This window comes from Nerophis lumbriciformis, linkage group LG11, assembly GCF_033978685.3.
Source record: "Nerophis lumbriciformis linkage group LG11, RoL_Nlum_v2.1, whole genome shotgun sequence".
Lineage (NCBI taxonomy): Eukaryota > Metazoa > Chordata > Actinopteri > Syngnathiformes > Syngnathidae > Nerophis > Nerophis lumbriciformis.
Window position 1 is genome coordinate 31,688,892 of NC_084558.2, and position 72,089 is coordinate 31,760,980.

General features: G+C 39.3%; 4 protein-coding genes and 1 long non-coding RNA gene across 6 annotated transcripts in view; 3 read left to right on the forward strand and 2 right to left on the reverse strand.

The window, feature by feature from the left end:
- Nucleotides 1–7,488, forward strand: part of smad10a (SMAD family member 10a) — a 70,542-nt gene extending 63,054 nt beyond the window's left edge. For both annotated transcript variants that reach the window (XM_061966802.1, XM_061966804.1), the window contains exon 13: nucleotides 395–7,488. In XM_061966802.1, the coding sequence (XP_061822786.1) occupies nucleotides 395–606 (212 nt within the window). In that variant the 3' untranslated portion in view covers nucleotides 607–7,488. The remainder of the gene's footprint in view (nucleotides 1–394) is intronic.
- An 11,359-nt stretch (nucleotides 7,489–18,847) lies between these two features.
- pex11b (peroxisomal biogenesis factor 11 beta) lies at nucleotides 18,848–23,244 on the forward strand. Its single transcript, XM_061966801.2, has 4 exons — nucleotides 18,848–19,154; nucleotides 21,711–21,826; nucleotides 21,892–22,093; nucleotides 22,173–23,244. The coding sequence occupies exons 1-4, from the start codon at nucleotides 19,099–19,101 to the stop codon at nucleotides 22,561–22,563; spliced, it is 765 nt and encodes a 254-aa protein (XP_061822785.1). The 5' UTR covers nucleotides 18,848–19,098; the 3' UTR covers nucleotides 22,564–23,244.
- Nucleotides 23,181–38,683, reverse strand: ilf2 (interleukin enhancer binding factor 2). The gene is made up of 15 exons (XM_061966800.1): nucleotides 38,534–38,683; nucleotides 38,093–38,149; nucleotides 37,845–37,887; nucleotides 34,808–34,912; nucleotides 31,679–31,756; nucleotides 30,178–30,280; nucleotides 29,231–29,296; nucleotides 28,968–29,084; nucleotides 28,815–28,893; nucleotides 28,638–28,725; nucleotides 24,388–24,449; nucleotides 24,175–24,289; nucleotides 23,621–23,711; nucleotides 23,382–23,538; nucleotides 23,181–23,317 (listed from the first exon to the last, which is right to left on the reverse strand). The coding sequence occupies exons 1-14, from the start codon at nucleotides 38,536–38,538 to the stop codon at nucleotides 23,390–23,392; spliced, it is 1,158 nt and encodes a 385-aa protein (XP_061822784.1). The 5' UTR covers nucleotides 38,539–38,683; the 3' UTR covers nucleotides 23,181–23,317; nucleotides 23,382–23,389.
- A 2,324-nt stretch (nucleotides 38,684–41,007) lies between these two features.
- Nucleotides 41,008–46,293, reverse strand: LOC140679128 (uncharacterized). The gene is made up of 5 exons (XR_012050702.1): nucleotides 46,232–46,293; nucleotides 45,424–45,540; nucleotides 44,903–45,056; nucleotides 44,682–44,778; nucleotides 41,008–41,939 (listed from the first exon to the last, which is right to left on the reverse strand). It is a non-coding gene; the product is annotated as an uncharacterized lncRNA (long non-coding RNA).
- Nucleotides 46,294–52,549: 6,256 nt separating this feature from the next.
- On the forward strand, nucleotides 52,550–55,664 carry LOC133610051 (sclerostin domain-containing protein 1-like). Its single transcript, XM_061966112.1, has 3 exons — nucleotides 52,550–52,686; nucleotides 52,771–52,992; nucleotides 54,983–55,664. Exons 1-3 carry the CDS (start codon nucleotides 52,677–52,679, stop codon nucleotides 55,366–55,368), a joined length of 618 nt encoding a protein of 205 aa, XP_061822096.1. The 5' UTR covers nucleotides 52,550–52,676; the 3' UTR covers nucleotides 55,369–55,664.
- The last annotated feature ends 16,425 nt before the right edge of the window (nucleotides 55,665–72,089 follow it).

Below are 72,089 nucleotides of genomic sequence, written 5' to 3' on the forward strand. Positions count from 1 at the left end.
GGATACGTGACCAGGCTAAGAAATATAATAAGCGTTTATGATATTAGATGTTTTGAGTTATTCCAATGTTTTTTGTTGATAGCAACGTACTGCAACTTTATCAATTTTGTAAATAAATAGTAGGTACAATAATTCTTCAGATACAGTGTGGATTGTCGGCAAAATTGCATATTTCCAAAATAGGATGTTTTCAACAGTTGTAATATTAACAAATATTTTCAATATGATTTTCAACATTTGTGATGCAAAGATTGTCAATAAAAGAAAGTCCACATTTACTTTGTGTGTCCTTGACAATTCAGTCTATCTAATTACTTTCTGAGTGTAAAATTACATTTCCACATGCTTGTGTTCGCGCGTCTTCAGTCACGCCTGTAAATTCCCTCTCTGACAGGTCTGTCTGCAGCGGCGGGGATCGGCGTGGATGACCTCCGGCGACTATGTATCTTGCGGTTGAGCTTCGTCAAGGGTTGGGGTCCTGATTACCCGAGGCAGAGCATCAAACACACCCCCTGCTGGGTGGAGGTCCACCTGCACCGTGCTTTGCAGCTTCTTGATGAGGTGTTGCATACTATGCCATTAGCAGATCCAGGGCCTGCTAACTGACTACCTGTATGCTGAAATTTGGATCTGGATTCTTTGAATGTGCGCGCACACACGCACACACATACACACTTTTGATAGTTTTGCCCTCTATTAAATATCCTCCCTAATTGAATATCCAGTGAAAAGACCCAAGACAAACTAAAATGACAAACACTTGATGCTTGGAACAATCAATTTAGCCTGCGCTATCTCACACACACATTCTTATGAGCAATAAGTAAGTAATCAAAAGATATATCTAAAGATATATTCACGATCGTCCATCAACGTTAGCATTACGTTGAGTCATGTCCCAACAAACCAAAAAGTTTCATCTGTACAAAAGTTATGTTCTACCATTTCTTTTTTTATATTTTATATTGTTTAAATAATTGCATAAATTACATTTTTATAGAAGGTTACTGCATTTAACCCATAAGAACCCACAGTCATTGGTGCTAAAAAAATGACACAAAGCCAAGTGGATTTAAATACTTATTAATAATTCATATCACAAATTTTACATGTTTTTTATTGGCTAACAACATTCTAAAAGTATAATTTCTTATATTTTTGTTAATAGTATTATTAAAATTATCAATACAAATGTTATTCAAGAGATATGTATAACATTTAATTCAACAAGAAAAGAAAAAAGTTTTGTTTTTTTAAATGTAATGTAATGCAACAAAAACAATTATAAAGCTAACACTAATTACATGAACGATTGTAACGCTTTGTTGACACAACGTTGACAATCTATCCAACCATCCATTTTCTACCGCTTGTCCTTCTCAGGGCCGTGGGGAGGGGCTGCTGGAGCCTATCCCAGCTGCACTCGGAATGCAGGGTACACCCTGGACAAGTATGAGCATATCAAATAAACATCAAAAACATCACAATAGCCTCAAATCCTTCCATTTTTCATGAAGCGACCCTCGGTGGAAATTTTTTAGACACGCCCTCCTGATTTCAAACTAACTAAATATGTGCTAGTAGAGGTGTTCCAAGCCCATATCAATATGGCGAAAAACAAGTTTGGAGTCATATCTAGACTGTCTGATATAATCTCCAATACGTGCAGTCGTGCAGCACGTCTACTTAACATCTAAATGTCCTCCAATAAGCACTTTAGTCAAGTCATTAGCAAAGGGTAAACATGATAGGCTGTAGGGTACTAGGAGGTAGCGGCTACACAACAGCTAAGCACACAACCTACACATAAGGAATAAGTGTCGAACAATACTGCAGTGTAAAACATTACATGCAAGTATCAAATAACAATAGTTGCATATTACTTACAGATACAAAGTCTCCTAGACAGAAGTGTATTAGAAAGTATCCAGTAACAAACATGTCTGCATCATTTAACTTACTGCGTCATTAGCTTTACTTAATAAATGATTGTGGCCACTAAGTGTTCGCTCAAAAACAATTACCAGTTAAATTCTCAGGGCATTCAATCGATCGCAACTGAACAGTTCAGTTTGTCTTACAAGAAGTTTCGCCTCTTTATCGATTAGGCTTTACCAGTTCATCAACTTGGTGCCAAGATCCAAAAAGTGTTGACCTTTGCCACCAACAAGTCTCTACAGTTGATCTGATCACAGCGAAGGAATAACTATGAGGAAAAATAACCAGCAGAACACAATCCCAAGGGGAACAAATTAGGTTTTGAAGTGGCGGCAGCTCTCCAATGCCAATCAGTATCAGTATCGGCCGATACTCAAGGCTCCAATATTGGGTGTTGTATCGGAAGTGGAAAAGTTGTATCGGGACTTTTGTACTACTAATAGCCTGATTAGTAGTACAAAAATACTTTTGAACATACATTATGTTCATTAAAAATGTGTGACATGTATTAAGCGTCTTATTGGTATTTTGCTATTGTTGCAAATACATCACCTAGCAGTTTTAAGGCTAAAAGACTGACAGTGTATATATCTTGTTTTCTATTAATTCATTGAAGAATTACTGTAAAAACAGTTTAATTGTAATATTTTAATTAGAACACCTTATTAAATAATTGTTATTGTTAAAATGACTGTGGGTTCTTATGGATTAAATGTGCTACACACAACCAACACAATCATATTTACTATAACATCCAACATGAAATAACAGATATTTATGTATTTTCGAGAAGACATTTCTCCCATACATCTGCGCTATTGTGACAGATAGAAATACGTGTTTCCCTGTTGCACTTTTACTGTAATTGGGTGATAAGAAAAGGAAATATGTTCGGTTCTAAGGAGTGCAAATCACAACTGTGTACATCGACACAAGGCAGTGTGTTATTTTTCTGTAAGTGTAGTGTGGACACAAGTGGTGTGTAAATGTGGATCACTTCTGTGCTCGTACCGTGCTTGTCTGTCGACTCAAACTTTATCCTTTTAGCCTTCGTAGTACTCTCAGCTGAAGTACATATATAAATATATATACGGTATATCTATTTTTTTGATAACAAAAAACTGAAAAGCCAAAAACATGTAGCTTTAAAATGTTGTGGGCCTTTGTTATGAACAGTGCTACCCTGTAACCAAATGTTTGGTGTCTATCACCAAAAGCTAGAATACCTCATAACTACACAACATACACTTTTCATCAGGAGGCAAAATTCAGCATGGCTCAAGAAAGCAAAGAGAAAGTTTCACCAAAAAAGTCCAACACAGTTTGTACGGTTGTTGTATTTGACAATACCGGAGGTTTTTTGGCAGTGTAGGTCTATCACAGACTTCTGGCGATGTTTGGCAACCACCAACTGAGTGCCTTTCTCATCTTAACACTTCTTTCAAGCTCGCTACGACTCTGGTATGTTTCCTCCAATAGAGAACAATAGAAGAGTTTGACATCATTGTTTGGACTTCCTACCGTGTCTTCTAATAGTGCTTTCTACTAATGGGTGTCCTAATCCGATATTAGTATCGGTCCGATACCAGTATTATCGGCCTGAATTTCAAACTTCCGATGTTAGAACTCCGATTCAAGCAGAATGTTCTGCTCCGGCGAACAAATCTTTTTGCTAGCTTAGCAGAGCGATAACAGGTTGTCTCCTTTTAAGAGTCTTTACTTTAAGACACCGTGAAACTAAACATACAGAAATTAAGTACATCAATATATTGTACTTTCCAGACTATGGAGTGCAACATTATTCAATTTTATATATGGTATTTTATACCAAATGTAAGAAGAATTTTTTTTTTTTTATTAGCCGCACCAGACCATAGGCCACAAATATATACCGGAACGAAAGATTTTGTAAATTACTTCCACAACTCCATGGTGACATGTTGGTGAATTTACAAAACTGAAACAATACAAAAAGAATGCCATTGTAAGTTAATATTGCTAACACAGACATTTGTAAACATGCATATTTGCTAATGCTAACGATTGCTAGATTGATTATATTACGATAGCACGTACCAATAGACATCACACATCGGACAGTTTAGTAAGTATGAATTGTTTAGCTGTATCGTAAAACTTGCAAACGTTGCTTAGAGTAATGAGTAAAGAATTATTTCCAGCAGAAACACTTTAGACAAATAGACCAAACAAGATATACTTCCAGTTTAAGGCACGAAACTGGAAGTACGTATTCAAACCGCAGCACCCGCAGTGAGAAAACATATCGAAAAGATGGCGTCATAGCACAAAAAAATCCCTCCATTTTTAGTGTCTTTGTCAATGTTGAAAACTATTTGTAGAATACAAAACATTATGGCCGTTAGCAAAGAGAAATCCATAAATTAGCCACACTGTTTTGTAAGCCACAGGGCTCAAAGGGTAGGAGAAAAGTAGCGGATCATAGTCCGAAGAAATACGGTAACTTACATGCCATACAAAATAACTTCTCTGTGACATTCCACAAGAAAATAAATGATTTAAAACAAATGCGCTAGCTCAATGCCATATACATGCTACTAATTAGCATTGGCAATTTGGCATTTGGCAATCAGAACTACAACTAAGATGCATGTTACAATCAAACAGCTGGTGTGTATTAAGTACATTACTTACAATATAAACACTTTGTACTACTCAACAAAATATAAGACTATGCCAATGGCAAAGACTACTTCCTGACTACAGCAACACACCTAGGACAAACTGAAATTAAATCATACTTGCAAATGAGACTCAGAAGTGTAAGAAAATGAAATATAACAATAAAATAGTGTACAATCCATTCAAGATTTCGCTTAAGCAATTCTACATATCACTTAGTCAAGCCATTTCTAACAATCTACACAACAAAATAAGTAGAACGTAAGTAATGCTAATATTGTATCGGATCGACATCTGCCAATACATAGGGCTACAATATCGGTATTGTATCGCAAGTGGAAAATGTGTCGGGACACTTCTACTTTCTACTATGAAAGTGTATGAAATGTTACTGTGAAGGAGCTTACGCCCGTCCAACTACACCCCCAACACACGCCATATATATATATATATATATATATATATATATATATATATATATATATATATATATATATATATATATATACTGTATATAGCTTACAAAGCAGGAAATTTACAAGCCCCATTTTTCTTCTGAATTGGTTTTAAAATAACATTTTGCTCTGGTTTTCAAATACCGTCTTCGTTATTGTACGGCCAAACATTGCACGTAACAAACTAGTCCGTTAACGCCGTAACACTTTGTGGAATTGAGTGTTCAAAAAAAAAAAAATCCCACGTGTTGGTGACTCAAGCTCCGTACTTTTTTATTGAGTACGACTGCAAAATAATCCACCATCGGGCCCCAAAAAGTTGCGAGTGTCAGCACTTTGGTAAAGAAGGTGAGACACACTATTGAATTTAGGCAAAGTACCTTCAATACAGGTCAAAGTAATGTTAAATGTTCATTTATTGTCATATGTATTTTACATTTCCTCCATGCACAACTATAATTATTCTTCATAAGATATGTTTTGTGTTCATATTATTGGGGGTCTGGCAGGTATTAATTGGATTGACACTATTTATTATGGGAAAAATCCCTTCAGTGTTAATAAGATTCAGTTTTGGAATGTATTACTAATGAAAACTGAGGTAGCACTGTACTTAATAACATTTTCATGAAGTTATTTTTACAAAAGGCAGAGTCTCAATGAAAAATGAGCTGTTCTGCCCGGGTTGCACTTTGGACAGCGCTGATGTGGCGTATTTAGCTGAAAGGTGGCGCAGCCTGCAAGAGAAAGTGATGAAATAAGTTTTTTTCGTGACCACAGCAGACGTCTGCTACGGAAAACAAAATATTTGACAAGCAGAGCCAACATGAGGCACACGTTCAGAAGCAAAGTTACGCCTCCTTCAACACGAGCAGAACAAAACCATTTGGAATAAACAACTTGACATATTTATCACCGTATAACATACACATATTTTCAAGGCTGCTTGATTAATCGTGAAAATAATATGAACGGGTCAAATAATAGTAATAATAAACATATTTTCTATTACTGCACATTTCCACTCGGACGGAGGAAACTCACCAGAGTTGTGAACTAAAGCTAACATCTTGGAGGTTCGGGCTGTGGCACACTTTTGACTTCCCTTTATTTTTACCTTAAAAACGGTTCTCCCCCAGTCTAACCTCACACATGTGTGACTCTACAGTAAGAAGGGGACTCATATGGCCCCATTCGTCGTGGTTTACTGGACACATGAAACGTGACAAATTGGGGGGTGCACTATCCACGTTAGCCGCCAGACGGCAGTAGAGTGTTGACTATCTTAAAATGTGTTTTGTGGCATTTCCAACTTTGACCCCAGCAACAGATGCTATGTAGAGTGGGGCTTTCAATCATTTTCAGCAGACTGCCTTGCAAAATGACAAACACACGACATCCACCCAGGAATGGGGCCATAAGAATCCCTTCCCTGCTGCGTATTTTGCCATAACTGAGCTTAAGAGCACCGGGAAAACTCAAATCTGAGGAGGAAAAATGTGGTTTCTTATTGTGAACATCTCTAACATGTTAAAATAAAAATTGTAGTTCACACGATCATTCACCGTCACATGACAACTTATTATGTACACAACAAATAATGTGTCTCATATGTCTTTTCGCACCTCTTCAGCAACCAAATGGCCTGTAATGCTGTGATTGGTTAAAGTGCAGGCAGTGTTCTGTTTCATTGGCTGCAGATACTTTCGCTTTGCACCAAACCAAAAATAGAAAAATGTGACGACATAAAGCAAAATTATGGCAATCATGTCAAGTTTTATGGACCGATTATCCCCATTCTGCAGTTTGAAGTCTGCAAAGCCTAAAAGTCACACGTTGATGTTTGAATATGAAGGCCACAGATGTTAACGTGCCACACGGGATACATTGTTACTCGGGCCTAATGCCGAGTGGAGGAGTTTGATGTTATTGAGAATTCAGCTGCTTTTCAAAGATGAGCCCACTAACACATATGCATATTTGTGATATGTGCCTTTTTCTTGTGGAGCGTAGACGCAGCAACACTAGTTTGTAAAAAGAGTTTTGGTTTGTCGTCTTATTGTCGAGAGTCCTGTTGCACAGTGGTTTGGTCTTCACCCACTTCTGGCGCCATCTTGTGGTTCCCTCAGGTATCCGTGTAAGAACTCACCAACTGCTTCATGGACATAGATCTATTTGTATTCCAGTAGTATAATTTATTGCCTTTTGTGACTTTGTGACGCAAACTCATCATTTCTGGGTCACGACCGCGTCGTTTTGTTGTTTCCAGGAATTGTGTATATTTTCACCGTGTATTTGTGGAACACTGTGGATGTGACCTTGCAGTTTGCAACAACTGAGAGCAAGCTTTGACATCATTGTGTAACTAATGCTGTAAAATTGTTGGCAAGGATTTTTATATGTTCGCTCCATAATTAAAGGGAAACAGACCAATGCTCTTGTTCTTCTTCTTTCCTGGTGTGCTGGACATACCCCATTTACATTTACCCTCAGATGCACAACCTACCAATACCTACACTCTTCCACCAGTGGGGTCAAAAATGACACCAACTAAAATCATTGCGTTTCTGCAATAACTGGCGTGTTATTCTTCTAAATCTGTATAACGAAGACTTGTAATATTTTCATATGCAAGGTATTCCTCATAAAACATGTTTGTGACATGAGGCCATTTGCATTTTTATTTAGTTTTTCATTAATTTTAAGGAATTTCAGTTTTTGTATCACTACCCACACTTTCACAAGTGGGGTCAAAAATGACCCCAAGCAGTTCTATAAAAATTTTCTAAGAATCTTTCATTCTTAGCAATTCGACTTTGACTGTCAATACGGTCCTACTTACACATCTGATGTCCTCTCTCATTTGATGCAACTTTGACTGCAATACTGCCCCACTTACACATCTGATGTACTCTCTCATCTGATGCAACTTTGACTGTCAATACTGTCCCACTTACACATCTGATGTACTCTCTCATCTGATGCAACTTTGACTGTCAATACTGTCCCACTTACACATCTGATGTACTCTCTCATCTGATGCAACTTTGACTGTCAATACCGCCCCATTTACACATCTGATTTACTCTCTCTTCTGATGCCATTTTGACTGTCAATACTGTCCAACTTACACATCTGATGTACTCTCTCATTTGATGCAACTTTGACTGTCAATACTGTCCCACTTACACATCTGATGTACTCTCTTTTATCTGATGCAACTTTCACTGTCAATACTGTCCCACTTACACATCTGATGTACTCTCTCATCTGATGCAACTTTCACTGTCAATATTGTCCCACTTACACATCAGATGTACTCTCTCATCTGATGCAACTTTGACTGTAAATACTGTCCCACTTACACATCTGATGTACTCTCTCATCTGATGCAACTTTGACTGTCAATATTGTCCCACTTACACATCTGATGTACTCTCTCATCTGATGCAACTTTCACTGTCAATACTGTCCCACTTACACATCTGATGTACTCTCTCATCTGATGCAACTTTCACAGTCAATACTGTCCCACTTAGAGATCTGATGTACTCTCTTTCATCTGATGCAACTTTCACTGTCAATATTGTCCCACTTACACATCTGATGTACTCTCTCATCTGATGCAACTTTGACTGTCAATACTGTCCCGCTTACACATCTGATGTACTCTCTCATCTGATGCAACTTTGACTGTCAATATTGTCCCACTTACACATCTGATGTACTCTCTCATCTGATGCAACTTTCACTGTCAATACTGTCCCACTTACACATCTGATGTACTCTCTTTTATCTGATGCAACTTTCACTGTCAATACTGTCCCACTTAGAGATCTGATGTACTCTCTTTCATCTGATGCAACTTTCACTGTCAATATTGTCCCACTTACACATCTGATGTACTCTCTCATCTGATGCAACTTTGACTGTCAATACTGTCCCACTTACACATCTGATGTACTCTCTCATCTGATGCAACTTTGACTGTCAACACTGTCCCGCTTACACATCTGATGTACTCTCTCATCTGATGCAACTTTGACTGTCAATATTGTCCCACTTACACATCTGATGTACTCTCTCATCTGATGCAACTTTCACTGTCAATACTGTCCCACTTACACATCTGATGTACTCTCTTTTATCTGATGCAACTTTCACTGTCAATACTGTCCCACTTAGAGATCTGATGTACTCTCTTTCATCTGATGCAACTTTCACTGTCAATATTGTCCCACTTACACATCTGATGTACTCTCTCATCTGATGCAACTTTGACTGTCAATACTGTCCCACTTACACATCTGATGTACTCTCTCATCTGATGCAACTTTGACTGTCAATATTGTCCCACTTACACATCTGATGTACTCTCTCATCTGATGCAACTTTCACTGTCAATACTGTCCCACTTACACATCTGATGTACTCTCTTTTATCTGATGCAACTTTCACTGTCAATACTGTCCCACTTAGAGATCTGATGTACTCTCTTTCATCTGATGCAACTTTCACTGTCAATATTGTCCCACTTACACATCTGATGTACTCTCTCATCTGATGCAACTTTGACTGTCAATACTGTCCAACTTACACATCTGATGTACTCTCTTTCATCTGATGCAACTTTCACTGTCAATATTGTCCCACTTACACATCTGATGTACTCTCTTTCATCTGATGCAACTTTGTTGTCAATACTGTCCCACTTACACATCTGATGTACTCTCTCTGGGGCGGGGGGCGTGGTTTAGAGGGGAGGAGTATATTTACAGCTAGAATTCACCAAGTCAAGTATTTCTCATGTACAGTATGTATATATATATATATATATATATATATATATATATATATATATATATATATATATATATATATATATATATATATATATATATATATATATATATGTCTTAATAAGGTTATCCAAAAAATAGTGCTCGATACCGTAGTAGAGCGCAATATATGTATGTGTTTTTGGAAAAAAATCACAAGACTATTTCATCTCTACAGGCCTGTTTCATGATTGAGGGTACCCCCCCTCATGAAACAGGCCTGTAGAGATGAAATAGTCTTGTGATTTTTCCCCCACACATACATATATATATATATATATATATATATCCCCGCGACCCCGAAGGGAATAAGCGGTAGTAAATGGATGGATCGATGGATATATATATATATATATATATATATATATATATATATATATATATATATATATATAAAAGAAATACTTGAATTTCAGTGTTCATTTATTTACACATATACACACACATAACACTCATCTACTCATTGTTGAGTTAAGGGTTGAATTGTCCATCCTTGTTCTATTCTCTGTCACTATCTTTCTAACCATGCTGAACACCCTCTCTGATTATGCATTGCTGTGTGGCACGCACAAAAGTGCTTTCATCAAATGCACTAGATGGCAGTATTGTCCTGTTTAAGAGTGTCACAACATTGCTGTTTACGGCAGACGGACTGCTTTACTGTAGACGTTCTTTATATCGTGGGAAAGCGGACTCAGGTCCGCATGGAGCTGGAGGGGGCGTGGCCTCCAGCTCCGCCTGAATTTCGGGAGATTTTCGGGAGAAAATTTGTCCCGGGAGGTTTTCGGGAGAGGCGCTGAATGTCGGGAGTCTCCCGGAAAATCCGGGAGGGTTGGCAAGTATGCCTCCAATAGATTTACCTGCACTCTGTGATTTGATTGTTGACAATTTTGATCAAAACATCACATCCAACCTTGACGCTGTTGCTCCTCTAAAATCAAAAAGGTCATTTTAAAACCAAGACCGCCATGGAGAAATGATGAGGAAATGAATAAATAAATTGCAGGATAGCAGAGAGGAAATGGAGGAAGTATAAAGTAATGATTAATAATCAAATATTTCGTCAATAGCAAAAAATATCCAACACGACAGTAAAGAATGCAAGAAACACGTTTTCTCCAGAGGTTGATTGGCAACACTAAATGGTCCCTAGTCTGTGAATGTTGTCTGTCTATATGTGTTGGCCCAGGGATGAGGTGGCGACTTGTCCAGAGTGTACACCGCCTTCCGCCCGAATGCAACTGGGATAGACTCCACCCCCACGCGGCCCCGAGAGGGACAAGCAGTAGAAAATGGATGGATGGACTTACAAACCTTGTTTGGAATGACAAATGAAGAATCTTTTCGAGCAGAACACTTTGGACTGTTTTATTTCCGGTTCAAGGAACGAAACAGCAAGTACATTTTCAACCCACAGCACCTGCATTGAGTGAACCCGTCCAAAAGACGCCGCTATAGCACAAACAATAACACACATTTTCAGTGCCTGTGTCAGTGTTCTATGAAAACTGTTGAATACAAAACTAGAGATGTCTGATAATATCGGCCTTATCGGCCGATAAATGCGTTAAAATGTAATATCGGAAATTATCGGTATGTTTTTTTTTTATTATCGGTATGGTTTTTTTTTTTGTGTTTTTTTTTTATCAAATCAACATAAAAAATCAAGATACACTTACAATTAGTGCACCAACCCCAAAAAACTCCCTCCCATTCACACTCATTCACACAAAAGGGTTGTTTCTTTCTGTTATTAATATTCTGGTTCCTACATTATATATCAATATATATCAATACAGTCTGCAGGGCTACAGTCCGTAAGCACACATGATTGTGCGTGCTGCTGGTCCACTAATAGTACTAACCTTTAACAGTTAATTTTACTCATTTTCATTAATTACTAGTTTTTATGTAACTGTTTTTATATTGTTTTACTTTCTTTTTTTATTCAAGATTTTTTTTTTAATTTGTTTGTCTTATTTTATTAATTTTTTTTAAAAGTACTTTATCTTCACCATACCTGGTTGTCCAAATTAGGCATAATAATGTGTTAATTCCACGACTGCATATATCGGTATCGGTTGATATCGGTATCGGTAATTAAAGAGTTGGACAATATCGGAATATCGGATATCGGCAAAAAGCCATTATCGGACATCCCTACACAAAACATTACGGCCGTGAGCGAAACAAAATCCGTAAATTAGCCGCACCGTTTTATAAGCCGCAGGGTACAAAGCGTGCGGAAAAAGTAGTGGCTTATACTCCGGGAAATATGGTATATCAACCTCTCAGCACCAAGTTGACGTGATAGTATGGATGCCCCAGCGCCCACTTCACTAACTAGACATGGCTTGTTAGTGAATTAGCGGCACACTACAAGGGAATGTCGATTTTTTGGGTTTTTTATGGAGGGCGTCTACATTTCACATTGCAAATCTCACCCCTGGATATTGCGATCAATAGTAACCGGTATTCACTATTACTATACTGTACTACGGTGGCCCAGTCATTACACAGGACTGCAGTACCTGGAGGAGGTCAAAAAAAAATTAGGCACTCCTAACTTGGAGAAGCTAAATCATCAGTTTTATATTCCTCCTTCCTGTCTTTGGTTGTGTGTGCTAAGTCAGGGGAGCACATCCTGACCATAAAAGTAGATGTTCGTGTGTAAGTGTCTGGAAAACAACTGCTTTAAGTTATTACTTAAATGTTGGCGTTGAGCTAGACAGGTAGTCTCTTCTCAAGGATAGGTCTATCACTTTTGCTTTAAAAAATAAAGTTTTGCATTAAATATTGAACAAGCAAGGCTTATTTAACTTTATAGTGACAAGCAAAATCGAGTTTCAAATAATAATAATAATAATAATTAAAAAATATCAATGGCATATCAAATACAATTTAAATAAAAATGTAATGCCTCTTTTCTATTTGCAGCCTTCTGAGGTAAATATCAACATTAACTTTTTCCACAGGCTAATACATTTGAAAATAAAATAACAATGAATAAACCAACCATTCAGGACTTTAAACTACTCAGTTTGCAACACACTGTTCTAATCTGATGTTCCCAAAGCAGATACCTGGCATCTTTTCTTGGATGCTAGTTCATTAATGTCGGGGCTCAGGCTTTGAGCTGAGGCAACCTTCATTATCGAACGAAGGTGTTCTTCAGTCATTATATCTCGTAGTCCACCCTTTGCAGCATTAACTCTTCCGGGACGCTACAAAATACACCCCCGCTACCACCAAACCCCCCCCTCTCCCCCTCCACACACACACACACACACACACACACACACACCTTGTAACGTCCCGGAAGAGCTGCAAAGGGTTCTGGGTATTTGTTCTGTTGTGTTTATGTTGTGTTACGGTGCGGATGTTCTCCCGAAATGTGTTTGTCATTCTTGTTTGGTGTGGGCTCACAGTGTGGCGTAGTGTTAAAGTTGTTTATACGGCCACCCTCAGTGTAACCTGTATCGCTGTTCATCAAGTATGCGTTGCATTCACTTGTGTGTGCGTGCAGAAGCCGCACATATTATGTGACTGGGCCAGCACTCGTTGGACTGGATGAAAAGCGGACGTGACGATTTTCGGGAGGGGCACTGAAATTTGGGAGTCTCCCGGGAGGGTTGGCAAGTATGAGAATTAGCTGTGAATGCGGTGTTACCGCGGCACCGCCGCTGAATATGATCGGCGGGCCAGCTCTAGTGTTAATTTGATATCGCCTCAAGGGCCAAGTGAAATTACACGGCGGGCCAGAGTTTGACACCCATGTCCTAGAAAGTCGGAGAAAGTTATGCATGTAAACAAACTACGGTGAGTTCAAGGACGGCCAAAATTAGTAGGACAAAACGCTGCTCGCCAAATACTCGAATCAGTGAAGCATGTTTAATATAAACAGTGTGCTTTATACCAATTAGGGAGGTTTGTGTCATGTTTGTCCTCCTACAGAAACCATATTAAAACAAAAAATATATTTTTTCCCCCTCATCTTTTTCCATTTTTCATACATTTTTGAAAAAGCTCCAGAGAGCCACTAGGGCGGCGCTAAAGAGCCGCATGCGGTTCTAGAGCCGCAGGTTGCCGACCCCTGCCCTAGTGTCCAAATAACTCTAAATTAAGTCTTTGTTACTTTAAGCAACTAATTAATGTTGAATATTTTCCCCATACTTAAGTGTTACAAAATATTATTCAAAATGTATGACAGTTGGAACGTGACATGGGTCACAATAACTTACTTTCACAGCCAGCTGGTGTTACCACTGATGATTGAACAAAACATATTTGTGTTAAAAAGGTCTACATTTTTCACAATGTTGCACATTTTTGTTACCGGCCCGAATAAAACGATTGGTGTTTAGTTGTTTACGGCGGTCACTCACACGGTCTCGCCCACATGTACGTGCACACAAGAGCAATCCGAGTGAAGCAATGAACAAATTGCAGTCATTTTGTTGTTATGATTAAAAATAAACTTTCAATGACAGCTAACACTAACAATCCAAATGGCTATTAGTTAACAACACCCAAAGATAATGCGTGTTATGTACGTCATTACGTCCTAGAAGCCGGATAAGGGCGAGATATACGGTGTGACATACATTGGAAAGTTAGCGCCCTCTCCACATCTGTGTGTACACGTATGATTCTTCTCCCGCTAACACTCACTAGTCATTCAGACAAAGTAGTGCGAAAATTTGTGTTTATAATAATTTTCATAGTTGTTGTCTCCTCATAACTTATTTTTTTTATGAACGAAGCTCCGTGGCTGTTCGGTCACGATGACTTTGTTTGGCTGTTTTGCTTTTTGTTTTAGTCGCGTGTATTTGGGGGCCCCTGCGCCAGGGGACTTTATCCAAACAAACTGATGTTTGTTTGGATCAAAGAATCTGCTTGCCCCGAGGCGCCTGAAAGGGCCCTGGGTTGTGGGGGTCGGCATCCTGGCCGTGTATCTCGGTTGCCTCCTGCATGGACTGGGGGGGGCTTTGGCTGCTGTGTCCGGGCCCTCTGCTCTTCCTACTTTCAGCACACACACACCTATAGGACTTTGAGGGGATGGCCTGCGGGGAGACATGGCAGAGGAATGAGGATGCCTCTAGAGCAGTGTTTTTCAACCTTTTTTGAGCCAAGGCACATTTTTTGCGTTGAAAAAATGCGGAGGCACACCACCAGCAGAAATCATTAAAAAACGAAACTCAGTTGACAGTAAAAAGTCGTCGCAATTGTTGGATATGACTTTAAAGCATAACCAAGCATGCATCACTATTGCTCTTGTCTCAAAGTAGGTGTACTGTCACCACCTGTCACATCACACCCAGCCTCATTTGGACTTTTTTGCTGTTTTCCTGTGTATAGTGTTTTACTTCTTGTCTTGCGCTCCTATTTTGGTGGCTTTTTCTCTTTTTTTTGGTGTTTTCCTGTAGTAGTTTCATGTCTTCCTTTGTGTGATATTTCCCCGCATCTACTTTGTTTTAGCAATCAAGAATATTTCAGTTGTTTTTATCCAACTTTGTGAGGACATTGTTGATTGTCATGTCATGTTCGGATGTACCTTGTGGACGCCGTCTTTGCTCCACAGTAAGTCTTTGCTGTCGTCCAGCATTCTGTTTTTGTTTACTTTGCAGCCAGTTCAGTTATAGTTTGGTTCTGCATAGCCTTCCCTAAGCTTCAATGCATTTTCTTAGGGGCACTCACCTTTTGTTTATTTTTGGTTTAAGCATTAGATACCTTTTTACACACTGCCTCCCGCTGTTTCCGACATCTACAAAGCAATTAGCTACCTGCTGCCACCTACTGATATGGAAGAGTATTACACGGTTACTCTGTCGAGCTCTAGACAGCACCGACACTCAACAACACATCATTTGCAGACCATAATTACTGGTTTGCAAAAAATATTTTTAACCCAAATAGGTGAAATTAGATAATCTTCCACGGCACACCAGACTGTATCTCACGGCACACTAGTGTGCCGCGGCACAGTGGTTAAAAAACACTGCTCTAGAGCAGTGGTTCTTAACCTTGTTGGAGGTACCGAACCCCACCCCAGTTTCATATGTGCATTCACCGAACCCTTCTTTAGTGAAAAATAAAATGTTTTAGCTTTTTTCAAATTCAAGACAAAGTTATATGTTTTTGGTAACACTTTAGTATGGGGAACATATTCTAAGTAACAAAGACTTAATTTAGAGTTATTTGGTTAGGGTTAGAGCCAGGGTTAGAGGGTTAGGGTTATAATAAGGCCATGCCGAATAAGGCATTAATAAGTACTTAATAATGACTAGTTAAGAGCCAATATGTTACTAATTTGCATGTTAATAAGCAACTAATTAATGGTGAATATGTTCCCCATACTAAAGTGTTACCATGTTGTTTTACTGGTGCACAAAATGAACCGTGCATGAACATCACCTTGTTCAAAGAACAAAACCAACACAGTGCATAAACTCACAACAAATTACACACCTGCAAACCAGTCAGCTGATGCCGTATCCGTAATACGCCGATAGGGAGAAGTTTTTATTTACACGATGAGTCGGGTGTGTTTTGACCTCCACCAAACCCCTGGGGCCGACTCACTGAACCCCTAGGGTTCCATCGAACCCAGGTTAAGAACCACTGCTCTAGAGTGCTCCAGTCCTCCTGACTTATCCCCTGCTTGCCCATTGTACTTGCCAACCCTCCCGATTTTCCCGGGAGACTCACGAATTTCAGTGCCCCTCCCGAAAATTTCCCGGGGCAACCATTTTCCCGAATTTCTCCCGATTTCCACCTGGACATCAATATTGGGGGTGTGCCTTAAAGGCACTGCCTTTAGCGTCCTCTCACCTGAGAAGAAGACTATTATATATGTCTCCGTTATCCACAGGTTTATGTATAACCCATAAAGTAGGCAGGCACGGGGCTATTTCTCAGCGTGTGTTTATTCCAGCCGGCACGTTAATGCTCTGACACACAAACATCCGGATTCCCATCATGCATTGCTTCAAAACTACAGCAAGTAGTATTGCCCAAAAACTTAACAGAGACGAAGCAGAAGAACGAAAAAGAGACATGGCGACGACAAGTAAGAAGAAGAAGTACGCTTGCAAGTTCCAAAATAATTGGAAAAAATAATTTCAGTTCATCCAGGACAGCTCGAAGGAAAAGTGTTATGCTGCCTGCACATTTTGGAGATCAGACTTCTCCATTGAACACGGTGGCCGAACGGATATACTCATTCATGAACGGATATTTTACATATATATATATTAGGAATGTCCGATAAATGCGTTAAAATGTAATATCGGAAATTATCAGTATCGTTTTTTTTATTATCGGTATCTTTTTTTTATTTTTATTAAATCAACATAAAAAACACAAGATACACTTACAATTAGTCCACCAAGTGCATGTCAGACACTTAGGGTTTGGGGGGCTTGGCCTGGTAGGGACACACCATGACTCGGACGTCCCCCAATTTTAATCGCATCATTAGTCCCCACCCACATACACGTCTCCCTCACGCTACAGTACACACATCAAAAGGGCTGGAGGTCAGCTGTGATGGCTGACCTCCTAATTTTAACTGCACAGTGACACTCTGGGGGCTTTATGCACTCCCACATCACATGCACGGGTGGGTTGGGGTGGGAAAGGGTTGTTGCCTCCTCGACCGGCACAGGCTGCGGGGACTGCGCACAGTGTGGTGGCCTGCCAATCTCATGCAGGGACCTTGCCGAGGGTGTGAGGGTGAGGCGTGCTCTGTCTGTGGGTGTGGTCTTGCGCCTGGTTGACATCACAGCCGGGGGATGTGGGGTGGGTTCTATCTCTGTTGGGGAAAGAGACGGAGACCCTCAGGTAGGCGTGGAAGTGAGTGGAATGGATGGAGTTGTTGTGTCAGGATGGCCACGGTTTTGGTGTTATTTGGTGTACTCAGGGGATGTTTTGTGCACAGGTTGGGGTCTTTTAGCTGGGCTGTGTTTGTACTTTATTTTATGTATTTATTTATTTATTTTTGTTCTGTATGACTGGTTTGAGTGGGCTTTCTTGGCCAAAGGGGTCATTGGGTGTTATTCTGGTTTTATGGGGTGTTTTTATTTGTGTGTTTGTCCGTGTTTGTCATCTTTTTGACGTTTTGGGGTGTTTTTTATTTGTTTGTTTTTTTAATGGATGTGGGGTTTGTGTCGGTGGCTTGGTTTTTTGGTGAGTGCTGTGGCACTGCATGGGTGTCTGGGGCCCCTAGTTTGCCTGAGTAGTCGAACAGGACAAAAAAAAGAATGAAGCTTCGCTTTGTTCAGTGTTACACGGAAATTATTTCCACCACAAAAAAAAAAAAAAAAGACGCTTGCACTAAGGTTCCTATTGTAGACCCATAAAGTTTAACTTCCTGTCATGACGTGTTGTGAATTTATAATAACTCCATTGGCCAGTTGGAATTTCCAAAGCGAGGTCTGGTTGTCTAGCTGAAGACTGCCAGACATTCACTATGGTCTGTTCAATATTAAAAGGTCCCAAAAAGTAATATTAATTATCCGTATACAGTACAGTCATGGAATTTTTTTTGTGGATTTACTCCCACATACTGAACATACTTCTGTTTTAATTAATGTTTATTGAGACAGTCAGTTAAAAATAAAATCATTTTAAACAACTCTGCTAGTTGTCCGTCATTTTACTGTAGTTGGCGCTTCTTGCCACAAGAGGCGGTAGAGCCTCACAAGCGCTGCTAATTGTCCTTTTACGTATGCGGAGAGGTCGCAGTGAAACGGGGGATATCTTAAGATCACAGCTATAATACTTTAAAGATAGTTATTTTTATTTTATTATATCATTATTATCTATTTATTTTTCTCCCCTTTTGTTATGTGTGGTTTTGTGCAAATACATATTTGATGTGTATACATACCAAGTCTGTAACCCAAGTACTCACCCTGAGGATACACACTCCAGTACAGTAGGTGGCGGTATGCACTTATAACGTTGGTTGCGACCAGCTATAAAATGAAGAAGAGAAAGAAGCAGCAGCAGTGAAACGGACCAGGAAAAGAAATACAACAAGAGCAGCGACATTTTTAAACCATGTTGTGTTCATAAGTTCACGCTCTTTTGAAAAGTAACACGCTAATTGCTTGTTAAGTTCTGGAGGACGAACGGACAGTTTTAACGGTTGCCACCGCTTTCGATTTGACAGCTAAAAGTTAAAATTAGCTGTGTCGACCAGAATGGACTCATGGCTTCGCTTCAACTCGCAGAGTCAAGCCAAGGAGAAAATGATTCGGTATTTATTCCACCAACATGTTTCTTTCACGTCACATTTGATAAATATACCATGCCGTGGTTCTCAAACTTTTTCCACCAAGTACCACTTCACACAACTCTTGGCTCTTCAAGGACCACCATCATGACCAATACTGTAGCCTAGTAGGCCTAAGTATTTTATTAAAAACATTTTTAAAGCATTTAATAGTTTTGGACAATGTACACTGTTTGAATAGCAACACTGTGTTTACACATAAAAAAAACAATTGTACAGCCTGTACTAGCACCACTGCTACCGTTAGGAACAATGTTTGAGAAGCTACAGCGTCTTACTTCATCCCAAACTTTTTAAAACACCATCCTTACTAGCACACTTAAATCTTTTTAGTGCATGGATGCATTCACACTCAGAAGTAAAAACATATATGCCACTTTTGCATGAATGTTGCGGTCAAAACGCTCATGATGAATGCGTTTCCAATCCGGCTTCAGAACTAACCACTCCTGACACATGTCTTCTCTATCTGACCGACCACATCAAACATGAGGTGGACGCGGGCAAATACTGCGGCATGGTCATGCTGGATCTTCAGAAGGCCTTTGACACCGTTGACCACGCTATATCCGATTGCTCAGAGCAATCAGATTTGACAAAACCTCATCGAGCTGGATGCAATCTTACTTGGAGGGGAGGGAACAGGTGGTAGAGGTGAACGGCACCGTGTCCCTCCCCCCTCTCAGTGAGCTGTGGAGTCCCCCAAGGCAGTATATTGGGGCCTTTACTGTTCCTAGTATACATAAACGACTTGTCATCGGCATGCGACTGAATTGTTCTTGTTTGCGGATGACTCGGCCCTGCTGGTATCAGACAAGGACAAGTCACAGGTGGAGAAAATCCTCAGTGCTGAACTCTGTAGAACTTGCACCTGGCTCGCTGACAACAAGCTATCCATACACTTAGGTAAAACAGAATCCATCCTGTTTGGGTCTCACATCAACCTTAAGAAAGTCAATGACTTCACGATAAAAGTGGGTGACATTGTTTTCACCAGGAAAGATGAGGTCACCTACCTAGGTTCCATTCTAGAGTCTAATCTTGCCTGTGATAAAATGGCAACCAAGGTAATCAAAAAGGTCAACCAACGAACGAGATTTCTCTATAGAATCTCCTCTCTGGTCAACAAAAGCACCATGAGGATTCTGGCGGGAACTCTCGTTCAACCCTTTTTCGATTACGCATGCACCTCCTGGTACCCTAGCACCTCCAAAACCCTCAAATCTAAACTCCAAAACATCCCAGAACAAGCTAGTCAGATTACTTCTAGACCTCCACCCCGATCACACCTCACTCCTACCCACTTCTCCAAAGTGGGATGGCTCAGGGTGGAGGACAGATTAAAACAACTTGCACTGAGCCTAGTCTATAAAATCCGCTACACCTCCCTGATACCGAAGTACATGTCAAACTACTTCCTTAACCTCCATAACCACAACACCAGGGGGAGCTCCACTAACCACGTTAAACCCAGATTCCGATCTAACAAAGGTCTTAACTCATTCTCTTTCTATGCCACATCAATGTGGAATGCGCTCCCAACAGGTATAAAAGAAAGGGCATCTCTATCCTCCTTCAAAAACACAATAAAAGTACACCTCAAGGCAACTTCAACCCTAAACTAACACCCTCCCCAGATTCTTAATAATCAAATGTAGATACTTTTCTTATGCCTTCTGATCTCTCTCTCTATGTCCACTACTTGCTGTACATATCCTACCAAGTCAGACCTACACTGTTTCAATATCCATTTCTCTGTTATCAGTCATCAACAATTGAGAACAACCAAACCTAACCCTCCACACCCCGAATTGTAAATAATGTAAATAATTCAATGTATACACCCTGATGATTATCTTGTGTAATGACTGTATTATGATGATAGTATATATCTGTATCATGAATCAATTTCAGTGGACCCTGACTTAAACAAGTTGAAAAACTTATTCGAGTGTTACCATTTAGTGGTCAATTGTACGGAATATGTACTTCACTGTGCAACCTACTAATAAAAGTCTCAATCAATCAATCAATCAAAAGTGTGTAAAGATGTGCGATTCATGAACGTATTTCAAAACTCGCAAGTTTTTTGTCACTGAATTGGGACTTCTTCGGTACTCGTTTCCAAGTGTGCTAAATCAAACCGTGAGATAAGTAAATTATGTATAAAATGAGGCTACATAAATTGTTATTCTAATTCAGTGATTCTTAAACTGTAGTGGTACGCTGAAGGGTCACCTGAATAAAGTAGTGTTATTTTCCTATAGTTAAACAGTGTTACTGTTCAAACAGTGTGTAATGGTAAAGTGGACAAAAATCTGCCTTGTTTTAATGAATATTAAGGTCTACTAGGCTACAGTATTTAAATGGTGGTACTTGGAGAGCCAAAATGTTTTCTGAGGTGGTACTTAGTAAAACAATAGATTGACAACCACTGTTCTAATTGAATGGGTAGAAAATGCTTCAATCAGGTGTAAAATCTGAGGTTTGTAGTTTTTGTGACGAGTATTGTGATTTCAGGGCGGCTCAGTATGCTTGCACACTGCTAGGATACACACTACACAAAGGTGGCGCTGCAGCTCAACTTGCCCAGACTGTGGGCCAGCTGGAAGCTCACTTGAGCCTGACGAGAAAGCGTAAGTGCGCTGAGTTTCCCCGTCACGCCGTGCGAGTTGCTGAACACTGCTTTGTGTGGTTGTAGTACTGCGTTTGGGGAACTCTGTGGAGGCCGTGGAAGCTGCGAAGAGGAGCGTCCACCTTTCCGACGGCGTGCTGAGGTTGTGCATCACCGTCAGCCACTTGAACAGAGCCATGTACTTTGCCTGTGACAACGTCCTGTGGGCCGGAAAGATGGGCGTCGTCTCCAAAGTGGACCAGCACAAGTGGAGCCAGAGATCTTTTAAGTAAGTAGAACATGAGCTCTACGCTACATAGTGTTCCTATCCTAGTATGTGAGACAGACTATATTCTTGCGTACGGCAGGTACTACTTGTTTGCGCTCATCCTCAACCTGACTCGAGACGTGTACGAGCTCCATCTTCTGATGGAGCGTGAAGCACGGCAGAGAGCAGCTAAATTTCCTCCATCGCGAGACCCTAGCCCCGACCTGTCCTCACCTGCAGTCGCAGCCTCCGTTGCCCTGCCATACCTGTTGACATGTTTGCACAGACGGCTCCACCTGCTGGCCACAGTACTGCACAACAACCCGCCGCTGCTGCTCGACCTCTTGAGGAACACGTGCGACATCTTCATCCCTCTGGACCGCCTGGGGATGTACCCTACTGGGAGGGGCTTTGTGGGCGTCTGTGGGCTGGCGTCCTCAGTCTTCTCCATCCTCACCATCCTGCATCCTTGGCTTAAACTCAAACCATGAAGTCAACACGAGAACTCTCCTGAGGTTTCTGGTTTTGGATCTAGACTCTTGTCCTCAGGAGCAAAGGTCACACTGCAAACAGAACTAACAGTTTTCGCTTCTTTTACCTATAAAATGTATGCACTGATTTTTATATGTAATGCAGAAATTTAATGTACCTTCATTGTGTACCATGGACGTTTAATGTTCATTTACTCACAATATGGCAAATGTCGGATCATAATTCTTGTGCTTTTTACAGTTCCCCTGTATAAAGTGTGTCCAAAACGGCGACGGCATGTTTATCTGCATAATCATATTACATTAACAATTAAAGTATTAGATGTTGCAATAATGTACTTTGTAACCAATAAAGCTAAACGTCTTTGGTCAAATGTCATAGCATATATTGACTTAAATTGGATTGCTGTTACAAGTCTAAATTCTACAAAATGTATCCATTTAAATTTTCTGAATGCTTGGTGCAAAGTTTGGACACCTTACTGTTATAAAATGGATTTTGTCAGTAACATTTGAGCCTTGGTAGGTCTAACTGAAAGTATAACTTCCTTTTTCTGTGTATGTTTATATTGACTGGACCTAATTGCCATCTTTTTAAACCAAATGACTGATAAGAATATCATTAAAAACAGAAATTTATTTGAGAACAGATTCAAATAAAAAAAACATACAAATCCACAACTGTTACCAATTTTTGATGAAAAAACTGTGGTCATGCGTGTTGCATCCAGATTAGACCTCGGGTTCGTTTTAACTGTAAGAAGGGCAGATAGTTCAATGTAGGAAGCACAAAGACTTACATTTTTCTCTATGCTTACCTTTCTTGTCAATCCTGGGTCTCCATGCTGTCATCTTCTCCATCTCCTGCCTCCTCCAGAACTTCATCATCCTCCTTCTTCTCTGGGGGTTTCTCATAGGCCTTTTCTGACGGGTTGACGATGATACCGTCCCATGTGGACATTTCAGTTGTCAGATCTGCAACAATTTCAAATGGCTTCTTTATACAAGGCGCTATGGAGCAAAGATGTAAATGTTCCCAATGAGAGGAATGTCTTACAGCTTGCATCTCCTTCCAGGCCGAGGATCTTTCTGTAACCTCCGTGGGACAGAACCCTCACCAGTGTCTGAGCAGTGAAACACACCATGTCCTGCACACAACACACACATTTTGTATAGGGACGGATAACTGATATTTGTACTGGTAATTGGAAATACTTGTCGTACGGCAACTTAGACTTCAACAAACTCTTAATCGCCAAGAGAAATTCATTGATGACAATAGTTCAGTTACATAAAAAGAACACGCTGAAAAGCATACAAGAAAAAAATGGAGAAACCAGACAACCCTAAAATTTTATTTTTTGTAATATTTTTGCTCACATTCACCAAATAGTAATGAATGAACTGAATAGTGTAGTTACAACTCCCTCCAGTAGATAGCATCACAACCGCATATTCAGCATATATTCTGTGCAACAAGCAACTTTAACTGTTATTTACCAAGTGCTCCAGTGACTACTTTACAATTATGCTAATTAGCAGACTGTGGGAAACAACATATAACAATGATAGTACACACTATCGGGGAAAAAAAATCCCTGAGTTCCTCACCTGCTGTTCCAGAGTCATCACCGTGTGCACTCGGAAGTTTGCGCTCTCACATGGATCAGTGATTCCCACTGAGCCCGGCAGAAAAAGACCGGCGGCTAACATCTGCAGACAACGCCTTCAAAAGACACACAAATGTAAAACTTTTACACTGCATGCAAAACCACACAACATCAAAGGACCGTCCACGCAAAGGAGAGGTCAGCAGGAACTGACCTGTAGGCCATGTTGAGCGAAAGAGGCTGTCTGGATGGATTATTCATCACTGCAGAGTGACCCTGCAACACACACATAACACTTACGTGACTGTGTCTTTCAAAGGTTATGCCACAGTATTGCCAGTTAAAGGTACAGTTAAATATTGCTAAATACCATAAATGTTAATTTGTTTAATAATATAAATTTATTTGACATTTAACATTGAGATGATATTAACTGTGCTGTATATCTTGTCGTAGGTGTGTTGCCATTAAGATGGACATGGCAGTCTTGTCTTTTGTTGAGCCCTACAAAATAAGTGATTTTTGTTGAAAAAAGTTGAAAAGAAACCTGTTTTTTTCTCTCCTCTTGGGGCATATTTTTTGCCCCAAGTAGCTTCCGTCTGCCCCCATATTTCCTTTGTGTAAAACGCAAACCTAGCAAAACATGGTGAATGCAAACACAGGCAAGACGTTTGTTCAAAGAAAAGAGTGTCGTTTGTGGTTTAGATTTGAAGCAACATGCGTGGAACAAGTGACTGCACGCTGCAAAGTTTGTTTAAAAAAAAAAAAAAAAAAAAGACAACAAACTTAATCCAGCATCTCAAACCAAAGCCTCCAGTAGAGTGCAGGAAATGCAACTCTTTACTAAGCAAACAAGACCCCAACAACAAACAAACACCAGCTAAAAAGCAGGTTACTTCAGCAAAATAATTTTTCAAACTTTTTTTTTAACCAAGTACGACCTCAGAAAACACTCGTCTCTCCAAGTACCAGCATAGTAAACTATTTATTTACATTGTAAAGGACTGAGTCCTATGTTATGTTCCACATGTAGTTTATTCAATGTTTAAAATACATATTGTTTTCCCATGGCGTTGAAGGCAACATTGCAGCTTTCTCTGCCTATGTTTGTCTGTGTGCATGTGTTATGCCTTTTAAATGGCTGGGAGGCTGGAAAAGGGCGGAGGTAGGCGGAGAAAAATCGGTTCAGGTGTGCTGAGTGATAGAAATGAGTGAGTCAAATGGTTCTGCTTGTGTCCTATTTATTTTGGCGTCGACTACGGCCTACAGTATGGCGAGGCGATACGGATCAAAACTCATATCCCAATATATTTTGGCTAAATATCGATAAACAATATACATACTGTATGCTGATTTTTTCCCCGGAAAGTGAGTTTAGACAAAGTGAAACCTAAATATGTATGCATATAGTATATTACCTACCCCAAACAATTTTTTTTGTAATTTTCCAAAGTTTCATGCGTAAATGGATGCACATTAAAAATATTACCCTTGAAAATAAAATATCTTAAATAAATTGAAGTAACATTTTTATTTGTTATCTTCTTTAAAACATACCTTGAGCAATGCTTAAACCCTCTGCTATTCACAAAAATACAAAATAACAAAATTTTAAATAAAATGCCTGGTTTAAGAAGAATATTTTTAAACATCAGCAGCAACTTAAAAATGATTTAGTAACAAAAGCATCTTTTAGTTAAACATTTTTATAAGACGTAATTCTTCTTCCCTCTATGTTTTTAGCCAGGAAAACCAACCCAACAACAGCTTCTAGGATGCTGTGTGGCAGGTGATAATTTTGCTAAAGCAGCTAAACACATTTTCACCCATTTGTTCTGTCAGTGCTTCTTGTGCAAAGTAGCGGACACTTGGAAACTCATAAACGAGTAAATTATTTTCAGTAGTTTTTTTTATTTATAAATCAGCTTTTTTTTTTAACTCCTGGAACTAGGAACATATCTTTAGTAATGTGATGGGACATCGCTTTAGTAATAGCGCTCCACTTTTATTTGCATGTGGAACACAATAGGAAAAAGAAGCGAGCATTGATCTTTTTGAGTTTGTGGTGCTGCTGGGCTGTTTTAACATGCAGCTTCACGTACTCGAGTTTGTGTCAGATTTGAAGGTGGAGAAAATAGATTTGTTGTCTTTTACTGACTAGTTCCTTCCACGCTGATGTTTTTTTTCGTGTTTAAAGACTGAGTGAACCTGCGCGCGGAGATCTCGCCCCGCCCACCTCTGTGCATGGAGGAGGGCCTCAGCTCTCAGTGCAGACAGAGTGATCTTTGCGTTATCCGCGTCAAAACATCAAAGATTGCAGCGCAAATTCAATCTATATCAATATAAAAAAATATTATTTTTTAATTTGGAGCTTAAAATAAATATATTACCGTATATTAAAAATATTGATATAACGCCCTGTCCAATGCCTGCAATTATCGGATTGTAACGACGTCCATTGAAGGCTGATAATAAATGATAAATGATAAATGGGTTGTACTTGTATAGCGCTTTTCTACCTTCAAGGTACTCAAAGCGCTTTGACACTACTTCCACATTTACCCATTCACACACACATTCACACACTGATGGCGGGAGCTGCCATGCAAGGCGCTAACTAGCAGCCATCAGGAGCAAGGGTGAAGTGTCTTGCTCAGGACACAACGGACATGACGAGGTTGGTACTAGGTGGGGATTGAACAAGGGACCCTCGGGTTGCGCACGGCCACTCTCCCACTGCGCCACGCCGTCACAATGATAGACCTTTGATAACGGCTCGAGTCACATCATTTTTGGTGCACCACCTGATGTAGTCTGCGTACCACAGTTTGAGAATCACTGATTCACACAAGGTACTGTGTGCGATAAGAAATGAGCACAAGGCACAAATCACTAAAGCGGTTGCTCTGCACATTGCCAGGATGTGGTGCACATGCAATGAAAAAGCCTGCGTTTATACACTCACTAAAACCATAGCACTCTCAATAGTTTACTTTATTATCTATTTGCATACGATGTACAATACAACATTTTTATTTACGGAAGTATTTTATTCAAAACATAAGGTTTAATTACACACTATTGATTTGATTGATTATGTACTACTTATTGATTTTAGGTATCTATTTTATTAGTGTTTATTTGTGTGCAATGCTACATTTTTGTTTAACAAAGTATTTTATTCAAGAAAGAAGTTTTAAGTTTGCACATTATTAATCTCAATGTTGGAGATTATTGTTTATTTATATGCAATCTGCAATGCTATGTTTTTTTCCCCATAAGTATTTTATTTTAAACTGAATAATTGCCTCCCAGCGGAAGCTCTTAATTTAGTTCTTTAAAAAGGATTCCATAAATTAGACAATTCATATCTGGTCAAAAAAGAACATAGTACAAATGACAATTTTGCTAAGAGTAAGACGCAGTGTCATATCAAGCTACTAGTTTTCGAATAAATAAAAGAAAAACGTGTTTTGAATTATCTCAGTCTTTTGTGTTAATTTTTTTTAAATGAGGAAAATCGGAAAAAAAGGTCAATCGAATTTTTTGTGAAAAAAATTGGAGATTTATTTTTTAGGCCATAAGGCCCAGGCATAATTGTAAATGTAACTTGCACCTTAGTTTTAGTCCTGTTTACTAATTTTGGGGGTGACATATTCGCCATATAAAATGGCTAATGCTAATCAGTAGCACGTGTATGGCATATTCAATGTAAATTAGCATAGAGCTAATGCATTTTGAAAAGTAGAGCCTGACGTTTGAGCACTTTTTGTTGAAATGGAAAATTGCAATATTATCTCCAGAGGTTTCGCTACGAATACGCCGGTTTTCCCACAAAGTCCGCAACCGGAAGTGGCATAACGGGCAACAAAAGGCATCAAAGTCAGGTACCGTTTTTGGTTGCCACTTATCAAATACAGAATTCAGTACCCATTCCTCTATATAGTGAAACCCGCTTATGTCGATAACCCTTGGACTGGCTGGCTAACATAAGTGGTTGTACACAGAACTGAAATCTAAGCATTGCTCGCATTTGTCAGAAAACACAAAAATGAGTGATGAAAGATTTATCAACCTTTCTCAATATGTACCGCTAACATAATTTGGTTGAATGTTTTCACTACAACACGGTTTTTGAACACACACAAATCTTTGTTATGGCTAATCAAAATTATTTTTAAAAAGGGTGCAATTTTTTAGTTGCTGAAAGCAACTTAATACTGCCATGCTATTATTCTGACACTTATTTTGCACTGAACAGGAAGTGTCTTAGGCTGTTGGAACCATTCAAATTACCTTTTAAAAATAAATTTGAATTTTGAATGATAAAAGTTTATAGATGTGTATCAACATTGCAAGGGCTCCCTGCAGTACCTCTACACACCCATAGAAGTTGCCCTGTACAGTAACGACGACAAAGAAGTGTTATCATTAATAAGCAGACGAGTGGTCTCAGTGTCTCACCAACAAGTCTAGAATCCAAGGAGTGAGAGGTTCAAATCCAGGAAAGCGTAGCCTGAGGTCCTTGAGCAGGCGGATCAGGACCTTCACCCTGAATATCAGAATATTTGATTTGATATTTAGCTGATGCAATCTATTTGGATAAGAAGCTAAGTCTGATGAGATGAAGATTTTCCTTACGTGGACTGAGAAGCATTCTCCTCAAACCAGCGGGCATGGCGAATGGCAGCGAGGGCACTCTGCAGCACCTTGATGTTTACTACAGACAACAAAATCAAGTAGTTATCACATTATTTGATTTATCTGTATGCGTGTGTGTGTGTGTGCTTTTACAGTGAAGCTCGGGGTCCAGCTTGCGGAGGTTGGGAGGGACGGTGGTGATGAGGATCTTGACGGTGGCGTCCGCTGAGCTGATCTCAAAGCCTGTCTCATTGGTCAGCATGGACAGCACTGACACACATAATAATGTCAGGTAACAATGAGCACTAATGTGAGAATATCCACAGCATTTGTACTACCAACTGCATTAGACACCCAAATGTACAGGAAGTACACGCTGTGTACTTCTGTATGTATCTTAAGTCCCTCAGTGGTACCTTCAGTAGGGTCCTGGGTGCGAAGAGTCTCCACAACTTTGTTGCCCAGAGCAGCGACCGCCTCCACTAAAATACATGCAGTGACATACTTTTACTAATAATCATTTGGTTATGGTTTAAATTGATTTCAAACATGCTATACAAATGGGCGAAAATTTTACTGTAGTTTTAAAATTTGGATGGGGTTATTTTAAGAGCCAAATGCGATTAGGGGTTAAAATCCCTTTTCGCACATTTGCGAGTAAAATTGTCACACCGTACAGCACTGTTTTAAGTGGTGGGCCAGCGAGTGTCTGTTGTCAGAACGTTCGGAGCAGCATTTTGCCTTTCTCGAAGAAAAATGTCCGATGCTTGCATTGTCTTAAGCTGTTGGAACCATTCAAATCGCAAAAGGGATAGAAGTTTCTTCAGAGTTCCTCAAGGGGTAATCAATTAGGGCGAAAGAGTGCAAGATTTTACGAAAGACAATGAGAAAAGTGGCAGGTACTTCAGTCTAAGGGAGCAGATCGAGTCAAAGAACGCACAAATTTGGAGTGATCACTTCGTAAAATTATTTTATTTCTAAAAATATATTTGCAATGCCATAATATTTGTACCCATGTATTCATTGTGCGTGGCACATAATTAGCAAATATAGGTACAAAAGACAGAAATTCAAGATGATCTTTGAGTCACAGGCTGATATAAAATGCATTTATTATCATTATCAGTGAAGGTATGCACGGCACTTTGTTTTCTTATGCATCACTAGAACTGACAGTGTTAAGCAGTGTTTATGACTTGGATGGCATAATGGCAAGCCTCCTTTGGACACAATTTTCCCTTCATCCTTGCTGCACCCCCTAGAGAACAATATATTTTGGCTCATATGTAAAAACGCTACTGGAGGAAAGTGCTGCTGTCAACTACCAAACCAACTGAAATTAGAGGCAAAGAAAAACACTTACATGTGGGAAGAATCTTGAGGATTACAACCAAGTCAGCAACATTGTGTCCAGTTGTCATGGTACCCTTTTTGTAAGAGCCCACCTGACGCACCTCCTCGATTTGCTGAAAATACACACAATGTTGAAATGACAAATCTTAACTGCATAGTCAGGTGATTAGTGAATACATGCAGTTCCCAAACACTCATGCTGGGCCATTAATTGAATTTCCCGGGTGGAATTATTTGTTTTTCACATAAGTTTTTTTTAAAGATTTGGCATCAAATTGTGCTTCTTAACATACACACCAGAAACCCAGTTATAAAAGGCTGTTGCGCACAAAAAAAGTTACGCCAGCATAGGTGAAATGTGCATAAGTAACTTTTGCTGCAAACGCTGGTATTTGTATAAAAATAAATTACAGAATATGTGGAAAATGTTGCGTAATCCTAAGCGCTTTCAACCATGTGTTGAGCTAACAAAGTTTTTCAGACAAGAATCAGCGAAGCTCGAAAGTGTCACCACAAAATAAAGCTGATACTATTAAAAAATGGTAACATTTCACAACGATAAGTATTCCTCTAATTCTGGATGGATTGTATATGCATTTGTTAGAGCTTCAATATCAAAATATAGAACTGTATAAATGTAATTATATTGTAGCATTTATGTGGTGGGTTATTGAAGTATTGTTTTCCTAATTTTTAATTGAATGGTAACAATATCAAAATCTCATGGTACGATAGCATTGAGTATTAAAGGGAACTGCACTTTTTTATTTTATTTTGCCTATCATTCACAATCATAAAAGACATGACGAAGACGGATTTTTAACAAATATCCACTTACAGGTCCTCTATTTAACCCATAAAATTCAATAAATAACCCTTCAAACATCCACCAACAATACTTCATTTACATGTTCTGATATTAATATTAACCACGTATTAGTGATATTGTTATTTTAAGCGCTAATGCAGACGAACTATAGCGGCGCTGTGATCACAAGCCTGTGTACAATTTTGACATGATCAACTAGCGTCCTGGAAGTTTATTGTACATCATAAATTGTGCATCCCACCTCGACAGAAGCAGTCTGAGGACATATACCGACAAGTTGGTACACTTTGACAGCCATTTAAAACCCCAAAATGTCGAGAACGACAAAATGTTTCCTCCCGAGTCGCTGTTTTGGCTTAATGTTTGGGTCATTGTCATACTGACCCATCCACCACCCATTGTCAATGTTTTGGGTGAGGCCAGGAGATTCTCATACAAGATTCTACGGTACATGACCCCATTAATCAGCCATGCAGTGTGGCGTTAAACATTGCCTTTTTGCTGCTTCACGTGGGTGTCAACCGTTTTTGGTGGATGTAAATATTTTAATGATTACTACAGCAAAGTCATGCTTTCCCCCCACTAGTTGCCATAATTCATAGTACATTTGATGACCACAGACAAAATATACGGCCCAAAAAGTTCTCACCTAAATTAATGTGAGGTAAAAACTAGAACTTACCACTTCAAAATTTCCAGGGGCAACAATCAGGTTATCGATGACATTGTTGATCTTAGTCACAAGGGACAAGATGGAGGACTAAAATGCAGAAATAGACCATTAACATTTGCAACGTGAATACATTATAGAAAGTGATAGCGATTATTACGAGTTACCTTGCAAACAAGTGTGAGACAAACTTGTGCGGAAAATAGATTTTAGCCAGAGTCTTACAGCTAAACCTTGTGTAAATCAATTCAAGTACTTTTTAAGACAGCGTCAATTTGCCGTGCAATGAAGAAAAGCACAATAACAAACGTCACACACAAAACAGACACCAATGCATATCATAAGATAAAACAGTCTATTAGATAGCTCAAATGTTAAGAATTAATTAAACAATTCTATACATTGAGTCTATTAGATTGCTAAAATATCAGGAGTTAATAATATACCAGTGTGCAGCTTTTCAAACATGCTTGTTTCTTTTTGAAGAAGTTAGTTTTGTTGTTTTATCGTTTGTTATAGCAGGCACTAGGGATGTCCCGATCCAGGTTTTTGCACTTCCGATCCGATACAGATATTGTTTTTGCACTTCCGATCCGATACCGATACTGACCGATACTGGCCTATCCGAGTATGTATTAAAGTTTAAAGTTATTTAGCCTACTTAGTTGTCAGAATCATGTTGAAAAGGGTTTTAGTACTCTTGATAACAACTAGCCAGCTGAATTAGGGGAGTTTGAATTATACACAATGGTTGGTAACAAGAAACTGACCTGTTTATTCAAGGATAAACACAAAATAGACATTATATATATATATATATATATATATATATTATATATATTATACATGACAAACAGAAATGGCATCATTGAACTCGGGCTGGGCGATATGGCCTTTTTTTTAATATTGCAATATTTTAAGGCCATATCGCGATACACGATATATATCTCGATATTTTGCCTTAGCCTTGAATGAACACTTGATGCATATAATCACAGCAGTATGATGATTCTATGTGTCTACATTAAAACATTCTTCTTCATACTGCATTAATATATGCTACTTTTAAACTTTCATGCAGAGAAGGAAATCACAACTAAAGAAATCACTATTTTTTCCATACGGTGTTGATCTGGAAATGTCTGCCTCGGTATTTTGATGATGTGGACGTGTGGCACCGAATGGAGATAAGCGTCTCGAAAGACGTTACAATATTTGAACAATGATGACGAAAACTGTTTTCTCTGTCGTGTCCATGTGTCGAAAATTGTTATGCGCTTATTTTTTTATTTTATTTTGTGCGTGGCATTTATTTGCCGTGCGCAGAGGACGCTTGAGGCGCGCACCTTAAGAGGGAACGTTGCTCGCATGGCTGCGCTAGCATCACAGCTAACGTTAGCCATGCTGCTACCTCTCTGCTCGGGGAGGACGTATACGTATGTGACGTATGACGTGACAGTATGTGACGTATATCGTGACAGTATGTGACGTGTGTAAGAAGGTGCGCTTGCTGTCTGTGAGAGGGAGACAGGAAAGAGTGAGAAGAGCCTGTCGTGTAATGCCAGCAGCTAAAAGCAACTGCGTGAGAATCCACAGACCTGTGGATGTGTTGAAAGTGTGCTGGAAAATGCGGAACGGAAATTAGGGACCAGCAGAAAAGTGGATTGTATTACCGTATTTTCCGCACTATTAGCCGCACCTAAAAACCACAAATTTACTCAAAAGCTGACAGTGCGGCTTATAACCCGGTGCGCTTTATATATGGATTAATATTAAGATTCATTTTCATAAAGTTTCGGTCTCACAACTACGGTAAACAGCCGCCATCTTTTTTCCCCGTAGAAGAGGAAGTGCTTCTTCTTCTACGCAAGCAACCGCCAAGCACCCGCCCCCATAGAACAGGAAGCGCTTCTTCTTCTACTGTAAGCAACCACCCGCCCGCGTAGAAGAAGAAGAAGCGCGCGGATATTACGTTTCATTTCCTTTGCGTGTTTACATCTGTAAAGACCACAAAATGGCTCCTACTAAGCGACAGGGATCCGGTTCATGAAAAGACGCAATCTCTCCATCCGCACACGGACTACTATTTCACAGCAACTGCCTAAAGACTTTCAAGAAAAGCTGGCTACTTTCCGTGCATATTGTAAAAACAAGATAGCTGAAAAAAAGATCCGGCCAGAGAACATTATCAACATGGACGAGGTTCCACTGACTTTTGATATTCCTGTGAACCGCACTGTGGATACAACGGGAGCACGTACGGTGAATATTCGCACCACAGGGAATGAGAAGTCATCCTTCACTGTGGTTCTAGCTTGCCATGCTAATGGCCAGAAACTTCCACCCATGGTGATATTCAAAAGGAAGACCTTGCCAAAAGAGACCTTTCCAGCCGGCGTCATCATAAAAGCTAACTCGAAGGGATGGATGGATGAAGAAAAGATGAGCGAGTGGTTAAGGTAAGTTTACGCGAAGAGGCCGGGTGGCTTTTTTCACGCAGCTCCGTCCATGTTGATATACGACTCCATGCGCGCCCACATCACGCTGGTTTTTAATATATTATTAAAGTTTGACTGACCTATCTGACTGTTTTTTTGACATTCCTTTAGCGCAGTTAGATGCGGCTTATAACACGGGGCGGCTTATAGGTGGACAAAGTTTTGAAATATGCCGTTCATTGAAGGCGCGGCTTATAACCCAGGGCGCCTTATGGTGCGGAAAATACGGTATTTAAAATCGGTGCGTTGGAAAACACGGATCGGAGTTTTTTTTAACTGGATCTGGATCGGCATTTTCCCATGCCTTGCCGATACGCATTTTTTGGCAAATATCGGCGGCCGATCCGATCCAAATATCAGATCGGGACATCCCTAGCAGGCACTAACTGTCCTTTTTTACATAAAAATTGTATTTTGTATTTTTGGCACTTTGCCTGTCCTTACTTTTAAATGGACACAGGTTTAATGTTTTTTTATCTTTGTAACTGCCAAATAAACAGCATAGTTACAATATATATATATATAAATATTTATGAATGAATTAGTCATCTTTGTAGTAAGCACATGACTAATATCTCAAGCTGAATTATTCGACGGCTAGTTGACTATAAAAATAGTTGATAGTTGCAGTCGTAGCACTGACCTGCTCTGTAGATGTCGGGCTCAGATCTTGATTTCTCTTCAGCAGACATTCGCTGAACGAACTCTCGTCAGGCGCAGGCTTCACTCTCGGGAAGGCCATCTCACACTGAGAAAAAGAACGATTACTGTGTTTACATGCACTGAAATATATATAAATGTGCGATCACATATATTAAATGACATCTTTACTTTTCCACTTTGTGAGTTATTTATAATTATTGGAGTCTTTCTATTATGAAAGGTTATAAAATGAAACTGTGAAGGAGTGATCACTATACAGATGGTTGACAGCTGATGTTTTTTTAACCAATCAGTCAAAATGTTGATCTTATACTCCCCTTGACAACTATAAAGCACACCTACTTTGACAAAAGAAAGGAGAGCTATGTATGTGCAACATTTAAAGTGTTCTATTTACAAAGCAGCTCTCCTCTCAAACAGTGTGGTCAGATGCTATTTTGTGGTAATAGGTCATAAATTGAACAGTTTTCACACAGACTTAAAACAAATGTTATTTAAGCCATTACTATGTTAACTACGTACAATCAGGTGGTCAGCTAATTATTGACAAATACACATTTGTAGTTAATACAGGAGACATACTAAAAAGGGGAACTGCACTATTTTGGAATTTTGCCTTTAAAATCAGTCCTTATAGAGAGAAGTAGACATACAGTAGTTTTCGGACTATAAAGTGCACTTAAAACCCTTTCATTTTCTCAAAAATCGACAGTGCACTTTATAACCCGGTTTCACTCTGTAAAGCGCTTTGAGTCTCCAGAGAAAAGCGCTATATAAATATAACTCACTTCCCGAGCAAGCTACACCAACACTTTGATGTTTCGTTGAAAATATAGAACATTACTACACGCAGCGCTCAAAAATATGTCATAGAGTTTTAGTACGACTTTGGCAAGCTACGAAGCCACACTGCTTGATGGAAAGCGAAGCATTACGGCGACTATACTCAGACGTACGATGCTTCAACATACGGGTATTGTGGTGTGTGCATAAGGACCTCGAAATGGCACCTAATAAGTAATAATACAATGTTTTGTTTCGCCCCATAATGCAAAACCAACTTTTCATACCTATTGGTTCTTGCTGATGTGTATTTGGGATCTGCATGAGGCCTGAAAATGTGTGCGTATCCGCAATTGTAGCCAGTGCCATTGTCAATAAGCTCCCCTTTCTCTATCTTGTTGTTGTGGGGCATTCATCCTCCGCTGTTGCCATTTCTAATACAAAGTAGCGTACAGTCCTAACTCATATCTGTCTGTAAACTCGCTGTGGAACCGCTAAAAACTATCGGTATAACAAAGATGACAGGAAGAAGACGATGTAGAAGTGGAGTCACGTAAATAGGACCACCCGCAAAACGGAGCATCCTGAAGGGACGATCAGAAAGCTGCTTGAAGATGGTCTGTAAAACAATCTACTCTGCAACATTTTGATCAAAGAACCACTATTAGAAGAAAGTGTTTTAAATGTAGAAAAAAATAAAATCATATGAGCCCTTTAAATGCGCCTTATGTTACGGTGCATATGAAAATAGACCTGAATAGACCCGCTCACCGGCGGTGCACTTTACAATTCGGTGCGCCCTATTGTCCGAAAAATATGGTAAACGTACATAAAAGTAAGCTTGCAATGGAGTGAATGGAAGGCATGAAGTAATTCCGTCGATTCGGACCATAACACATACATTTTGCGATTTGAATATTAAGTAAATATGAGCGATAGTTTTATTATAAGTGCTAACGTTAAGGATCCATTTTTAACAGCCCATAGTCTCAGAGAAGTAACTTCCTTATGCTGCTGTATTGACATGAGCTGGTGAGCTGCTTTCGCCTCAAATCTCTTGAAAGTTTATTTCAGATTATAAATCATGCCCCCAATGATAGTAGAAGGATGTGATCTGGAGCTTAACTGAGAAGCTGATACACTGACAGCCAACTAGACCCAAAGATGGTGAAAAAGACCTGAAAAGACGCTTTGTTCCACCCCCTTTTTTCTTCGCGAGGATTATGGGTCATTCTTCATCTAAATGGGAACATTCCAACATCCTAGTTGGATTGTTCACCCACTAATAGAAAACGTGAGTTGGGCTTAGACTGTCGTGAGACGGGTTAGTTTTACCCGACTGATGTGTTGATGCAATGGTAATCTTGCTCACTTACTGAACAATGCCCGCAGTAATCGCTTTTTCTTCGCGAGGATTATGAGTCATTCTTCATCGATATAGGAATATATCAACATAACAGTTGGACTGTTTACCCACTAATAGAGAACGTGAGCTGGGCTTAGACCATCGTGAGACGGGTTAGTTTTACCCCACTGATGATGGTTTTTTGCAATAGTAATCTTGCTCTGCTACATATAAAACATCGACCCAGATTCAGGTCGTCTGCAAGTCATTTAGCACTGGGTAGCATTTACTTGTTCAGTAAATTATGTTTAATTATGTTTGCTGGCTCTCATGATGTCACCAGTGAGTAGTAATCAGTGATGTTGAAGGAAAAGGGTAGTATTGTGATGAGTTTAAAATTAATGTGCGGCCATATGCTTAAAATTAAAAAAAATACAAATACTACTACATATTATTAGAATGTACCTGTTGTACACACATTATGAATATAAAACCTTTATGGAGGTGTTTGGATGTTTAAGCGCCTTATAGACAGAATAGAGTGACTCCCAGAGGCCCATTGTAAGCGGACATTTGCTCGCATTTATTTACTATTTAGAATGCATAAACAAAAGAAAAACGTGTGCTTGTTTTGCATAAGGATTGTGAATGAAAAAAGGCAGTTCCCCTTTAAATAATAGACTAGACTTCCTTTTTAAGGTCATTCAAATTTGAACTTTACAGTACAGAAAACTAAATTTCGTTGCATTAGCTCATGGTAGTGCAGGATAAAAAATCAATACGGTGCATATATATTGTAGTAATATTGGATAAGGGCTGCAATCAAAAAAAATCTCACATCAGACAAGCAAATGCAAAATGCAGAGCAGCACAAAACACGTTTACTCACCACATAAAAATCGAATGGGATATGTGGAACAAATGCGCGATACCTAAACAGGAATAAAAAGCAATTCACAGTTTTACCATGCCTTCTGTTATGATACAAACACAAAATATATCAACATTTTAGTGTATTGTTTTAAAATTTTAAATGATAAATAACAATATTAATACTTAATGATGACATCGTTATAATTAATACAAAAGGTAGGACAATAAGGATTTTAGAGCAAGCAGCCATGTGGTTCAACTCACTGGAGCATTCCTCCCCGGGACCCATAGCGGCCTCCTCGACCCCTGCCGCGGTCTCCTCTGAAGAAAAAAAACACAAGAACATCGACATTGTTCAGAATAAAGATTTTAATATTCCACACATATTTATTCATTCATTTAAAAAAACTAGCTAACAAGGTAACACACACGCCAACATGTTAACGTTAGTTTCGTTTCCACACGACGGATCGAAGCATTTAGATTAAGATACATTTGTATTGTTTAGCTAGAAAAGGAAAAATTATAACCATCCTTTTCAAAAATGATAAATTAGCTTTGGGCTAGGCCAGCTACCGCGCCATCTCGGTGGCACTCGGAGGAAGAGAACAATAGAATCTTCATAGAGAGATAACACTTTCCTCGTACACAACCAGCAACTAGATACATGTAACTTCAATTTTCCATATTATATATTTTACTTACCTCATTGCGTACGACGTTTTGGTAACGAAAGAAAAACGGCACAGGAGAATTAATAAGCGTCCTCAAAAGCGCTGCTGCGTTTTCCTTCTGCTTCCTGTTCTGGTGGACGTTGTAAAGTAGACGGTGGTGTCTTCACTACTGCCACTGCCTGGTTCGGGGTGGTACTACACAACTGCAATCGTGTACTGTAATTTATTTTTAAGAAAACCATAGACGTTACGTCATATAGGTAGACCGGAACTACCATGGTAAGTCAAAAATATGAGATAAAACAATCGAAAAGGCATCATTTCATTTTATTATTATTTTCCCCCCAAAACCTTTATTAATTGTATTCAACATTTACATACAATCAAAGAAATAAGATAATCAAAACAAGTACAGAAACAGTACAAAAACCAGTACAAAACAGCGCCAAGGGGTTGTAAACTCAATAAAGCAACTAAGGAGGAATGCAATATATATATATATGTGTGTGTATATATATATATATATATATATATATATATATATATATATATATATATATATATATATATATATATATATATATATATGTGTGTGTGTAAAGCCATAGACTCACACAAGTTCCGTAAATAATTCAAATTTGGAGCACAGCATCACAGTTTTCACAGTTTTTTGGTTGTTAGAGGTAGAGAGCGTTGTAAAGTAAATTTCTAATTCTTTTTTAAGGGCACAAAAAACAGGTTGGGTATTGAGAAACTCAATTTATGAATATAAAACTAATAGTAGTATAATGAGGTTGCAAAGGTAAAATTCATTTTCAAATGTTTTCTCATACTCTGTACATCTAAATAGCACATCTTTGAACAAAGCACTGTTTATTGTTTATCTTAAATGTTTTGATTTTTATAAACCTTTATTTATAATATGCAACATTTACATACAAGCAAGAAATAATACTAATCAAAACAAGTACAGAAACAGTACAAAAACAGTACAAAACAGCGCTAGGGGGTTGTAAACTCAATAAAGTAACTAAAATAGAATGCAAAATATACATATGTAACAAAATGTAAAGCCATAGGCTCACACAAGTTCCGTAAATAATCCAAATTTGGAACACAGCATCATAGTTTTCACAGCTTTTTGGTTGTTAGGGGTAGAGAGCGTTTTAAAGTAGAGTTTTATTTCTTTTTTAAAGGCACAAAAACAGGTCGGGTATTGAGAAATGAATATAAAACTTAGCCAATGGTATAATGAGGTTGCAAAGGTAAAATTCCTTTCCAATTTTTTTCTCATGCTGCGTAAATCCAAATGGCACATCTTTAAAACAAAGCACAGATTTGTCATGAATATTGTCCAAGATGAAGCGACAGATGCCCTGCCATAGTGATGGAGTGCTTTCACAAGTCCAAAACAGGTGGTAACAGTCTCTGGGTGCATGTTACACATGCAGGTAACATCAATGTCCTTCTTGTATCTAACCATCACAGTCTTTACAGGGTAATAACGATGAATGATTTTGAAATAAATCTCTTTGACTTTGTTCATAAGTTAAGAAGAGACCATGTTTTGACCCATCAGATGTCATTCACAACATTATTCCAGAGCGCAATTACATAGGAGACAGACACTCAATCATTTTGGAATTTATTTAAAGTTGGACTGTTTACCCACTAATTAAAACAAAGTTTCCCTACAGGAGTGTCAAGTGGATCATTCACAATTGTAACGGCAGAAAGAGGAAATGAGTAAACCCTGTACAACATAACAACACCTGATGGAATGGCATCAAATACAATGGCAAATTGTTTGGGAGTCACAGGGACCTTAAAATGGTTGAGAAATTATTGGTAATTAAAAAGTTTACCTTCCTTATTGAAAAGCTGACTCACAAAAATAAAACCTTTCTTGAACCAATTGTTGAGGAAAAGAGATTTCCTTTTGTAACATATGTCTTTATTGTTCCAGATGAAGTATTTCGTAGGTGAGAAACTGTGCTTGTGGAGAAGAGACCATGCCAGAAGGGCTTGTTTGTGATGAAAATGCATAATTATGAGATACAAATGTGTAATCCCTTTGCTCCCTGTTCTGGTGTTTTACAGACTTAGTCTGTAAAAACTGTTGCCTAGATCTAACTCAATAAAAATAAGGCAACATTTTCCAAGCAATTTTTGTTAGTTTAGTCAACTAATTGGTATTTTGAGTAAGTAGAACTTAATAATATGCATTTCGATTTATGCAAAAAGATTAAGTTGCGTTTACAGAAAAAGCCAAGAAATTGAGTACAATCAATTTAAAAAATATCAGCATATTACACACACAAGACTTAATTAAAATAAGTAACATTTAAATGAAAAAATAATTTTTGTACTCAATTTTATTAATTTTGACCAACTTACCCTTTCTTTGTTTTGAAAATGGAAACTGCTTAAAATAATTACTTTGAATAATAATACAAAAATCAAGACATATCAAATTCCAACCTTTATTAAATCATTACCATATAAAAACAGTGGCAATGAGCTGGACAGTATGAACAGTCAACGTCCATATAATACAAGAATGCATGACCTCAACTTTTTAAAGTGCTGTATAGAACACCTTCACAGTAGTTTTCTTTTTTTAACCGTATACATATTAAAACATTTTCACAAGCCATATCCAAACCTGTCAATAAGCTGGACAGTATTAACAGTCAAGAACATCAGTATTTAGTGCATAAAAGAATGCATGACCTCAGCATCTCAAGTTTTACTTAGAACATTCACAGTACAGTTTCTTGCTAAAACAATTTAACATTAAGATTATCTGTACTTCTGTAATAATTCACAAGCAGAACACCTTCACAGTAGTGTCTTTCAGTGTGTATATTTTGAAACATTTTAACTTAAACAACTCACAGATCCCTCCTTCTGACCAGCTGGAGCTTCACAGTGGGGCAATTTAGTGTGTATAGAACATAAAAAAAACTTAATTTACACACCAGAAACGATGACCTGGAGCTTTGTATAAAACCTGAACAGGACAAACAGTTACCACATTCTGAAGAATTCCACTCAATGAACAATGTATAATGATTTTGAACAGACACAAGAAAATAGCTGTTCAAAAGTGCAAGCTGACAGTCATGGCTCACTGCCTAAGCTAGAAGCTTGTTTTTGAGAGTCATGAATTTGGGGGTTGGTTTTGGGCGCAGTGTGTCAAGTCCCACAAAAAGTCTTTGAAACACCTCAAATGTTTTGGAAAGTTTGGATGGATACTCAAGATTAAGTGCATACGTCAACCCCAGAATTAGGCAGCATGCTTTGGCCAGGTTTCCAAGATGAGTAAGGACCGGTACTCCCTCAATGATGATTCCTACTGCATTTGGCTCACGACAGATGTAGATGCTCATATTCTTCATTTCCAGGTCCTCATGAACAGTGGTCTCTGCAGTTCCCTTTGAGATACAAAAACAGTAATTAAAAAAACAAACATCTAATTTTATATTTACAGTAATATAAGTTGTGTGATTTAATTCAGATAATGATTACTTTTGTGAAGACCATTTTGAAAACTTTTGAATTCTAATTTGAGATCTTGTACATTAAACTTGGTACAATAGATGCATTTCCAGCCACATGTTTTTTATTGGCATTTCTAATTTGCATATAAAAAACCTGAATAGAACCACCAGAAATTAAAACAAACATATATATATATATATATATATATATATATATATATATATATATATATGTATATATATATATATACATACATACATACATACATATATATATATATATACATACATATATATATACATATATATATATATATACACATACATATATATACATACATATATACATACATACATACATACAAATATATATATATATATATATATATATATATATATATATATATATATATATAAATAAATATAAATATATATATATATATATATATATATATATATATATATATATATAAATATATATATATATATATATATATATATATATATATGTCTTAATAAGGTTATCCAAAAAATAGTGCTCGATACCGTAGTAGAGCGCAATATATGTATGTGTGGGAAAAAATCACAAGACTACTTCATCTCTACAGGCCTGTTTCATGAGGGGTTCCCTCAATCATCAGGAGATTTTTTCCCACACATATACCGTTATATATATATATATGTATATATATATACACAGGTAAAAGCCAGTAAATTAGAATATTTTGAAAAACTTGATTTATTTCAGTAATTGCATTCAAAAGGTGTAACTTGTACATTATATTTATTCATTGCACACAGACTGATGCATTCAAATGTTTATTTCATTTAATTTTGATGATTTGAAGTGGCAACAAATGAAAATCCAAAATTCCGTGTGTCACAAAATTAGAATATTACTTAAGGCTAATACAAAAAAGGGATTTTTAGAAATGTTGGCCAACTGAAAAGTATGAAAATGAAAAATATGAGCATGTACAATACTCAATACTTGGTTGGAGCTCCTTTTGCCTCAATTACTGCGTTAATGCGGCGTGGCATGGAGTCGATGAGTTTCTGGCACTGCTCAGGTGTTATGAGAGCCCAGGTTGCTCTGATAGTGGCCTTCAACTCTTCTGCGTTTTTGGGTCTGGCATTCTGCATCTTCCTTTTCACAATACCCCACAGATTTTCTATGGGGCTAAGGTCAGGGGAGTTGGCGGGCCAATTTAGAACAGAAATACCATGGTCCGTAAACCAGGCACGGGTAGATTTTGCGCTGTGTGCAGGCGCCAAGTCCTGTTGGAACTTGAAATCTCCATCTCCATAGAGCAGGTCAGCAGCAGGAAGCATGAAGTGCTCTAAAACTTGCTGGTAGACGGCTGCTTTGACCCTGGATCTCAGGAAACAGAGTGGACCGACACCAGCAGATGACATGGCACCCCAAACCATCACTGATGGTGGAAACTTTACACTAGACTTCAGGCAACGTGGATCCTGTGCCTCTCCTGTCTTCCTCCAGACTCTGGGACCTCGATTTCCAAAGGAAATGCAAAATTTGCATGGTTGGGTGATGGTTTGGGGTGCCATGTCATCTGCTGGTGTCGGTCCACTCTGTTTCCTGAGATCCAGGGTCAAAGCAGCCGTCTACCAGCAAGTTTTAGAGCACTTCATGCTTCCTGCTGCTGACCTGCTCTATGGAGATGGAGATTTCAAGTTCCAACAGGACTTGGCGCCTGCACACAGCGCAAAATCTACCCGTGCCTGGTTTACGGACCATAATATTTCTGTTCTAAATTGGCCCGCCAACTCCCCTGACCTTAGCCCCATAGAAAATCTGTGGGGTATTGTGAAAAGGAAGATGCAGAATGCCAGACCCAAAAACGCAGAAGAGTTGAAGGCCACTATCAGAGCAACCTGGGCTCTCATAACACCTGAGCAGTGCCAGAAACTCATCGACTCCATGCCACGCCGCATTAACGCAGTAATTGAGGCAAAAGGAGCTCCAACCAAGTATTGAGTATTGTACATGCTCATATTTTTCATTTTCATACTTTTCAGTTGGCCAACATTTCTAAAAATCCCTTTTTTGTATTAGCCTTAAGTAATATTCTAATTTTGTGACACACGGAATTTTGGATTTTCATTTGTTGCCACTTCAAATCATCAAAATTAAATGAAATAAACATTTGAATGCATCAGTCTGTGTGCAATGAATAAATATAATGTACAAGTTACACCTTTTGAATGCAATTACTGAAATAAATCAAGTTTTTCAAAATATTCTAATTTACTGGCTTTTACCTGTATATATATATATATATATATATATATATATATATATATATATATATATATATATATATATATATATATATATATATATATATATATATATATATATATATATATATATATATATGTATATATATATATATATATATATATAAATGTTTTAATGCTTGTTCAAGGGGAGTATTTTTTGTTTGCATTGTTTTTTTAGGGCAAACAGAAACACAAGACAGAAAGGCATCACTCTGTGGTGCTATGCTAGTTGGCTATCCTGGGGTTCTTGCCAACTAGCTGCATGCTCGACCTCCACCTGACAACTGCTGGTTCAGTCAGTTCACATAAAAGTAAACCCAATTTAAGCTTGTACATCAGACTGATCCAAACCTGCTTTTAAACAATACTTACAGTAGTCAGAGATTAGCTCCTGTCCACTCTCTCCCATGTACTCTATGAGGCATCTCACAGTCACATCTCTCTTCTTCACTGCAGAGGCACTTGGGTCCTAGAGTTAAGAGAAGAATAATAAATAAATGAATTTTGTTGGCAATTTTACTCCAAATCTGTGATACCGTTATTAGAGCATGATTACAGATTCAGTTTAAACTTTTAAACCACTTTTAACCCACCTGTATCAGTTCCATCAACAAGTTCTTGATGCGCTGCAGTCACTCCTCCTTTTGCACTGAAGAGCTCCAGGAGTTTTGGCGTGTACCTGTCCAGTTGGGACATAAATGTTGATTCCAGTGGAACAGCAGTGCACCTTAGGAACGCTTCATTAATCTGTAAGACAGCAAATGTTGACTGTTACTGATATTAAGGGTATTAGTATACATTTTCAGGCAAAAAGTAAGTCTAGTATGTCATGTCCAAGTCACAATGGAAACTTGGTCAGGAAAAATAGAACGATAATAGAATAGAATAGAAGATATTCTACGAGTCGGTGGTGGCAGGCGCCTTCTTGTATGCCATGGCCTGCTGGGGCAGCGGGCTGAGAGAGAGGGACGCAAACAGACTGGACAAGTTGGTAGAGAAGGCCAATAACGTGGTGGGAGTGGAGTTAGACTCTCTGGCGGTGGTGTCAGAGAGGAGAAGTCTAGCATCTTGACAGATGAGAGCGAAGGGATGTATAAGAGCATGGGCAACCTACATGAATGCAAGGCAAGGAATGGCTGTGTCCAAAGGTCCCATGGTGCAGTCTGTAATGCTTTAAAATGTCACTCTTGGTTGGTACAACAGTGCTGCACAACTTACAGGGCCATCCCATCTGTCATTGGAGAGAGAGAACAAAAAAGACAAGTTATGGTTCATGTCTAACCTCTTGGATATATAAGCCTGATGAGAGCCCTTTATATCTGTTTTTTTTTACACCCTAATATACTCATTTGCAGTATTTCCTCTAGATTTTTTTGTAGCCACGGTGGTCTAAGTTGGTAACCTAGCAACAGTAGGGGGTACGGGGCATGCCCCCACGGAAGTATAAATTTGAAAATGTACCCTTTAAATGGTGACTACTGGTGAGATTTTTGGGGGGGGGGGGGGGGGGGATGTTGAGATTGAGACTTACACAATGAGTGTTATTCTTACAAGAGTAGCGTTTTGCCTAGGAGTGTGCATGGACAGCAGGTCTGAGTGGGCTTCAGATAGCTCTGTCAAGTGTATCTAGCTAGCTGCTAGCAACTTTGAATGCAAGCTAGTTAAGCAGCTTTAATGTGGCTGCTTATAAACTGAAGAATAAAATATTAAACTACCACGCAAAGAAAACGCTAATTATAAACTTCACAGCTATAAACAATGTTTGGTTGAAGTTAATGAGCTGTTGGAGGTAAGAGCACATTCGAAATGGCGGTCGGCGGGAAAAGTAGTAAACTAAATATAACATTGAACCATGCTTTTGAAAATGTATACATTTAAATCCTGGCAAATACTGACTTTTAACAATATAAATTGTTACTTACATGAGTTCGGTAAAGTGTTTTCCTTGGGCTACGTGAAGAAACGTGTCTGGGCTTGTTCTTCCACAGCTGCATGCAGGTGGGCGGGTTCTGACGTTTTAGGTCTGATATAAACCTTTGAACTGAGTTTTGCTAAATCAATTTATGTTGGAAGTCCAATAAAATTAATTTTATCACATAAAAAAGTAAGTTACGAAAATATTCACACTTTTTGCTTATAGATAACTCAAAAACTCTAAAAATAAAAATAAATTGATTTATTGGAATAAATATACTTTTAAAAATAAAGTAGAATGGACAATACCACTGAAAGAGTTTTTACAGTGTTAGTAAAGTAGACTGTGGTGACTTCACTCCTACCGGCTGGTGTGGGGTGGTAGTACACAACTGAAAGGCCATACTGTGATTTATTTTTCTGAAAACTATTAGAATTTTATGGAAGCCCTGAAAGAAAATACCATGGTAAGTCATAAATATGAGATACAAATTTTAAATTATGAGATAAGAAGGCATCAATATGACATTAAAAAAAAAACATGATCATGAGATATGAAGTAAAAAAAGATGGCTACTCCTCTAACACCTTACTGGACATGTGATGTCCTTAATCCAGTTTTGCTTTCTTCAAACAATAATGAGCATATTATCAAGGGCCCATTCTCCCATGTGCTTAAGTGAAAAAAGATGCACAGTTGTGTGGATTCTGACTTAGCAGCATCCTCCATCACTCACATTTTTTAGTTGCATCCAAGATGGACCAACCCCTAAATGTGGTCATTCCCAGTCAAATCTGGCCTTCCTCGGATCTCCCATCAACTTAAGTACTTCTGTTTTTACATGCCTCTAAAGCTGGAATAAGTCCAGCACCCCAGGAAGCTGAATCATTATAAGACAGTGAAGTTTAGATGCAGTGTACAATATATACAAACCCCAAAACCAGTGAAGTTGGCACGTTGTGTAATTCGTAAATAAAAACAGAATACAATGATTTGGAAATCCTTCTCAACTTACATTCAATTGAATAAACTGCAAAGACAAGATATTTAATATTCAAACTGAGAAACGTAATTTAAAAAAAAAAAAATCATTAACTTAGAATTTATTGGCACAGCGGCATTTTTACCACTGTGTTACATGGCCTTTCCTTTTAACAACACTCAGTAAACGTTTGGCAACTGAGGAGACCAATTTTAGAAGCTTTTCAGGTGGAATTCTTTCCCATTCTTGCTTAAGTTGTTCAACAGTCCGAGGTCTCCGTTGTGGTATTTTAGGCTTCATATTGCGCCACACATTTTCAATGGGAGACAGGTCTGGACCACAGGCAGGCCAGTCTAGTACCCGCACTCTTTTACGATGAAGCCACGCTATTCTAACTTGTGCAGAATGTGGCATTGTCTTTTTGATTGATTGATTGAGACTTTTATTAGTAGGTTGCACAGTGAAGTACATATTCCGTACAATTGACCACTAAATGGTAACACTCAAATAAGTTTTTCAACTTGTTTAAGTCGGGGTCCACTTAAATTGATTCATGATACAGATATATACTATCAGATATACTATCATCATAATACAGTCATCACACAAGATAATCATCAGGGTGTATACATTGAATCTTGCTGAAATAAGCAGGGGTGTCCATGATAACGTTGCTTGGATGGCAACATATGTTGCTCCAAAACCTGTATGTACCTTTCAGCATTCATGGTGCCTTCACAGATGTGTAAGTTACCCATGTCTTGGGCACTAATACACCCCCATACAATAACAGATGTTGGCTTTTCAACTTTGCGCCTATAACAATTCGGATGGTTCTTTTCCTCTTTGGTCCGGAGGACACGACGTCCACATTTTCCAACTAACAATTTGAAATGTGGACTCATCACACCACAGAACACTTTTCCACTTTGTATCAGTCCATCTTAGATGAGCTCGGGCCCAGCGAAGCCGCCGGCATTTCTGGGTGTTAAAAATGGCTTTGGCTTTGCATAGTAGAGTTTTAACTTGCACTTACAGATGTAGCGACAAACTGTAGTTACTGACAGTGGTTTTCTGAAATGTTCCTGAGCGCATGTGTTGATATCCTTTACACACTGATGTCGGTTTTTGATGCAGTATCGCCCGAGGGATCGAAGATCCGTAATATCATCGCTAACATGCAGTGATTTCTCCAGATTTTCTGAACCTTTTGATGATATTACGGACCGTAGATGGTGAAATCCCTAAATTCCTTGCAATAGCTCGTTGAGAAATGTTGTTCTTAAACTGTTCGACAATTTGCTCACGCATTTGTTCACAAAGTGGTGACCCTCGCCCCATCCTTGTTTGTGAATGACTGAGCATTTCATGGAAGTTGCTTTTATACCCACTCATGGAACCCACCTGTTCCCAATTAGCCTGTTCACCTGTGGCATGTTCCAAATAAGTGTTTGATGACCATTCCTCAACTTTCTCAGTCTTTTTTGCCACTTGTGCCAGCTTTTTTGAAACATGTTGCAGGCATCAAATTCCAAATGAGCTAATATTTGCAAAAAATAACAAAGTTTACCAGTTCGAACGTTAAGTATCTTGTCTTTGCAGTCTACTCAATTGAATACAGGTTGAAAATAATTTGCAAATCATTGTATTTTGTTTTTATCTACGATTTACACAACGTGCCAACTTCACTGGTTTTGGGGTTTGTACATTAGTATAAGGCCTTTTCAAATTTAAATCTTATCTTTTTCATGGATTTCAATGACATTCGCCAGTGTTAGTAAAATTATATGTGCCATGATTTTCAGGCACCCTAAAAAAAGGATAGAGAAAAAAAAGCAACTTATTGACTACAACGTTGGACTACAATGGCGGAATCGCGCAAAGCTCTTCAGGTAAAACTTTACCATATGTGGAGACATTTGCTGATGTCACCAATTGGAAAAACGTCACAAGTTGGGCAAACTTATACAGATCCCAAATACACAAAAACAGGTACCAATAGGTCAGAACATATGTTTTTGCAAATTAGATCCCCTGTAAAGGTGAACAAAAGATTCACTCAGTGCCCTTTCTCCCGCTTGCGCTTGAAGTTACGCACATTCCTTTTATTTGAATCCTCCCATCAGCCCACATGGACATACCCACCCCGTGTAAGTTAAGTCTGCAATCAAAGTGGGCTCACTAATATGAGGTGGATTTTGACGATTCTTGGTTGCATGAAAATCATGGAATAGGAAAATCTCCTAACACTTCATCCTAAGCCATTCAAAAGGATAAAACAATTGAAAAGGCTGTATCAATTCAGGCAGTGCCATGGCGATGTAGTGTGTGTATGCACACTACAATAGCTTCTTCTCCCTGCATTGGCTGGGTGTGAGCAATGATATGTAGATTCAACTTTATTTACATGTTATTATAACCACCTTGATGTTATTTATGTTGTTAAGAGTTTTGTTCAGTACAAATGTTTGTGAAGCAGTGACGAGTCAGGATGTGCTTAATAGACAGCTCTTTGTGTGTGTGTGTGTGTGTGTGTGTGTGTGTGTGTGTGTGTGTGTGTGTGTGTGTGTGTGTGTGTGTGTGTGTGTGTGTGTGTGTGTGTGTGTGTGTGTGTGTGTGTTTGTGTGTGTGTGTGCGCTTGCACAGGGAAGTGTAACAGTTTGATAATAACTGTCAAAAATAATCAATGGAATCTATTGATACAATGCTATGTTTTATAGATTTGTGTGTGTGCGTGTGTGTGTGTGTGTGTGTGTGTGTGTGTGTGTGTGTGTGTGTGTGTGTGTGTGTGTGTGTGTGTGTGTGTGTGTGTATTTTCTATTAATTATTCACATAGCTCAATGCTCACTGTCCAGATGAAATTTTTGTATTATTGAACGTCTGTTAGTAGGGGTGTGAATCTTTGGGCACCTAACAATTTGATCCGATTACGAATCCTGGGTTGACGATTCAATTCAGAATCGATTCTCGATGCAACTCGATTCAAACCTATTCTTGCAACGTATTATTTGGTATAATAATTATAATTAAACTTTTTCAAACAGGTTACAGGTGAGAAAAGCTCCTTCTGGTTACATGGAGGTGGCCTAAAACATATTTTTTTAAATGTATTTGTACAAAAAGATGTTTACTTTAAATTCAAAATGACTTTTTTTAAATGGAAAAAATAAACGATTCACTAAGGATGACAAAAATAAACAAAAAGGACATGAAAACTTCCCACATTCAAAAAAAGATTTCAAACATAGACACATTTTTTGTTTCATTATCTTTCAAGTGTTGTCCATCACAAATGTTTATCTATTGTTAGTTTTGTTAATAATCTTGGATTATTGCCTGGCAACTTGAGAAACTTTTTAGATCCACTTTTAAAAAGATTATAGAAGCTTGCGTTTATGACTTTCATACTGTTGCCATTAGTTTTTTTGTATCATATTGTTGTTGAAAAACAAACAAACATTAAAATGTTAATGTTTATTTTTTTAATCGATTTTTGAAACATATGTATCAATTTAGAATCGGCATGAATACGAATTGCAATTCGGGTGTGAATCGATTTTTTTATGCACCCCTATCTGTTAGTTCCAGGATGTCCAAACACAGCCAATACACGCGCGCCCACTTCCGATGTGCATTTTGATTTTTGATAGTTAATACATAACGGCATTTTCGGGGCCCATCTTAATGGATGTTTGCAGGTGTCTCAATTAAGGAGATCAGAATAGATTATAGCTTTCTAGTAGTTTATTTTCAAATGTTAGGATGTGTGGTGTATACTGCATCCAAACTTCAAGTGCAATGTAACGTTTTCACCTTCCAGGACAAAGGTACTTAAGTCGATGGGAGAATACGCAGAAGGCCAGATTTGACATGGAACGCCCACATTTAAGGCATGCTCCACCCAAAAGGCACATCTAGGACAACTCAAGTCGAGAGAGAGAATGCTGAGCATCCAGAATCCCTGCAGTTGCGTACCTTTTTTCACTCAAGAAAATTGGAGCATTGGGCCGTAACTTCAATGGTAACAATGCTCTGTATATAGAGCTTTACTATACCGGGAATGACACCCTATAAGTCAGTGTTTTTCAACCACTGTGCCGCGGCACACTAGTGTGCCGTGAGATATTGTCTGGTGTGCCGTGGGAAATTATGTAACTTCACCTAATTGGTCAAAAAAATACTTTTTGCAAATCAATAATTATAATCTGCAAATAATGGGCCGTTGCTCAGTGTCTGTGCTGTGTAGAACTCGGCAGGGTAACCACGTAATACTCCATGCCAGTAGGTGGCAGCAGGTAGTTAATTGCTTTGTAAAAGTCAGTGTCAGTCAGAATGTGTCGGGTGTGACGAGGATGGTTTGTTGTGATCCCAATATGCAGACCACAGCGGGAGGCAGTGTGCAGGTAAAAAAGGTATGTAATGCTTAAACCAAAAATGAACAAAAGGGAAAAGGGAAAGGAAAAGGCAATGGCTATGGCTATGCAAAACGAACTGGCTACAAAGTAAACAGAAACAGAATGCTGGACGACAGCAAAAACTTACGGCGTCCACAAAGTATCCGTACATCAAATCAAATCAAATCAACTTTATTTATAAAGCACATTTAAAATTTACCACAGGGGTAGCCAAAGTGCTGTACAATGGACAGGTTAAAAGATAAAACGAGTACCCAGCAAACACAACACAATACAAACAGAACACGATAAAAAATAAATAAATAAAAATAGAATAAATAAAAACATAAAAACATAAAAACAGGTTCACAGCAGGTGTATTATGGGGCGCCATTGCAGGATGGATATCACTCAGTGTTAAAAGCCATGGAATAAAAGTATGTTTTTAAGAGAGATTTAAAAACAGGAAGACATGACATGACAATCAACAATGTCCACACAAAGAAGGACAGCAACAACTTAAATAGCCAACACAAAACATGTGCTCAAAGGAAGACATGAAACTGCTACATGAAAACACCAACAAAACAGGAAGGGCCACCAAAATAACAGCGCAAGACAAGAACTAAAGCACTTCACACAGGAAAACACCCAACAAACTCAAAATAAGGCACGACGACCTGGTGGAGTTTCATTTTTTTTAACGTTTTTTGCTGGTGGTGTGCCTCTGTATTTTTTAATGACAAAAATGTGCCTTGCCTCAAAAAAGGTTGAAAATCACTGCTATAAGTGCTTTACATTAAACAACACATTCACACAAAGGTGTTTTCCACAACTCAGGAGAAGTTAGGTGTCTTGCTCAGAACACCTCAACGTAAGCTCTCCAGGCCAGGATCAAACTGGTAACCCTCCAGTTACAAGACGACCACTGTACCCACTGAGCCATGCCGCCCCACTGCAGTAGGGTGATGGAATGAAACCCCATCACCCACTAGACCTTTGTGATATTAAAGAACAAACAAGTTTTGTAAAACATCAAACTACCCTGCTCCGTTTGGACGTGCCTAAAGAAAGCAATGCTTCAGGGTAGGTGGGCGCGGCCTGTTCATTCATAACAAAGTAGAGTGGGGGTATATGAGTGGATACATTCAGGAGTTCTCACATTGTCAGGAACGTCATCTTTCACTGCTGCAGTCATGACCTGCCCGACCAGCGGATTCCAACTCCTCGTAGTCCTGCTATTCCTGAGCGGGAGCTGCACGGCCGTCTCCAATGACGCCAGAGAGTCCGCTGGTGCTCAGCCGGTCCACATCGCCCAGGAAGAACCGCCCCGGGATGATGCGAACCAGGCGAGGAATGGTGGCAAACAGCAGTCTGAACTCGTCCACGATGGTGAGTGGAAAGCAATTGAACACACGTAGCAAAGGTGGATGCTTTCAGTTATTGATCAAATGTTGTAATCGGAATTCTTATAATGTAGAACATTTTATTTAATGGTGTGGAAACATGTATTTTATTTTGATGGGACATTTTTTGGGGAAATGTAGAATTCTGGTAAAAGTGGTCATTTCAAAGACGTTGATGCTGGAATTGGGTTGAGAAACGTGAAAGCAGTAAGAATTTGTGACAATTGTAAAATGTGGAATTTCATAAAAAGTGGGAATCTCTGAAAAAGTAAAAAATGGGAATTATTTAAAGTGTAAAATCGACAGCCTGAATGTCCCGATTGGGAGGAATGTGTTGATTTTTGGAATAAGTTGAAAAATGTGGAATTAGTACGAATCATATAAAAATCAAATGAAATTTGTGTAACTGAAAATGTGTCATTGATAATGTGAAATTTTGTGAAAAGTGGGATTTTTTTGAGATGTAAAATGTTCCGGGTCAAATGTTTGTTTGGGATTTTCTGGGGGGCTGTGCAATGCTGATAGGCCGAATGTCCCGAATGATCTTAATGTTTTGCTGAGAAATGTGCAACTTGTAGAAATTCCCAATCATTTTGTTGAGGAAAATGTGAGGACTTTTAAAAATGTGCCATCAGATAGCCCTCATGTTCTGACTTAGCTTAACATTTTAATATTGGTTTTGTTGGAATACGTTGAGAAATGTTTGTCTTAAGATATAAGGGGATTTGTGTTTGGAAAATGGGGAATTTTGAGAAAAGTGGTAATCTTTGGGATGTGGAATGTTGTTAGACCAATTGTCCCAAAAGTCTAGAGATGTGAGAAACTCGAAAAAAAGGTCCATTTATTTTAAATGAGAATTTTGTTACAAAAATGTGGAATTAAGGAACATTTTTAGAAATGTTTTGGAATGTCTCTAATGATAGCCATAGTGTCCTAAATTGGATTAATGTTTAGATGTTGAAATGGTTTAAATTAGTTAAAAATGTGTTCTAAGAATTCTTAATATATGTGAAATCGGAAAATGTAGAATTTCTGCAAAAGTGGGATTTTTTATCAATGTAAAATTATTAGCCTGAATGTCCTGAATGAATGGAACATTTGGATTTTTGGAATGAGTTGAGAAATGTGGACACATTTTAAAAATGTCCAACTGCAAGGTTGATAGTACAATCAGACTCCTCCGAATCGAATCATCAAATGGGCAGACGGCCCTATAAATTTCTGTTTTGGATGGTTTTGTCACACAAAATGGGCAATTTTGGGAAACATGGGACATTTTTATATGTGGAATATGGTCAATTGAATGTTTTCAGTAAGAGGAATGTTTTCATGTCGGAATGTTTTGAATTGGCTAAGTATCATAGAAATAATAAATTATTTTGTCACGGAAAATGTGGAAGTATGGAAAATGTGTGGATTTTTGGAAATGTGCTAATAGATGAGGATGTGGGAATAGTTTGAATCAGTTCAGAAATGTGGAAGTAGTATGGATTTTTAAGATATAAGAGATTTTGTGTTTGGAAAAAGGGGGATTCAGGAAAGAAATGGGAATTTTTTGTCAGATAGCCAGAATGTCCTGAATTATCTGAATATTTTGATTTTTGGAAGGGTTTGAATCAGTTGAGAAATGTGGAACGAGTAAAAATTCTCAAGATCAAAAGAAATTTGCGTTATGGAAAATGGGGAATTTTGGAGAAAGTGGGATTTTTTTAGGATGTGTAAAAATAGGTTTGAATTTCCTGAATAAGTTGAATGTTCTTGTGTTGGAATGGTTAGAAGTGGTTCAGAAATACAGCATAAGAAATGTGGAACTTGTCATTCAGTTTCATAAAATTTTGGTCTCAAAAATGTGAAATTACAAAACTGGTAATTTTTTTGGAATGTTTCAAAAGATGGCCATCGATCGTGTCCTACTTTTTGATTATGTATGGTTTGTTTGAATTAAATGATGCATGAATTAATTTTTCCTGCCATAGATCTAGACCAGAGCCAGGTGGGCTGCAGGGAGTTGAGGTCCACCAAGTACATTTCAGACGGACAATGCACCAGCATCAACCCCATTAAGGAGCTGGTTTGTGCTGGCGAGTGTCTGCCGGCTCACCTGCTGCCCAACTGGATCGGTGGCAGTCCCACCGGTAGGTTCTGGAGCCGCAGAGAGGCCCAGCAGTGGCGCTGCGTCATCGACCGAACCCGAACTCAGCGTATTTGGCTCCAGTGCCAGGACGGCAGCACCAGGACCTACAAGATAACCGTAGTGACCTCGTGCAAGTGCAAACGCTATTCCAGAGAGCAGAACGACTCCGGACACAAAGACGCCTTGGTGCACGGCGGAAAACAGAAGAGGAAACACAGGCGGGAATAACATCCCGAGGACCAATCTGGTAGTAAATCAGACGAGTAGAAACCATAGCAGCTACACAAGAAACCTCCTGATGACATCCTTAAATGTATACAATACATTATTCAAAGTCGATAGTTTAGTTTTAATGGTTGTGCTATGCATCTGTTAAATAAGCTACTTTTCCAAAGAAATACAGTAGTAGAGTGTCTGACTAGATCTACATGTAATAGAGTGCAGAGCTCACTGAAAGAGGTTGGAAAATGTAAATATGTGTTTGTCAAACATGTTGGTGAGTTAGCAGGCTACTTTTTTTAGTTTGTGAAAGTTGTTGTATGATTCAGAGCAGAACAGGTTGTGACACATGCTGATATCTAGTATAAGCAATAAATACATAGACATTGTTTCAAGAAGGATTTTTTGTCTTCATCAAGACTCATCAAGCGGTTGTCAATTTCACAGATTTGTTCAGCAGTAAAATGGATTAAAGTACAACAGTACAATCGTGGGAAGTCTCTTTAAATAAAGGGGGCGGTATAGCTTGGTTGGTAGAGTGGCCGTGCCATCAACCTGAGTGTTGCAGGTTCGATCCCCGCTTCCTCCACCTTGGGCAAGACACTTTACCCCCACCCACACTGGTTTAAATGTAACTTAGATATTGGGTTTTCACTATGTAAAGTGCTTTGAGTCACTAGAGAAAAGCGCTATATAAATATAATTCACTTCACTAAAGTGTTGCTAGAGCTTGTTTACTTCAGATGTAGTCATTTGTTCAATTTATGTATTCATACTAGTAGGAGCTCCTCAGGGTTCCATGTTAGGTCTTCTCCTTTTAATTATTTGGGCTGTTCAGCAAGTGGCTCGCAAGTTCAGTTAAAAAACTTGTGAGGGTTAGGAGGTCGCTTCTGTAACGCTGACAAAACTAATAGACCAAATTCAAATGTCTACTAAAGAGGATGCGGGTTTTACAGAAAATACAAAATAAGACTGTTAGTGAAGGAAGAAGTCCCACCCCATGGTCTTTAGCTTTCTGGAATGTGGCCCCCAAAGCAATTTATTTTGTCTACTGCACCTCCAAGTCCGAGTCCATGGTTATTGCCCGGAAAAGGGTGGAGTGTCATCTCCGGGTTGGGGAGGAGATCTTGCCCCAAGTTGAGGAGTTCAAGTACCTCGGAGTCTTGTTCACGAGTGAAGGAAGAGTGGAGCGTGAGATCGACAGGCGGATCGGTGCGGCATCTTCAGTAATGCGGACGCTGTATCGATCCGTTGTGGTGAAGAAGGAGCTGAGCCGGAAGGCAAAGCTCTCGATTTACAGGTCGATCTACGTTCCCATCCTCACCTATCGTCATGAGCTTTGGGTCATGACCGAAAGGACAAGATCACGGGTACAAGCGGCCGAAATGAGTTTCCTCCGCCGGGTGGCGGGGCTCTCCCTTAGAGATAGGGTGAGAAGCGCTGTCATCCGGGAGGAGCTCAAAGTAAAGCCGCTGCTCCTCCACATCGAGAGGAGCCAGATGAGGTGGTTCGGGCATCTGGTCAGGATGCCACCCGAACGCCTCCCTAGGGAGGTGTTTAGAGCACGTCCGACCGGTAGGAGGCCACGGGGAAGACCCAGGACACGTTGGGAAGACTATCTCTCCCGGCTGGCCTGGGAACGCCTGGGGATCCCCCGGGAAGAGCTGGACGAAGTGGCTGGGGAGAGGGAAGTCTGGGCTTCCCTGCTTAGGCTGCTGCCTGCGCGACCTGACCTAGGATAAGCGGAAGAAGATGGATGGATGGATGGATTTACTAACTTACTTTGGGTGACCTACTATTTAAGGTTTTCATACGCCCCACTTTTCATATGATTCAGTTTTTGACAAAACATTTTGTTTACCATCTTGGTGATTGTGCTATCAAACATTGCACCTAACAAACTAGTCCGTGTGTACCATCGGATATACATTACTTTTTATAGGAGAAAAGGTTTGGGTATGATTCAGTCTTTGGCCCATCTTTTGGAACTAAAACCGAGTTATCACTTGTAAGCAAGCAACTCTATTTACAATACCTTAATTATATTCAACAATTGCAGGGATGTAGTTGAACAATCAATATATTAATTCAATCAAGTGTATTACGGTATATGGTAGCATGCAAATATGATTAATATATTCCGTCAATTCTCATTGTTGTAAAAAAATAAAAAAATACAAAATGTCGACAGAAAATTGCTTTATGCAAATGTTCAAAAGTTTTACAACTTGGGTTGTCCCGGTCCCGATCCGATATTGATATCGATCCGAAATCAGCCAAAAAAACCTCAAATATTAGATTATATCTACTTGCATCTAAATTCTCCAAAGTATGCGTTCTTATATAAGCAGTCCTGCAGTGCGTTTACTTGTGCAAGGCTGGACACCAAGTTAACAGCTAAATGTCCTCCAGTAAGCACACAAGTTTGATTTTCTCCTGTATTTGAGTGTAGTCATTTACAAAAAGTAAACATGGTAGCCTATAGGCTACTCGAAGATAGCAGCTACACAACAGCTAAGCACACAAGCTAGACATAGACATATTTGTACTTAACTGCACAATATTGCCGTCTAAAACACCATATTTATGAACATTAACAAGTAATAAATAATTATAGTTGCATATTACTTACAAATACACAGTCTCAAAGGCAAAGACGTGCAAACGTGCCCGCATAATTCAAATGATCGATTATTTTAATTTAATGAAATATTGTGGCCACTCTGTGTCACATAAAACCCACCAATTACCATGCACCTGAACTTAACTAAAGACAACACAAGTCCATTCCAGACAGTTAAAAATAAATACTGTGAATTCAGGACTAAAAGTCGGTACTTTCTCTTACGCTTTGAACCCTGCGGCTTCTAAAACGGTGCAGCTAATTTATGGATATTTCTTTGCTAACGGACATAATACTTTTAATTCAACTAATAGTTTTCAACAGAGACTTAAAAGTTGTGTTATTATTTGTGCTATGGTGCTATTTTTGAGACGAGTTTGATTACTGCAGGAAGATGCTAACAACAGAGGCATACTTTGCTTTATTGCAAAGGGTATATCTTCACCTGCAGGCGAGTTGAGTTGCTTGTTGCAGCTGTGGCAACATGTTAAAATACTTTATGTTGTGGTTTTTTTTTTGCAGTAAAAGCTTTAGGGGATAGTCAAAGGAATCACCTGCGCTGGGTAGTAACATGATGTTTACAGAGAAGACAGTCAGTAATATTCTATACAAACATTTAAGTTAATATAGAGCACTGATTCTCAAACTGTGGTACGTGTACCACTAGTGTTAAGCGGGCACTATCTAGTGGTACGCCAAACTTGATAAAAGTAAATCTTTTATTTTCCAATATTCAAACACAGTGTTACCGTTCAAACTCTGTGTAATGTTACAGTGGCTAAAAAATATAAAATATACTTGTTAAATGAAACCTCTGCCTTGTTTATAATGAATACTTGGGCCTATTACGCTACTGCATTTTAATGTTGGTCATTATGGTGGTACTTGGAGAGTCAAGTTTTTTTCTGAGGTGGTACTTGGTGAAAACAGTTTAAGAACCACTGACAAAATTTAAATAATCTGAGATAAACAGTAATGTTCCAGCAGGTTGTCACAGCAGAAAATACTAGACTCAAACTTGGCCACACACTGAATTTAACTGGTCAAAGAGATTAATGTATAAAAATAGATTTTATTATGAAACAAAAAACATTTAATACCATGTGAACACACACAAAAGGACGGAAAATTGGTACATTGTACTGGTACCAATTGGTACCAAGTGTGAAAGGTACCTATCATTAACTAACAAATGAACTAACCAAGCAACTCACAACAGAATGAAAAAAAACATGTTGCCTTGTTTTTGTTGCACTTAACGGCGTTAATCCATCATGAATTGTTGAGATGCCTACGATGAGGACTAAGTCGTCTCTTTTGGTATTCGGTGCATGAAAGACACGATAGAAGCCACATCAAAAAGAAGTGGAAATTGCTGTTCTTCAAACAAACTATGGACGTAAATAGAATGGTACAAAGGCCCATTTTATTGAGTGTGCTGTGAATGATGTCTTTTTATGTGTGTTGTGCAAACAATGGCTTCAAATAATCAAAGAGGAAGAGTTTAAGCTGTTTCGTGCAGACACACTCGTTAAAACGATGAGAGTCCTCAGCACACAAAGACACTATGTTTTACAGTCATAAAAGAATCGTTTGATAGATATAATGCCCTTTGTGCAGCAACATAATGGTTAACAGGATATATAGAAGTACAGAAAACACTTGGCTAGTCTGGAGGTTTTTCTTATTTCTTTCTATCTCTGACACTTGAGAAGGGTAAATCAATGAAGATGTTTGTACAATGAGTTTTGGCGGGAGATGAAAGGCTAAGTTTGTTACGATAAGGTTTTGTTTTATGAAATTGATGATATATCCTGTCTAATCGCAAACTGGATAACATCTCAGAGAAGCTTTCGCTTTGCAAGGCGAAATTATGATCAATTTGAGGGCCAGGAATAGACAATTTGAGTAGACAAGTATTGGAATGTATCCACTCGCCCTAACCCACAGCCCTGCCTATCCCATCAACGTACAGAGACATCCTGGATGAAAACCAACGCTTCCCATCCAATCTGACGGAGCTTGAGAGGTGCTGCCATTAAGAATGGTCAAAGAGGGATGGGCAAAACTGCTCAAAGATAGGTGTGCCAAGCTTGTGGCATCGCATTCAAAAAGATTTGATGCTGTAATTGCTTCCAAAGGTGCATCAACAAAGTATTGAGCAAAGGCTATAGATAATTTTGTAAATGTGATTGTTTTTTTAATATTTTTTACTACATTTTCGAAATTAAAAATAAAAACACTTTTTACATTGCCATTGTGGGGTATTGTGTGTAGAATATTGAAGACAAAATAAAATCTATTCCATTTTTGAATAAGGCTGTAACATGACAAAATGTGGAAAAAGTGTAGCGCTGTGAATACTTTTGGGATGCACTGTATACATATATATATACAGGTAAAAGCCAGTAAATTAGAATATTTTGAAAAACTTGATTTATTTCAGTAATTGCATTCAAAAGGTGTAACTTGTACATTATATTTATTCATTGCACACAGACTGATGCATTCAAATGTTTATTTCATTTAATTTTGATGATTTGAAGTGGCAACAAATGAAAATCCAAAATTCCGTGTGTCACAAAATTAGAATATTACTTAAGGCTAATACAAAAAAGGGATTTTTAGAAATGTTGGCCAACTGAAAAGTATGAAAATGAAAAATATGAGCATGTACAATACTCAATACTTGGTTGGAGCTCCTTTTGCCTCAATTACTGCGTTAATGCGGCGTGGCATGGAGTCGATGAGTTTCTGGCACTGCTCAGGTGTTATGAGAGCCCAGGTTGCTCTGATAGTGGCCTTCAACTCTTCTGCGTTTTTGGGTCTGGCATTCTGCATCTTCCTTTTCACAATACCCCACAGATTTTCTATGGGGCTAAGGTCAGGGGAGTTGGCGGGCCAATTTAGAACAGAAATACCATGGTCCGTAAACCAGGCACGGGTAGATTTTGCGCTGTGTGCAGGCGCCAAGTCCTGTTGGAACTTGAAATCTCCATCTCCATAGAGCAGGTCAGCAGCAGGAAGCATGAAGTGCTCTAAAACTTGCTGGTAGACGGCTGCGTTGACCCTGGATCTCAGGAAACAGAGTGGACCGACACCAGCTGGACTGCTGCTGAGTGGTCCAAAGTCATGTTTTCTGACGAAAGCAAATTTTGCATTTCCTTTGGAAATCGAGGTCCCAGAGTCTGGAGGAAGACAGGAGAGGCACAGGATCCACGTTGCCTGAAGTCTAGTGTAAAGTTTCCACCATCAGTGATGGTTTGGGGTGCCATGTCATCTGCTGGTTTCGGTCCACTCTGTTTCCTGAGATCCAGGGTCAACGCAGCCGTCTACCAGCAAGTTTTAGAGCACTTCATGCTTCCTGCTGCTGACCTGCTCTATGGCGATGGAGATTTCAAGTTCCAACAGGACTTGGCGCCTGCACACAGCGCAAAATCTACCCGTGCCTGGTTTACGGACCATGGTATTTCTGTTCTAAATTGGCCCGCCAACTCCCCTGACCTTAGCCCCATAGAAAATCTGTGGGGTATTGTGAAAAGGAAGATGCAGAATGCCAGACCCAAAAACGCAGAAGAGTTGAAGGCCACTATCAGAGCAACCTGGGCTCTCATAACACCTGAGCAGTGCCAGAAACTCATCGACTCCATGCCACGCCGCATTAACGCAGTAATTGAGGCAAAAGGAGCTCCAACCAAGTATTGAGTATTGTACATGCTCATATTTTTCATTTTCATACTTTTCAGTTGGCCAACATTTCTAAAAATCCCTTTTTTGTATTAGCCTTAAGTAATATTCTAATTTTGTGACACACGGAATTTTGGATTTTCATTTGTTGCCACTTCAAATCATCAAAATTAAATGAAATAAACATTTGAATGCATCAGTCTGTGTGCAATGAATAAATATAATGTACAAGTTACACCTTTTGAATGCAATTACTGAAATAAATCAAGTTTTTCAAAATATTCTAATTTACTGGCTTTTACCTGTATATATATCCATCCATCCATTTTCTACCGCTTATTCCCTTTGGGGTCGCAGGGGGCGCTGGAGCCTATCTCAGCTACAATCGGGCGGAAGGCGGATTACACCCTGGACAAGTCGCCACCTCATCGCAGGGCCAACACAGATAGACAGACAACATTCACACTCACATCCACACACTAGGGCCAATTTAGTGTTGCCAATCAACCTATCCCCAGGTGCATGTCTTTGGAAGTGGGAGGAAGCCGGAGTACCCGGAGGGAACCCACGCAGTCACGGGGAGAACATGCAAACTCCACACAGAAAGATCCCGAGCCCGGGATTGAACCCAAGACTACTCAGGACCTTCGTATTGTGAGGCAGATGTACTAACCCCTCTTCCACCGTGAAGCCCTATATATATATATATATATATATATATATATATATATATATATATATATATATATATATATATATATATATATATATATATACATATATATATATATATATATATATATATATATATATATATATATATATATATATATATATATATATATATATATATATATATATATCTTAATAAGGTTATCCAAAAAATAGTGCTCGATACCGTAGTAGAGCGCAATATATGTATGTGTGGGAAAAAAAATCACAAGACTATTTCATCTCTACAGGCCTGTTTCATGAGGGTACCCCCCCTCATGAAACAGGCCTGTAGAGATGAAATAGTCTTGTGATTTTTTTTCCCACACATACATATATATATATATATATATATACACACGGAACAAAATATAAACACACCACTTTTGTTTTTGCTCCCATTTATCATGAGTTGAACTCAAAGATCTAAAACTTTTACCATATAAACAAAATACCTATTCCTCGTAAATATTGTTCACAAATCTGTCTAAATCTGTGTTAGTGAGCATTTCTTCATTGCCAAAATACGGTAATCTATCACACCTCACATGTGTGGCATATCAAGATGCTGATTAAACAGTAGGATTGTTGCACAGGTGTGCCTTAGGCTACCCACGATAAAAGGCCACTCTGGAATGTGCAGTTTTATCACACAGCATAATGCCACAGATGTTGCAAGTTTTGAGGGAGCGTGCAGTTGGCATGCTGACTGCAGGATTGTCCACCAGAGCTGTTGCCTGTGAATTGAATGTTCAATTCTCTACCATAAGCCATCTCCAAAGGTATTTCAGAGAATTTGGCAGTACATCCAACCGGCCTCACAACCGCAGACGACGTGTAACCACACCAGCCCAGGACCTCCACATCCTGCAGAAAAACATTTTGGGGGGGAGCATAAAATTTTTCAGGGGGGGGGGGGGGGGGGGACCCTGCCAAAAATGTATTCCTTACTGTGTATACGTACTGGTACTTTTTCTGTCAAAAACTGATTATTACATGTAAAACAAACACTTCATATTCATGGTTATTGTAACGATATGTGTTTGAAATTATTTAAGCCTTTATCTTGTCCAAAAAAATTAAAGAGTTGGCCATTTTTTTATATTAATGATATTGTAAAGGACTGCTATTGATTCGATGTTAAAGTGCTAAAATATTTTTCCTGATTTAAAGCTCCATACAATATTAACTGTTCTTTGTTCAAGCACATCATAAATAATAATAAAGTGTTTGGATGTATTCATTAAATCAATGTATGCTGCCTGTCAAAAAGTGATTCAAATGAATATTTTGATATTGACACATCTCATCTGTGCATCAATTCCTAGACTACCCTTAGGAGATGCACAGATGAGATGTGTCAATATCAAAATATTCATTTGAATCACTTTGGCAAACATAAATTGTCGTTTGAGGTAGATTTCAGCTTTTTAAAGGGAACTTCAACATGTAAACAGTACAGCATGTACTTTATTATCATATATGTAACTCTCTTGGGGTAAACTAATAATTTATGCACAGATGCGATGTGTCAAAGCATTACATTGAATCACTTTTTGGCACCCAAGAATACATTGATTTAAATAATACATCCAAACACTTGATTAACATACATTATGTGCATGAACAAAGAACAGTTAATATTATATGTAGCTTATAAACAAGAAAAAGGTTTTAGCATATCGCCATTGGATCAACAACAGTTCTTTGCAATCTCATTAATATCCTAAAAGTGGCCACGATTCGGACACGATAAATGCTTGAATAATTTTAAACACATATCGTTACAAAAACTACGAATAAGAGTGTTTGTCTTACATGTAGTAATCAGTTGTGGACAGACGAAACCCCAGTAGGGAAAGTTTAGTGATCGATGCACGTTCACACAGCGGGAATAATAGATTTAACTTACAGTTGGGATGTCACGATCCATGACTTCTGCTGATGGCATCATAGGAGTAAAAATCAAATTAGTTCTCTTTTCGTATTCCCAGTTGTACACACAATACAATATGGAAAATGTTAAAGCCACACATTTTGGTTTAGTTGTTGGCGGGGACTACCACGGGTCACCCACATCTGCGGTCCTCTCCAAGGTTTGTCATTGTCATCCCACTGGGTTGAGTTTTTCTTTACTCTGATGTGGAATCTGAACCGAGGATGTCATTGTGGCTTGTGCAGCCCTTTGAGACACTTGTGATTTAGGGCTATATAAATAAACATTGATCGATTGATGACTTCCTCTTTTGAAGAGGAAAAGTATTTGATTGGCTGTCATTCGTAACAAACCCACACCCCTCTTTCAATGTACGCCGTTATAGAGCTGTGATTGGATATACTCTGAACTTGTCCCACCCATCGACAAGACAAAATTAAATATGATTGGATTTAATTCCTGTCAACTTTTTTGTCTCTTTTTTAATACTTAATTAAATTGTCAGTTAATTGTGCTATCGTCTTAGTCAATGTGCCTTTGTATTTTATATAATATAATAGTCAAAAAACCGTATGGCTGCGGTATTTGTGACCCCAAGATGCAGGAACCAGGAAAGCGATGCGCAGGTCAGAGGATTTTAATATCTTCAAACAGAGAAGAAGCAGTCATGCATGTAAACGTTCTCAAACAATAGTCAATCCTCGAGCCCTGAGAAGCAGGCGAGGCTGGCATAAATGGAAGCCTGCTGATTAGCACCAGGTGTGGAAAACAGCGCTGATTGGGACAAGTAGGAAATAGAACCAAAATAAGACCACTGATAGGAAATAAACAAAAAACAAGGAAGCACAAACAGAAATGAAGTGACATATAGTCACAATCATCCTATTTTATCCATCTCCGAAATAAAAAATAAAAAATAAAAAACAGCTTCCAGCCCAGAGCAGGCACAGCTGACCCTGTGGACCCTGATGCCGGTATCGTCTGAGACCAGCCACCCAGACAGCTGCTGCAACAATTGGTTTGCATAACCAATGAATTTCTGCACAAACTGTGAGAAACCATCTCAGGGAAGCTCATCTGCATGCTTGTCGTCCTCATCAGGGTCTCGACCTGACTGCAGTTCGTCATTGTAACCGACTTGAGTGGGCAAATGCTCACATTCGATGGCGCCTGGCACATTGGAGAGGTGTTCTCTTCACAGGTGAATCCCAATTTTCACTGTTCAGGGTAGACGGCGGACAGCGTGTGTGGCGTCGTGTGGGAGAGCGGTTTGCTGATGTCAACGTTGTGAATGGAGTGGCCCATGATGGGGGTAGGGTTATGGTATGGGCAGGCGTATGTTATGGACAACGAACGCAAGTGCATTTTATTGATGACATTTGGAATGCACAGAGATAACGTGACAAAATCCTGAGGCCATTCACCTCATGTTGCAGCATGACGATGCACTGCCCCATGTTGTAAGGATCTGGATACAATTCCTGGAAGCTGAAAACATCCCAGTTCTTGCATCGCCAGCAGGATTGTCCACCAGAGCCCCCCCTAATAAAGTAAAACTGCACATTTTAGAGTGGCCTTTTATTTGGGCAGCCTAAGACACACCTGTGCAATAATCATGCTGTTTAATCAGCATCTTGATATGCCACACCTGTGAGGTGGGATGGATTATCTTGGCAAACATAAATGCTCACTAACACAAATTTAGACAGATTTGTGAACAATATTTGAGAGAAACAGATGAGGTGGCGACTTTTCCTGGGTGTACCCCGCCTAGCGCCAGAATGCAGCTGAGATAGGCTCCAGCGACCCCCCGCGACCCCCAAAAAGGGACAAGCGGTAGAAAATGGATGGATGAATGGAGGTATTTTCTGTACATGTTTTAGATCCTTCAACTCATGAAAAATGGGAGCCAAAACAAAAGTGTTCCATTTATATTTTTGTTCAGTGTGAAAAAAAATTAAATAAGAAAAAAATATATATATATATCTATACTGTACATATGGTGTTCAGCATTGTCACAGCCAACCACACCTACACAACACGTAAGTAGGCGGATCAATCCATAAATTGGTGATGTCAAAACCAGGGTTAATATCAGTACATGATCGATACTACAGTGATTTGACATATATTTTTATTTTCTTAAAATATTTTTGTTGTTGTTTTTGTTAATGTTTACAAATTCAGAGAATAGGTGCACAGACAAAGGAGGACTTTGAGGGCAAAATCTAACCTAAATGAGTAATAGATAGTAGTTTTTAATTTTGTTTCGTTATTACGTACAATTCAATTTGTTTTGCTCAAACAATTGTATGTACTAAAAAAAGATTATGAAACAAGTTTAAATATTGAGCTGATATTGTTACACTGTCAATATCACTCACAATAAATACATTAAATATTGTATAGTTAATCCATGTGATCAGTATTGGAATCGGCCGATCTCACTCATGGATGATCAGTATCGGAATCGGCCGCATAAATCCCTGATCGGAACAACCTTAATAGCATGTGTGTGCAACCTAGTAGCTATCAACAGAAGACATTGGCAAACGCCAGGGGAGGACTTACCATTAGGCAAACGCAAGCAGTTGCCCAAGGTATTCAAGATGTACAGGGGCCTTTATGGCCCCCACCTTTGGAACAGCCTGCCAGAGAACCTCAGGACTGCAGAAACCATTTTATTTCATTTTTTAAAAAAGGTCAATGAAACGCCTTTTGAATCTGGTTTTTAACTTATCATGTTAAACTCTTATTAGGTTCTTAATTTTTTTTCTGTTATTTTCTATTTTATTAATTGCTTTTATTTCTACTACTCTTCTCTCTATTTGATTTTTTAAAATACATTTATTAATGTATTTTATGTATATTCATATAATCTATTCAGCAGTTATTTTTTAAATTAAGGAAATACGTTATTATACTATATCTCCTATATGAAAAATTGTCTTTTTCTTTTTTCTTTTTTTGGGTTTGGTTTATTCCAGACGCATGAATGTGCTGCAGTTGTGATGGTCCACCGCCTCACTGCAGCTCGTCAGCGCGCTAAAATTGTTTTCTGTTGTCTATAAATTGCAATTTTATATTGCAGAAAAGGTGGTACAGATTATAGATGTGTGCTATTAGTTCAACAACATCGCACAGAGGTTGTGGAGCGCAACAACCTGAATGTGGAAGGCACATAATGCCAGTAGTACACGCAAAAATCTCACTTAAATAAGGCGGTTTACACTACTTTATAATTGTACACAAATGTACGCGTCTTAGAAGATCACACGCAACACGTCCATTCATAGAACACACAATTAAAAAAATTAAAAATTAAAATAAAATAGTACACACAATTTTATAGTATGCACGCGCTGTTTATCGCGTGTTATTTAGATCCTAGTAGATCAGGCCCTTAATATGACCCTGTTAAAAGCCATAAGAAGATGATGAAACATGACAGAGTAGTTTGGTTTACCAAATACAACAAATCGGCATTCACTACAATATTTGCTCATGTACAACTCTTGGCTGTGTGGTGAGTGTTTGCAGTGAAGGCGCAACATAACGGGAGAAGAAGTAAAGGGAAGATAGAAGCGGTCCATTAGAGCACACATTAAAGATACAAGGTTTCCTATCCACGAGGCTGACATGTTGTAATACACCCGTTACCCCTGCAGACAAGAGGAGAAAACAACTGTGCTGTTTGTTCCTCATCAGGTATTAGATAGCAGAAAGCTCCAAATGCAACCGATAGCCTTGTTGCTGACAATGATCTCATCCCGCTCATGCTCTTACATTACAGCACAAACACTAGTGATGCCCACACGAGTCCATATAAATGTGCAGTAGTAAATACATCTGTGTTATTCTATTGCAGCTAACCTTAAATCATGTGGTCAACAACCAAATATAAATGATTCTTCCATTTTCTTCTGCTGCATGATATTGGTCAAAGTACATTGTTTAGATCAGTGGTTGGTCAGTTTTTCACCAAGTACCACCTCAATCAATCAATCAATCAGGAAAAGTGTACTTATATCATAATTACACATAATCACAAATGTCTCAAAGGGCTGCCCAAACCACAACGACATCCAACTAGACCCAATGGGAACAACGTAAAAACCCTGGAAGGGACCGCAGATGTGGGACACTCCATGCTCCCCCATGCCGAGTGGATACGGTTAATAATGTGAGAGTACAGTCCATAGTGGGGCCAGCAAGGGGTCCTTTTGCATGTAGACATGTCGGGGCGCACAGATGTCACCGACTGATGCATAACGAGTGGTCCACCCCGGGCCTCGACTTCATAACGTGCAAGTAGTCCATTGAGAGGCCAGCAGGGGATCATCTTGAATGGAGACAAGTCAGCAGGACAGAGACGTCATCAACGGAAGTGGTCCAAGCTCTATGAAGAGCTTGTGCCTGCTCCATGGAGGCTGATTCGTGGTCACCTGATAATCTCTCCACGCAGGACAGGGGGACAGAGCAGAAAAGAGGTCTAAAGAGGGGTCTATTTAAAGGCTAGAGTATGCAAATGAGTTTTAAGATAGGACTTAAATGCTTCTACTGAGGTAACATCCCTAACTGTTATTGGTAGGGCCTTTCAGACTACTGGAGCCCGAATAGAAAACGCTCTAAAGCTTTTTTTCTAAAGCTTTTTGGGCTCTAGGAATCACTAATTAGCTGGAGTTCTTTGAACGCAGATTTCTGGCCGGGATATATGGTACAATACAATCAGCAAGATAGGATGGAGCTACACCGTTTAGTATTTCATACATAAGTAGTAAAACCTTAAAGTCGCATCTTAAGTGCACAGGAAGCCAGTGCAGGTGAGCCAGTATAGGCGTAATATGATCAAACTTTCTTGTTCTTGTCAAAAGTCTAGCAGACGCATTTTGTACTGAATGGCATAGGAACTGGAATCCGCCGCCCCTCCTTCTCAAGATGACCTCGACTGTGAATGCAGGGTGGTTGTCGATAAGCCTAGGAGGAGGGGGTGGCACCTCTGGAGAGCTGAGCGGACTTGAGGCTTCTGGCTTGGTATGAGAGAAATGGAAAATTGGGTTGCACTTGAGGGAGTCCAGGAGACAAAGCTTGACTGTGGCGCGGTTAATGATCCTGATGATGGGGTATGGGCCGATGAATCTGGGGGTCAGCTTCTTGCAGTCTGTAGCGAGAGGCAGGTCACGGGAAGAGAGACATAATTTTTGACTCACCTGGTAGCATGCTGCAGGTGTGCGATGACGTTGGTTCTGTTAGGAGGTTCTGGTCAGTGCCGCTCTTGTGTTGTGCCATGCCAGACATGCTCGGCGCAGGTTGGCCGACACAGACGGGACCACGACCTCTTACTCAAGGGAAAGGAATGTGGGTGGCTGGTACCCGTAAACCGCATGGAAAGGTGATAATCCTGTGGCCGAGCTAATGAGGGAATTTTGGGTGTACTCAATCCAGGAAAGGTTTGCTGATGAAGTTGAGGGCTGCTGATGGCAGACGCATCGGATGTCTGCCTCAAGGTCCTGGTTGGTGCGTTCAGTCTGCCCGTTACTCTCAGGGTGGTCGCCGGAGGATAGACATGGCGATTCACCCAAGGACCTGCAGAATGTCCCCCAGACTGTTGACAAAAACTGAGAGCCCCTCTCGGAGACCACCTATGTGGGGATGCCATGAAGCCGAAATACCTGCTCCACCAGCGGCTGGGCTGTCTCTAAAGCCGATGGTAACTTGGGGAGTGCCACAAAATGAGCCATCTTGGAGAACCGGTCTACTATGATATGGATAGTGGTGTTACCATTACAGAGAGGCAGTCCGGTAACAAAGTCCAAGGCGATGTGCGACCATGGTCAAGCCGAAATGGGTAGAGAAAGGAGAAGTCTAGATGAAGCTTGATGGCACGCTTTGTTCCGGGCGCAGACTGGACAAGCTTCCACAATTCCTTGAACATCTGCTCGTAACGTAGGCCACCAAAATCACTGGGCCATAAGGAATGTTGTGCAACTGATTCCGGGGTGACAGGCGACGTTGGAACTATGGCCCCAACATAATACGTCGGAACACAGCCTGGGGATGACAAATAGGCATCTGGATGGATGTCCCTCTGAGGACGCAGCAGACTTGAGAGCGTCCCTGACCTGCTTTTCAATATCCCATTGCAGTTCACCGAGGATGCGGGAGTGGGATATGATTGGCTCCGGTAGGGTCTCATCGGTGGGGCAAGAGAAGATGCGGGACAGGGCGGAAAGGCGGATGGATGGTGAAGTTGAAACGTACGAAGAATAATGCCCACCTGGCTTGACGTGGGTTGAGTCTATGAGCAGCGCGGGAATAAGCCAGGTTCTTTTGATCCGTGTGAATGATGAACGGGAGTTCAGCCTCCTCCAGCCTGTGCCTCCACTCCTGAAAGGCCAGGACGACAGCCAGTAGTTCCTTGTTGCCAATGTCGTATTTACATTCTGCAGTAGTCAGGCGACGACATAAGAAGGCACATGGATGCAGCCTCTGGTCGAGGGCGGAACGCTGGGAGAGGACGGCCCCCACGTCTGTATCGGAGACATCCACCTCGACAAAAAATTGAAGAGACAGCTTAGCGTGAATCAGCACAGGTGCAGTGGTAAATAACTAATTGAATCTAGAAAATGCTACGCTTGCAAGTGGACTCCAGACAAACGATACCTTGGGGGATGTAAGCCCCGTCAATGTTTCCCCAACACAGCTAAAATGTTGGATGAAATGCCGATAAACATTTGCGAACCCCAGAAACCTCTGAAGGTGTTTCCTAGTTGTGGGCGCGAGCCAATCAACCACAGCCTCAATCTTGGCCGGTTCAGGTCTAAGATGGCCCTTTTATACTGTAAACCCTAGGAACGAAGTTGGCTTTCACAAACAGTTTATTTTCTAGCAGTCGCTGGAGAACCAACCGAACGTGCTGGATATGTTCCTCTAAGGTGGAAGAAAAAGTCTAAATGTCATTCAGATACACGAACAGAAATCGATCCAACATGTCCCGAAAAATGCCATTAATGAAACTCTGAAATACTGCGGGAGCATTTGTCAGGCCAAAGGGCATGACCAAATGTTCGAAATGTCCCAATGGAGTGTTGAACTCTGTCTTCCATTCATCACCCTCGTGGATCCGGACAAGGTAATACGCATTCTGAAGGTCGAGTTTTGTGAAAAACTTAGCAGAGTGGAGTGGCGTAAATGCGGAGTCCACAAGGGGAGAGGGTATTTATTTTTGACTATAATTTGATTGAGAGCGCGATAGTCAATGCAGGGGCGCAGTGATTTGTCCTTCTTTTCAATAAAGAAAAAATGGGCGAATAATACCAGCACCTAAGGAGGAGAAATATATTCTTCCAACGCCTTCTGCTCATTCTTGGACACATTGTACAGACGGGAGGAAGATAACGGGAAACCCGACCAGGTTAATACAACAATCATATGGTCGAGGAGGGGGGAGTGACAACGCCTTATCCTTGCTAAACACCATCTTTAAATCATGGTATTCTACTTGTACTGTAGCGAGGTCAGCTGGTGGCGTGCGGTTAACAGCAGCGGTGCGTGTGACATGTAACACTCTTGTTAAGAATAGTAGAACACGACAATCAATATGAGGGTTATGTTTTAGCAGCCAGGTTAACCCAAGTATGACAGAAGCAGTGTGAGAAGGTAATATAAAAAAAAACTTAGTGACTCATGATGATTACCAGATAGCCGGAGACCTAGTTGGTGAGTTTGGTGAGTTGTGCCTGCCAGGAGACGCCCGTCAAGCGAAAAAACTTT

Excerpts from the sequence above, each read along its gene's own strand:
- pex11b (XM_061966801.2), top strand. The coding sequence starts at position 19,099 with ATGGACTCATGGCTTCGCTTCAACTCGCAGAGTCAAGCCAAGGAGAAA. Across the intron at positions 19,155-21,710 it reads GCCAAGGAGAAAATGATTCG|GGCGGCTCAGTATGCTTGCA; the intron begins GTATTTATTCCA and ends TTGTGATTTCAG. Across the intron at positions 22,094-22,172 it reads TGGAGCCAGAGATCTTTTAA|GTACTACTTGTTTGCGCTCA; the intron begins GTAAGTAGAACA and ends TGCGTACGGCAG.
- ilf2 (XM_061966800.1), bottom strand. Across the intron at positions 34,913-37,844 it reads TCCCATTCGATTTTTATGTG|TGTGAGATGGCCTTCCCGAG; the intron begins GTGAGTAAACGT and ends TCTTTTTCTCAG. Across the intron at positions 29,085-29,230 it reads CACCCAGGACCCTACTGAAG|TGCTGTCCATGCTGACCAAT; the intron begins GTACCACTGAGG and ends TATGTGTGTCAG.
- LOC133610051 (XM_061966112.1), top strand. Across the intron at positions 52,993-54,982 it reads GTCTGAACTCGTCCACGATG|ATCTAGACCAGAGCCAGGTG; the intron begins GTGAGTGGAAAG and ends TTCCTGCCATAG.